We start from the raw sequence: 72089 nt of genomic DNA, 5'->3' as shown, positions 1-72089 counted from the left end.
GAGTCAGCACTTAACCAACTGAGCCACCCAGGTGCCCCCCTTTTTATTTTTTCTTTCTCTTTTCCTATGAAGCTAGAAGCAAACTCATCTGCCAAAAGTGAGAATGTGGAAGTGAGGGTGGGGTCAACAGAAGTCAGAAGCTAGTGGAGAAGATTTGAAATAGGCACCATGGGAAATAGAGGGAAGCTAAACAGGGGCACCAGAAGAAATGCTGGCAGCATTGATGACCAAGGGACATTAGGAAACATGAATTTTGGTGGCAACAGTCCATGAAGTTGTGTGTGTGTGTGTGTGTGTGTGTGTGTGTTTCTAACAGTTCACCAATTAATGTGCCATTATGAAGAAAGTACCTGACTGTATTGATCCAGGGTTGGAATTTTACCAGGTAGATGAGACAAAAAGACAATGGATTAAGGATTCTAGAGATATAGACAGCAGTGTAGTTAAAATAATGGACTATGGTATCCAGTCAGGATGGGGAAGAAGGTAAAGGGAAGTGTGGGCTGATACCAGGGAAACTAATAGAGCAGTGAAAAGATAGGATGTCCCTAAGCAAGTAAAAGTTGAGAAGAGCATTAGTAATTGGATGAAGAGTTAGAAGGGCAGTCAAGTTGTAATTAAAGGTGGAGTGTTTCAATGTGTTCTTTCAGAGGAGTCATTGCAAGTGATTCCAGTGCCCAGAATGCAGTCATAAATTGTGTATCTGAAATAAACTGGACAAAAAGGCCATTGGAATGAAGACATAGAGAAAATGATATAATTGTTGGGTTAAACATCAATATGAACAGCAAAGTCATGGTGGATGATGGAAGGAGCTGGATTAAGAAGGGAAAGTTGTAGTTAGGGCGCCTGGGTGGCTCAGTCGGTTGAGTGTCCGACTTCGGCTCAGGTCATGATCTCAGTTTGTGAGTTTGAGCCCCGCGTCGGGCTCTGTGCTGACAGCTCAGAGCCTGGAGCCTGCTTCGGATTCTGTGTCTCCCTCTCTCTCTGCCCCTAACCCACTCACATTCTGTCTCTGTCTCTCTCAAAAATAAATAGACATTAAAAAAAAAAAAAAGAAGAAGAAAAGAAGGGAAAGTAGTAAATCAGGTCGAAACACCTGACTGGCTGGTCATCTTAGGTTGGTAGAGGAAATAAAGAACTTCAAAGGACTGAGGGTTTTTATTTGAGAAAAAAAGATCCAAAAGGGGTACTGGGCAGGGAGGAGGGTGTTACCCAACCCTAAGGTGTGTAGTGTATGAGGGAATGAGAAATCTCAGTGTTATGAGCCACCTTGGAAACAGTATCTGTAACACACTTCTAGGTCTCTTGTGATCAGGAAGGAAAAAAAAAAAAGTTATATGAAGGGTTTGAGGATGCAGGGAGTAACTGAGGACTCAGGTGGCACACTGAAAAGTCCAGAAGGATGCTGCAGTGGAAAGCAGTAAGGCAAGGTGAGGCACAAAGCAGTCTGGGATGAAGATTCCAGAGACAGAGAAAAGGGTTTCAATTTAAGAGAATCTAGTGACAGCAGGGAGACGAGGCATGGCGTGTTTCTTTTTGCCCCAATTTTTCTGATAAAAAACTCCATGGGCGGGCAGACAATGGGCTAATCCCAAAGGCATTTACACAGATCATCTCCAGTAGAAGGGACAGAAAACAGAGAAATAAATCGGGTTCCTGGAAAAGGGGGGTGACAGGGAATCAAGGGTGGATTTTATGTGTTCACAGTTTTGCTTAGGAGGGGCCCTGCTTGTTATCTCTACACAGCTTTGTTAAGTCTTTCTGTGGCTCAAATAATAAACAGAATGACTCTCTTTGATTTATGTGTATTTTAAAAATCAGGCTTTCATACGTTAGATCTAAAATAGAAAACAAGAAATGTCCAGTTATTTGACCTTGTTATGCAAGCTTTGGTCTTCGGCAGCACACTCACTGTCGGGAACCTCTTACATGAACTCACCCATTCAAGTCACCCTGGCCTGGCCTGTTTCCAGAGCACATTATTAACTTTTGTGCCTCTGTTTCTTTGTTCCTTGTCTAGAATATTCCTTATCTTCTCTCTCTTTACCCAAGCCCTACCTTCCATCTGGGTCAGGCGTTAGCACCTACTCGTCCAAAAACGCTTTCCCGAGGACCAGCCCTTGGAGATTTTTCCAAACTCCGAAGATGTGATGATTTATACACTTGTGATTGATACAAACAGATGTAATGATCCACACAGATGTTCCTTTGTCTTGTTATTTTATCATCAGTAAGTGTGCACCGCCTCTCCAGACTGTAAGCGCCCCGAGGGCAAGGACCTTACTTAACCTGTGCTGATTTGCATCCTTGCTTCCCAGCAAGACGCTTTCCCACTACAGAGCTGCAATTAGATGACTGTGTTGCAAGACAACCTCTACTTGTGAATTTAGTCAGGAAAGCCTGAACTAAATAAAGGAGACCTCTCCGGGAGGAATTTCAGGTTTCATAACAAGCTGGTGAAACATTTATGAACAGAGTAGCTTTTCTACACCCCTTAAATTATACAAGTTAGGTATAGGACCAGCCCTGGCAGAAGAGGGGTTATTAAAAATATATATTTAAACATAAGAATAGTTATGGGATATTATTCTTTTTTAAAAAGTCTTGGGAACAGAACCCCTATTAAGAAAATAACCAGGTTAGTAGTGAAGGATTTGTTTGAGTGATGCTGTGTATGTTTATAAGACTAATGATGTCTGAAGAATTGATCCTAATAACGGAATAGAATTTGTTTTTATCCTGAGATGTCCTTTGAACAGCTGTCTCACATCAGAGTGCACATCTGTGCTTACAAAAGGGGAAAAAATCAAAGAGCAGACAAGTAAAGAGGCCACCAGTGTGGTCATGAGCACTTTCTGTTAGGCAGCTGCGGCTGGACCTCTCTCCCTGGAAGGTAAGGAGGGGGTTGCGCGGCTAGCTTGGGAGGTCACTGTATCAGCTCCCTATTCCTCTCCCGGGGCTCTCCTACCTGGTCTCTAGCTATTTCAGGAATGACAGGTGCACGAAAGAAGCAAACTCCCCAGAAGACAGAGGTCACGTGAGCTATGCAGATTTTTTTCCTCTACATCCTCTGTACCTTTCTTCAGGGCATAGTCTAATGCTCCCGATAAATGCTCCGCCCAGGCCTTACACCCAAGGTGACATGTAGGATCAAAAATAAATAAATATGTAAGAATCCAAGAAATTTAGCAGTGAATTAGCATCTAAAATTGGGAAATAGGTTGTTTCCTCTGGGGCCGTATCCTCTGAGTTTTTTGACACAAATTTCAGGCAATAAAAAAATAAATGGAAACGAATAGGGCTCAATTTATAAATTAGGTTAATTTAAGAACCAAAAGAAACAACAAATGCACAAAATTTGAAATGTAGAGCAAAAAAAAAAAAAAAAAATGCTCGGGGTTTCTATGAAGCCACAACTTTAATACTGCAACAATTCTGAAATGTTACTTGTTTTACTATTTGAAAGGCACAAAAAGAAAGGGGCTAGGAAGGAATGGAAAAATTTTGAAGATAATAATGCTATTCACACAACAGGGAATGCACTTAAACTCCTGCACTGTAACAAGATTGCTATGATCGAAGCAAATACACACACTTCCCCTAAGAACTTTGCTCTGAGGCTGTCTGTCTGAATGTACTACACAGTGTCTTCTCCTCTCTGGCTACAGTCACAGAATCAGATCAAGAATTATGAACATTTCTCAAAAGTTATTTTCCTTCCTCTTTCAAGAAAGCAGAAGCATCTTTACAAATCTTGCTCACATTTCAGTTCCGTAAATCTAAATTCAAGTTAAAATTGAAAAAATAAAAAGTTTTACTGACACCGGGGTATGCTTTTTTGTCCAAAGGCTGAATTTGATTTACTACGTCATGGAAGTGTCCAGATCTCTCTCACTTGAAGAAAGGCTGTAGCATCTACTGAAGTTCAATAAGATCATGTTGTCTTGTGAAAAACTGGTGGAGAAAATGTCAGGTCTGTAAAAGAAATTGTAAGTGAAAATCTTTGTGACTTTGGAATGAGAAAGTGCTTCTTAATCAAGGTCCAAAAAGGTCAGCAAGATGAAGACTAAACCAAAATTTGGGATTTCTGTTCATCAGTTACCATAGACTAATGGTTGAAAGGACCAGGAAAGTTGAAAGTTTTCAAAAACAAAACTTGACTAGGGATTAATATCTACATTCTAAAAGAAACTTCCATAAAAGACAAGAAAAAGACAGGAAACCTGACAGCAAAACAAAGGAGCAAAAGACAGGAAGAGGAATTCATGGATGGGAACATAAACAGCTAACAAGTATTTGTAAAGATGCTCTATCTGACTAATTACCAGAAAACAAATGCAAATTAAAGTACCACTTCACATTTGGCAGATTTATAAAAACTTAGAAGTTTTGAGTTAGCCAAAATGTGGAAAGAAAACTAGTACAGTCATTCTGAAGAACAATCTGGCAGTGCTTAGTGAAAATTGAGTGGTATAGCCAATGACCCAGCAATCCTTCTCCAGGCATATCCCTGGAGAACCTCTCACACAATTGCTTAAGGGGACATTTAGAAGAACATGTGACATTAGTGGTGGTGGCAGAGTTTGAATCAAATAAGATCACTAACAGACTAGATAGATAAAACATGGTGAATGCACACTGAAAAATGTTATGCCTTGCTTAGAAGCAATGAACTAGAAATGCAAATAGCAAACACGGATAGATCTTTGAAACATAGTGCTGAGAACAGAGAAACAATATAAGATCTTCGGTATCATGCTGCCTATGCTAGTTAAGAAATGCATAAATACATAGAATATAGTGTACAAAAGAGAAAAAGAAAAGTCTATGGGGATGAACAAGGGACTTTTGAAAATTCAGAACTTAAATATTGTAAGTTATAATTAGAGTTAGGTCCATGTTTAATCTTAAAACAACATAGTGATCATTATAGTGAATAACATTCCCTACTTTGTAGTTACGGGTGGAAAAGTAAACTATCAGTTCCCAGAGTGCATTCTATATCAAAGGAGGATCCACAGCTCTGTAGACCAGGATTCCTTGGGTCTCACCCTTCTCAGTTATGCTGCAAGAAAACACAGACCAGGGGTGATCTGAATCAGGGACAAAATGCTATGGGTTGGATGGAAGCTTTTACCCCAGTGTCCTCCCAAAATTTATCATCCCAAAATTTTTTGATAAAATTAGTAAAACTTACTAATACCCATCATAAATAAAATCTGTAATGTAAGAGTCATATCATGTTATAAAAAAATATCTCCGTAGTGGAAAAGCTTTTCACATCTGATAACTAATCATATAACAAAATTTATTAAAATGTATTAAACTTTTGTAAACATAAGCCAACATAGTCTATATTGTAAACAGACATGCCATGAAGTAGAAAGAGGTTCTGCCCTTGAGAATTTCAAAATGCAATAAGAAAAATTAAACACATAAAAGGATAAGAGAGAGATCACATATGAGAAAGCATTTAAATAAATACAATATAATCCTGTAGTGCATATTATGTTGACTACAATACAATGAAATTCCTTCTATAAATCAATCAGCTACATAGAAATAGAGCTGCTTTTATGATTCTGTCCCATACTTTATGTACTTTATGTATTCCAAAGAGATACTTGAGTTTAAGAAAGAAGTCTGAAGCAGCATTCAAGTTCATTCATACAAAGTGAGGTAAAAGTTGATATAAATTTGGAAAATAAGAGGTATAATAAAATTTAATAAGAAATTTCCCTTGAACATTAGTGCTTAAGGTAAATTAAATTAAAATTTTAATTATAAGAGGAAGAGAAAGTAGAAGGTGTCATTATAGATTCTGAAGAGGATTCAAGCTATTTTAAGGTTGATGCCATTGCTTCCTGATATTGTCTAATCTCACTACAAAAGATAAAACTTTCATTTTATTTAATGAAGATATTTCATTAGCTCTATTCTTGTACTTGCTTGACTTGACCGGGGGATCATATGGGATTCCCAGCTAGCAAAAAGAAGAGAGAATCAAAGTAAGAGAGATGAAGTTTTTCGATGGCAATAACTGAGAAAAATCCAAAGGAAAAAGAAATGAAGACACTGCAAGTGGTAGGAGGCAGAGGAGTTTTAGAGAGAAATTCTCTGAGTCAAAAGGTCCTGAGTCAAACCCTTGCTTGCTGGTGGGTAGAACTCGGGCAAGGTATTTACGGCCCCACCTCGTCCCTAGTCCTATAGTGGATATTTCTAGAAGATGAGACGGGGGTAAAGACTTTCTTTTTTACTTCATCCTTTTTTGTACCTCTGTACTGTTATTTTATATGTATGCAGTGTTACTTGATATTTATAGGTACGTATACTTCTATCAGATAAAATGAGCATGGGCCATTTTATGTCAAAAATAACTTACTTTAAGATACATTTATTTGCTTTAAAATCAAGAAGAAACAATAAAGAACACGCAAATTAGAATTAGAAAGTAATTAGAACTTAATTATGAAGTAGTTGATGAATATACAGAATTGACATGAAAGGACTTTCAGAAACTAGGTTGTAACTAGTGTGGTTTTTTTGTTTGTTTTTGTTTTGTTTTGTTTTTTGCTTTTTTGGTTGGTGTTGGTGGTGGTCACAGTTTTTGCATGAGGAAGGAAAACACGGTTAAACAGTTTGTGTACTGCACAAAAACTCTCAGCCAAGGCAACAGGGCAGCTGGATCCAGCCCAGATTCCCCTGGCCAATCTGAATATATCCCCTATCTTTAATGGAGTACATTTTCTAATTCATTCATAAGTAGCCCAGAGTGCCATTATGGTGCACTGATCCTGTTTCCCACTTAAGTTCCAGAAGAGGTTTTAAAAATCCTCTTTTTTTCCTAAAGAGCCAAGAACCACTTAGCCAGAAAAATACCCTCCCTTGCTAAAGAGCAGACGTTGAATCTGGTGATACGAACAAAGGGATAGTTTCTTCCATACTGTGGTTCGTGGGGGAAAAAATGACAAAAAATTGGCTGGGCTCGTGGATGCTTCAGTACATCACCGCTGTAACATCTCAGCCTCAGTTTCACTGTTGACCACAGGTTATCGAATTATACCTTAGATTCTTACTCTGTGGGCAGGGACAGCAACCACTTTCCCCTGTTGGAAGATGTGACTGTCAGTGAACTAATAATATTCCAAAACAAGATTCCCTGCCAATCCCAGTTGCCAGTACTGTTCTCAAAAGTAACTGATAACGCTAGAAAGTAACAACTAGTAAGTTGTCGCTAGTAAGTAACACTCTTTGACGGACGATACCATTTGTCAAAATGAATTTATAATTTTGTCCTCTCAGTGTTTTAAATATTTGTTGGACCTTGGTTCTAAGTATGAACTCTGAATCCTGCTTCCTCTTGATCAGAACAGTGACCCTGGGCTCAGTGGTAAATTTTGAATCCATCTAAAGTAAATGATAAAGTTCCATTCTTTCCATATTGGTGTATTACTGAGTATTTCTATATTATATTTACATATCTCCAATGTAGAGTATATGTAGAATATATTGTAGAGTATATATAATTATTTTAAACAGAATATTTAATCAATCCAGATAGGACAGTCTCTCATAGAGCATGAGTTAATATATTGGTATTTGCTTTCTTTTTCCTAAAGCTCCTGGTCATTAAGAACTAGGGGCATCTGGGTGGCTCCATTGGTTAAGCATCCAGTTTCAGCTCAGGTCATGATCTCGTGGGTCACAGGTTCAAGCCCCATGTCAGGCTCTCTGCTCTCAGCATGGAGCCTGCTTCAGATCCTCTATCCCCCTCTCTGTCTGCCCATTCCCCACTTGTGCATGCGCTCTCTCTCTCTCTCTCTCTCTCTCTCTCTCTCTCAAAAACAAACATTTAAAAAAACCCTTATTTTGCCCTGGGGCACCTGGGTGGCTCAATCGGTTGAGCATCAGACTTGATTTTGGTTCAGGTCACGATCCCAGGATTATGGGATCAAGCCCTGTGTCAGGCTCCGTGCTGAGCATAGAACCTGCTTGAGATTCTCTCTCCCTCTGTCCCTCTTCCCTGCTCACGTGTTCTCTCTTTCTGTCTCTAAAAAAAAATATTTTAAAAGAGAATTTATTTTGCCCTAACTAATTCTTCTTAGGTATAGTCACAGTATGAAATACTCTACAAATCAGTAAATAACAGTATATTGAGGGGTTTCTGGGTGGCTCAGTCAGTTAAGCGTCTGAGTTCGGCTCAGGTTCGGCTCAGGGCACGATCATATGGTTCATGGGTTCGAGGGCCGTGTCAGGCTTTGTGCTGACAGCTCAGAGCCTGGAGCCTGTTTCAGATTCTGTGTCTCCCTCTGTCTCTGCCCCTTGCCTGCTCACATTCTGTCTCTGTCTCAAAAATAAAAAAAACATTAAAAAAATAATAATAACAGTATAATGGTTAATAATGGTTAACGGCAATAGAGGCCTTGGACCCAGAGAAATCTATGTACATACTGCAGATGGAAACTTAACTGACTTAAATAAACAAGTTAATCAACTTTCATAAACCTCAATTTTCCTTTTTCTAAAATGGAACAGATATACTGTAAGGGCTGTCAGACAAAAGAGGCCTTTGCATAGTTGGTGGCTATTTTGCCACCAGAGGCAAAGACCTGCCCAGGGGCAAAGGTGATGACAAAGGGCAGTGGCAGAAGTAGGAGCAATGGTGGAACCAAAATTTGTTTTTAATCCTCAGTAACTTGGAGAATAGGTCATTCAGTAAATTGATGTTTAGCAAATTAGCTTTAGGCAAATTGGTCATTTGGCAAATTGGCTTTCAGCAAAAGAATTCTCAGTTCGTTGGCTTTCTGTGATTTATTTTATGTAAATTGTTTCTCTAAAGTAATGTTTGAAATTAGACATGTCTTCTCACAAAAGGAATAATCAATGGCCTCAAGAAGAATAAGATTTAATAAAAATAATACATGTCAATTGTGATAGCTCTCTGTCACAAAAGAAGCAAGAAGTGTTGTCTGTTTCTTTTGGATAGCAGCAACAAGTTTTAGGGGGAAATTTCTCTCCCTTGTGCCTGAGTGCTTGACCGGAATGGGAAAGTATCCCACCTGAAGATTTCTTTCCCCCCAGATTAACTTAAAAGGAGCATAAACTATGCCACATGGGAGAGCTGGGTCATAGCATGGTTACCCTCTGTATTTTGGCCACTTTCTTACTCAATACTGACATCTATCATCAAATGAGTCATTACTGATCTATAACAATTATTAAGAAGTCAAAATCTACTATTCCTTTCACTTCTCCCAATCTAAATAGCCAGTCTACTGTCCATTGTCATTCATGTACTGTGGTTCTATTATGTTGCCAAACTATTTGAGCAGTTAATTTCTGAGGTTGAAATGTTAAGGTAGGATTGAGGGGGAAATTAATATTCAGGTTAAGAAATATTCAGTGGGCATTCTAGTGAATTTTTGTTTTGCTTTCTGAAAAGACGCCCCATCTCATTCCCTGTGGACTTTTCTGAAAGATACATCTTAAAACCAAATTTTCTCTATTTTCTAAAAAAAGCACGTATTCGCAGTTGTCCTTTTGTAACTTTCATAAGGAAAACTGAAATATACATATACCACCACCATTAGAAGAGAAACTTGAGGTTCAGAAAGAAAATACTGATAAAAGCAGCATCAATTCACCTTTGCAGACAGAAGCAGACCCTACTCCATGTCTTTGGGGCTGGATTCCAAAAATGATTACTATAAGACGTGAGGCCGTGACAGAAGCAAAGCCACCAGTTCTGTCTTAGAATATGTGAATGGATGCTGAGGGAAATCAATTTTTTCTCCAACAGAGCTGGAAGAGACTATATAGAATGCAACCAATCAGAGAGACTAACAGAAATGAGAGACTAACAGCTATAAGGTTAGGCCAGATAGCATTGTATCTGATTCCAGTCCTTCTTGAATATTCTTTGAAAGAGCTAACTACCCCCAATATTTTTCACAGCTACATAAACCAATGAATTTCCTTTTTCTTAATCTGGCTAAATTAGATGTCTATAAATCGCAATCAAAAGAGACCTGATTAATACACGCATATTACCTGTATCTAAGGAATCAGAACTCATCTGTTCCCCTCCATCCCCCAAAACTGGTAGAAACCTGGTCACACCAAAAGCTCTATCTACCATGGGGCAGGGATTGGAGGAAGCACACTTACCAGAGAGTAAGACCTCAAAGAAGGAGAAAGTTGTTATGAAGTATCAACCACCATGATCTGGAAGGGACCAGAAATAAGTATGTTGCATAGCTGTATAAATATTTTTGTCAATATTTTTAGCTGATCAGCCTTTTGTGGAGGCCCCACCCAAATAAATAAAATGAAATGAAATGAAATTTAAATTAAATTAAATTAAGAAAGGATGTTTTCCCCTCATTAAGGCAAAATCTGTCCCTTCTTTGCCAGAGGATAGCAAGGAATTCAGGTACTTCACTGTGGGATAGAAAGAAAGGGCTTTCCCTCATGGGTTAAAAACACAAAGCAAGTGTCTTCTTCTGCATAAGTGCACATTTTGTGTCATTGCTAAGGGGAGGGATGATATATTGTTAAACCACAGGCTGTCCCTGTGGAGGCCTTGAGCCAAGGGCCTGCTTCTATGGGCATATGAGGTCTCTCCTGAGGTCTGTCAGCCAAGCACTCACAGAAGAGTGATTTCTTTAGATCAGAAATGTGAAAGAAAAAAAAAAAAGAGAGAGAGAGACAATTGTATTTCTGTCTCTCCATCTTCCTATTGACTTTGAGACTTCTAGATGTTTTTGAAGGTGTTTCCAAGGGGTAGTGGTCAGATATGACTTCTGTCATGTAAGAACAGGCCACTGGGACCCAGAAAAGTGCTATCATATTCTGGTAGTAAAATTCTAGCTGAAATTAAGTTCTGCCTAATAAGCCAAATAGTCCAGTTTATCTACTTTTCTAATTTATTTACATTTGGCTATTCTTTAATAAAGTCCTGTCTGAATCCCTTACATAAGCTACACTGAAGGTTATAAATGCAAAGACTACATAGTCATAGTTGGGTCAAAATGGAATAACCAGAAAAGCACTAAACCCTCTTCTCAGAATCAAATTAGGAGCAGGGTTAGAGTTACAAGTAGGGGAAAGTGTGTAAAAACCCCAGAAAGAGGACCGTAAAAATCCTGCCCCTTATTCTACATCTAACCCAGCTTTCTTATATCAACCTTGGAAAATCTTGATTTTATTTTACATAAAAGAAAAAAAAAACTATTAATTCTAGGGACACAATACCATGCAAGTTTGAAGTTACAGAAAGTTTCTTAAACAGAACCATCAGGGCACTATAATTCAATGTATTTGCAGTTTATTTGGACACATACAGTGACATAATTGAAGAAACAACTCCACTACTATTTGTTAGTCTGTAAAGAACTAAGGAAAATAATGGCTAAAATTTTGTTTAAAACAAGTTAATTATTTTAACTATTGTAAAATAACAAATAAAAAGCTTTTTAATGAGTTCATCATGTTTGGGGGTATGTTAAATGTTATTTTTCAATTATATGATTAGAATAAAAAGTCAAGTTTCAATGCAGTTATTCCATTATTATAAATGAGAGCTAAAGTTACCATTGGCTTTGGCCAAGTTCTCTTAAAAAAATAATCTTCTAATGCATTATAAATTACTATAAATTCCTCTATAATTAATACTTGAGGATGCAAAATTGTATGCATTCATTATTTTCAAGTAAATTAGGGCATATTATATATAAATTCCCTTTTCTGTTATTGTTTTTGAAAGGGAAGAAAAAACAGCTGAAGTCTTGCTACACTGGGTTTTTAACTCTACCTGCTATGCAAACATGCACAGATATTTTTTAAAAAATGAAATGAAAACAAAACAGGCATTTTCTGGTCTAATGAGCTATTTCCATCAAAATAAATTCCCCAAATGGAAGCATTACAGGGCTCATGCTAAGCATAACAATAATGCTTTATGTATTTTCGGAGGCTTTGCAATATCTCGGTAACATAGGAACTGTGAAAGCCAAGCATACAGCTGCAGCAAACGTTCTAACAACTGTATTCCTCACTTCTAATCAGAGCAGCACCCGGGAGCCCTCAAAACAAGCAACATGAATAAAGGCTGGAGGGGAAGGGGAAGTTCTCCAGCACTGGAGTCTCCTACTGCTTGAAATAACAGGCCCTTTCAGTGGGTCGGGTTCTATTATCTGTTATATAACGTCTCAAGTTTAGTTATTTCAGTGGGATAGGAAGATTTTCAGGTGGATTTTATTCAGGTTCCTCACAAAATATACTGCCCAAATTATGGAATACCATGATGAAGGCAATGAAGGATGGCATTGAATAAATAAAGTAGTATTCTTTGATTGACTGCCCAGCCCCACCAACCTCTCGGTGTTGTAAGGATCCCCTGAGATAGAATATATTCAAACACTTAGCAAACATTCTAGACGTGTGGTCAAAATCAGCGCTGGTTAGATGTCAGTTAGTGTGATTTGGGGGTGAGTGGTCACTGGAAAGTATACTCATGAGTCTCTGGGTGCTCATAACATCACTTCTTAATTTTGATGCTGATTACATGGACATGTTTAGTTTGTAAAAATTCAGTGAGAAATACACAGATATGTGCATGTTTTATGTATATTATTTTTCAATAAATTTTTTCTTCACAATATAGTTAATGGCAGGACTCAAATGGCTCCAGGGGGCTGGTCAAAGCATGTAAGTACAAGTGCAGGATGGGCTGGCTTCCTTTGAATGGATGAGGGAATGTCCCATAGGAAGGGACATATTGCCCAGTGCCATCATTGGTGGGGGCATGAGATTCACAGGCCCTGTGGTTCCAGACTCTTAGGAAAGGACAAACATTTAGCTTCTGCATGTAGAAAAATCACTATTTTAAAATGTAAGCAAACATTCAAATACGTAAAGCTCTGTGAGCTCTCAGGGGCAAGGAGATTAGCTGTTCTCGACCACAGTGAGAATCAGCCCCCGGCATGCAAGCCATCAGATGTGATGTGGCAAAAAGAGGGAGTTATAGGAAATACCCTTCACTGATAAGTTATACAATGAGTGAACTCCTGGAGAATACTTCCCAATATCTTCACCAATGGCTCTGGCAATATTATAACTGGAAAAACTTTCCACCTAGGCTTATGGGCTACTTCCGGACAAAAACACATGACAGATAACACTAGATGGCATCCCCTCCTACCCACCAAGTGGTATATTTTTAACTTGGTTTCCTTGTGAATCTTGTATCATTTGGGAATATCATGCAAAGGGATATTGTGCAAATGGATACTGTGGAATGTGACATCATTGCCTCAACCATCCCTTCATTCTTTTTTTAAAGTTTATTTATTTTAAGACAGAGAGTGAGTGGGGGAGGGGCAGAGAGAGAGAGAGAAAGAGAGAGAGAATCCTAAGCAGGCTCTGCACTGACAGTGCAGAGCCCTACATGGGACTGGATCCCATGAATTGTGAGATCATGACCTGAGCTGAAATCAAGAGTTGGACACTTAACTGATAGAGCCACCCAGGTACCCAGATAAGGATGTGGTTTAAAAACTGAAAGAAAGCAGGAAAGATGGAAGGAAGGAAGGATGGAAGGAAGGAAGGAAGGAAGGAAGGAAGGAAGGAAGGAAGGAATGAAGGAAGGAAGACTGAAAAAAGAAGAAAAAAAAGTTGAGTCTGACATGTTCAGGGCTTAGTAATGACAAAGGGGGTTAGTGGAATTCTAGGAGGACTCGGGAATATGTCTGAAGAAACTAGTAAAACAGATGTTTGCCACCCCTTGTGGAAATCAGAAAGAGGTATTTTTCTGTAGCTGTTGATGTCAGAGTCCCACCCTTTCCTGCCCTACCTCTCCTAGACCCTCTTGTGTGTGGTTCGAGATGAATGGAAATTTCTGCATTCAATGTCAATATTTGGTTAGATTAGTTTTTCATAAAACCATTGTGTACCAACCAGTAATTTCAGTGTTTTATTTAAGCTATAAGAGTTTGAACTTTCACAACCATTAAAGCAATCCTTTGAAGATAAGCCCAAATTGAAAAAAAAAAAAAAAAAAGGAAGGCATGCAGGCCAAATAAAATAAATCACAGTCATCATCTTTGAGAAGTTGCAAATATTCCAGACTCTCTTCTCCCATACTACATTTCCCCTTTCCCTTCCCTTAATAAGGTGGAAATGGCTGAAAGAGGACACTAGCCAGGTCATTCGAGTTACATTCATTCCCTACCTAAGACTAAAGTGACTTTTACTGTGTTTCACAAATATACACCTACTACTGAGTAAAAACATTCTGCATATTTATGACAATAGCAAATAGAAATATTTTATTTATGACATTTCTCCTACTGTCTTGCCTCTAGGAAAAAGTTTTTTTAATGAATTTATTTGAATTTGTCTATATTTTCAAACCACAACTAATGCATCATAAAGAGTTGAACATAGAGGATATAAGGCATATTGCTATAAATTTTTGATGTGTAGCCGAATTTTTTAAAGAGAGAGATCAAGAGTGGGGGAGAGGGGCAGAGGGAGAGAAGAGAGAGAGAAGGCTTTTTAAATTTTAGCCAAAGTGCACTTACAATATGGATGAATGAGAAGCATCCAACAGGCACAATGTTCCTGGTTCTGGAGGGTAGCTGATTTTGGTGATTCTGTTCAACAGCAGCTCTTTCCAGCTACAAATGGAAGATTTCCGGAGGGATGTGTGGTTGACAATTTCTCCTATTGTGTACAGTCATGAAAAGAAGGTTATGTCAGTCACTGGAGCCTGTGTGAATACCAAATGGACATTTGGCCATGAGAAAGCCAAAGTGGTTAAGTGTGTGAAGAAGTACCTACTATGGGATCTTGTTCAAAAAGAGCAGAAACAATTTTAAGTGCAAAAAAGCAAAAGACATTAGACAATGGTGAAACATGAGTGTGTAGGCTTTTGTAGTAAGATCAGTACATCCTAGTAATAACAGGAACAACAAGCAGACACTGAGTTACTGCTAAAGACAGTATGTAAACCTCTGAAACATGCAAAGCAACAGGGACTGAACTAGTCCCAGGAGAAGCAGCATCTGAGTTAGACTAAGCAACATAGACAGTATGGGGCACTTTAGAAGAAAATGCAAAAGCACGGGCAAAACGATGCTACAGTTTGACAGAGGCACACGTTGAGCAAAACCAGGAAAACATTGTAAGCACATCCTCATCAGTAAGAAGATACTGATAAAAAAATTTATTTTTACAGTTACTAGTCACCAGCCTCCTATTTCCAAAAGGATTTGGTGCCACTAAAATTCAGCACACCTATAAATTATACTGTGATCATTTGTAATTTGTTGTATATTTTAAATTGAGCTGAAAATCTGGTGAAAATACTCATACACATTGATATGGTTGTTGATAATTCATTTCTATTTAAGGACTCAGAAATTGTCAGAAGATGATACACCCATAGTGAACAGACTCATTGAGCATTACTTTGGCTGAGACAGAATAAATGAAGATAGTGTGGTCATATGCATTGGGTATAGACAATGGCATTAAAAGATCTGGCTAAAAATCTTGACTTGGTTAGTAACAAACTACTTCTGAGACTTTGTTTTTTAACCATCAAAGAAGATAAAGGAATCTTTACTTATCTCATGGTTGTGTTTCAGGATCAAATAAAATAATAGACATTAAAAACACAAAATGCTATATAAGGGGTATTATACCCATTAATGCAAATGTTACATATTTAGTGTCCATATTTATTGGATCCCCATCGTGACTCAATTACTTGCAGTGTAGATTACTGGGAACATATTGTTACCAGGCATTATTCTATGCTCCTTACATGTGCTAATCTATTTTTTTCATGACTATCTTCTGAGATAGATGCTATTACTATTTATCCTAATTGGAGGAAAATATAAGACAGAGAAAAGTAAGATAACCTGACCCAGCTCATAGTTAAGAGAATCGGAAAACAAAGTCAGTCTTCCCTACACTTATCTCAGTAAATCATTTGTATTCTGCTTATAATATTATAAATGTTCAATGAATACTTACACAATATTTTTTAAGAAACTTTTTTAACATGAGGTGTAATTGGCATACAATGTTATATTAGTCTCAGGTGTATAACATACTGATTTGACAATTCTATAAGTTACTCAGTGCTCACCACAATAAATGTAGTCATCACCCATCACCCCATATAAAATTATTAAGATAATATTGCCCATATTCCTTCTGCTGTACTTTTCATCTCAGTTATTTATCTATTTTATAACTGGGATCTTGTACCTCTTAATCCCCTTTATTTATTTTTCCCTTCCCCCAACCTCCCTCCCCTCTGGCAACCACCTGTTCTCTATATTCAAGAGTCTGTTTTCATTTGTTTGTTTTGTTTTTTAGATTCTACATGTAAGTGAAATCATACATGTTTCTCTTTTTCTGTTTGACTCATTTCACTTAGCATACTACACCCTGGGTCCATTAATATTGTCACAAATGGCAAAAACTCATTTTTTTATGCCTGAGTAACATTCTATTGCATGTACATACCACATCTTTGTTATCAATTTGTCTACCAATGGACATTTGCATCGGTTCCGTATCTTGGCTATTGTAAGTAATGCTGCAATAAACATAGAGGTGCATATATCTTTTTGAATTAGTGTATTTGTTTCGCTAGGTATTTACACTACCCAGTAGTGGAGTTACTGGATAAAATGGTATTTCTATTTTTAACTTTTTGAGGAACTGTTTTCCAGTGTGGCTGCACCAATTTACATTCCTACCAACAGTGCACAAGGGTTTCCTTATTTCCACATCTTTGCCAATACACTATTCCTTATCTTTTTGATACTAGCCATTCACACCTCTGGTGTGAGGTGATATTTGATTTTCATTTCCCTGAGATTTGGTGATGTCGAGTATCTTTTCATGTGTTTGTTGGCCATCTGTATGTCTTCTTTGGGAAAATGTCTATTTAGGTCCTCTACCTATTTTAAAAAATCAGAATTATTTTTGGTGTTGAGTTGTATTAAGTTCTTTATATAATTTGGATATTAACCTCTCATTGGATATATTGCAAATATCTTCTCCCATTCAGTATGTTGCCTTTTCATTTTGTTGATGGTTTCCTTTGTTGTCCAAAGCTTTTTATTTTGGTGTAGTCCCAAGAGTTTATTTTTGCTTTTGTTTTCCTTGCCTGAGGAGAAATATCCATAAATATGTTGCTAATGCTGATTTCTATAAGATTATTTCCTGTGTTTTCTTTTAGGAGTTTTATGGTTTCAGGTCTTACATTTAGGTCTTTAATTCATTTTGAGTTTGTTTTTATGTTTGGTATAAGAAAGTGGTCTGATTTCATTCCTTTGCATGTAGCTATCCAGTTTTCTCAATACCATTTGTTGGAGACTGTCTTTTCCCCATTGCATATTCTTGCCTCCTTTGTCATAGATTAACTTACTATAGAGATGTGATTTTCTATCCTGTTTCATTGATCTGTGTGTCTATTTCTGTGCCAGTACCATACTGTTTAATTATTATAGCCCTACAAGGATATATCTTGAAATTTGGGATTGTGATATCTTGACTTTTGTTCTTTCTCAAGACTGTTTTGACTGTTTTAGGTCTTTTGTGGTTCCATACAGATTTTAGGATTATTTGTTCTAGTTCTGTGAAAAATACTATTGGTATTTTGATGGGGATTGTATTGAATCCATAGATTGCTCTGGGTAGTATAGATATTTCAATGATATTAATTCTTCTAACCATGAACATGGTATATCTTTCCATTTCTTTCTGTTGTCTTCAGTTTTTTTCATCAGTGTCTTAGAGTTTTCCGACCTATAGTATAGATCTTTCACCCCCTTGATTAAATTTATTCCTAGCTATTTTATCTTTTGGGTGCAATTGTAAATGGGATTGTTATCTTAATTTCTCTTTCTGCTCCTTCCTTTTTGATGTGTAGAAATGCAACGGATTTCTATATACTGATTTTGTGTCCTGCAATTTTACTGAATCCATTTATCAGTTCTAATAGTTTTTTTGGTGGAGTGTTTAGCGTTTTCTATATATAGTATTATGTCACCTGCAAATAGTGACAGTTTTACTTCTCCCTACCAATTTGGATACTTTTATTTCTTTTTCTTTATGATTACTGTTACTAGCTAGGGATTCCAGTACTATGTTAAATACAATGGTGAAAATGGACATCCTTGTTTTGTTCCTGATTTTAAAGAAAAAGCTTTCCATTTTTCACCCTTTAGTATGATGTCAGCTATGGGTCTTTCATATATGACTTTTATTATGTTAAGGTATGTTTCCTCTAAACATATTTTTATCATGAACACATATTATTTTTTGTCAAATCCTTTTTCTGCATCTATTGAAATATTTGTATGTCTTTTTTCCTTCCTTGTTAATGTGATACTTCACATCAATTGATTTATGAAAATCGAGCTACCCTTGCATCCTTGGAATAAATCCCACTTAATTGTGATAAATAATCCTTTTAATGTATTGTTGAATTCAGTTTGCTAATATTTTGTTGAGGACTTTTACAAATCAAAAATATTTACCTCTAATTTCCTTCCCTTCCCTTCTTTCTTTCTTTCTTTCTTTCTTTCTTTCTTTCTTTCATTGTGTATTTGTGTCTTTGTCTGATTTTGGTACAACAAAAATGCTGGCCTTGTAGGATGAATTTGGAAGTTTTCCTACCTCTTCCATTTTTTGGAAAGTTTGAGAAGAATAGAGATGAACTCTTCTTTGGATGTTAGGTAGAATTCATCTGTGAAGTCATCTCATCTTGGACTTTTGTTTGTTGGGAGTCTTTTGATTCCTGATTTAATTTCATTATCAATCAGTCTGTTCAAAATTTCTACTTCTTCCTGATTCAGTTTTGGAAGATTCCATATTTCTATAGATTTATCTTTCTTCTGGGTTGTGCAATTTGTTAGCATATGATTTTTCATAATATTCTCATAATTATTTATCTTTCTGTGGTGTTGGTTGTTATTTCTCCTCCTTTATTTCTGATTTTATTTATTTGAGTCCCTTCTTCATGAGTCTAGCTAAAGATTTATCAATTTAATTTATCTTTTCAAAGACTAGTTCTGGTTTTATTGATCTTTTCTATTTTTTTTTTATAGTTTAAATTTCATTTATTTTTACTCTAATCTTTATTTTCTTCCTTGTATTTTTTGGGCTTTGTTTGTTTTTTTTTTTTCTTTTTCTGGGTCCTGTAGGTGTGAAGTGAGGTGTTTCTTTTTTTTTTCTTTTTCCTGTGCTTTGAGGCTTGTGTTGCTATAAACTTTCCCCTTACAACTGCTTTTACCATGCCCAAAGATTTTGATGATTGTGTTTTCATTTTAATTTATCTTCATCTATTTTTTTGTTTCCTTTTCTGAATTCTTTGTTAACCCATTTGTTATTTAGTAGCATGTTGTTTAGCCTCCATATGTTTGTGTTTTTCCAGTTTTTATTTATAATTGCTTTCAGTTTCATACTCTTGTGGTTGAGAAAGATGTTTGATATTTAAATCCTCTTAAATTTATTGAGACTTGTTTTGTGACCTAATTGGTGATCAATCCTGAAGAATTATTCTTCTATTTCTTTAAATAAGTTTTCTATCTCCTTCTTTCTCTCTCTCTCCTCCTTCTGGGATCTCTATAATATGAATGTTATTAAGTTTGATAATGTCACAGTGTTCCCTTTACCTATTCTAATTTTTTATTATTCTTTTTCCTTTTTGCTGTTCTTCTTGGTTGCTGACCATTACCCTGTTTTCCAGTTCAATGATCTTTTCTTCTGCATCCTCTAATCTGCCGTTGATTCCCTGTAGTTTATTTTTTTCCCTGTAGTTTATTTTTTATTTCAGTTATTGAATCATTTATCTCTGACTCATTCTTTTTTACATTTCTATCTCTTTGTAAAGTTCTCACTGAGTTTATTCACTCTTTTTCTCAAGTCCAGTGAGTACATTTATGACCATTACTCTGAATTTTTTATCAGGTATACTGCTTATCTCCATTATACGTAGTTCTTTTACTGTGATTTTTGTCTTGTTATTTCATTTGAGATATATTCCTCTGTCTCCTCATTTTGTCTAACTCTCATGTTTGTTTCTATACATTAGGTGGGCCAGTTACATCTTCTTGTCTTGAAAATAGTGGCCTTGTGTAGAAGAGGTCCCTTGGTGTCTATAGCACAATCCCCCTGGTCACCAGAATCAGGTGCTTCAGAAGTATCCCCTGTGTGGGCTGCATGTGACTTCCTGTTGCAACTGAACCATGATTGCCTTCAGCCCGGCTGGCTGCAAAAACCTGCTTTGCCTGCTGTGGGCATACTGGACAAGATTTTTTCCCCATGCGGTTGAGAGGCATGTTTGCAGCCCCTGCTGACTCACTGGTGGGTGGGGCTGGAAGTCAGTCTATCTGCAATTAGCCTCTCTCTCACAGCTGTAGATGTCCCAAAGGGCAAGGCTTGTTCCCTGCACAGCCAGCTAAGAGGCCCAACTGCAGGAACTGTGGGTGTACTGGTATATGAGGTTATCCTTCCTCTTCTTAGGCCAGAAGTCACTTTGGGGTGGTGCCAGTCCTGGCCTGGGTTGCCTGCTCAGCATAGCAGGGCAGGAACCTCTTTGAATGGACACCTGCCAAAGTGGGTGGGTTTGATCGAGTAGGTCTACAGGGGAACATGGGGGCCCCTCCCCTGAAAATCTTACAGGTTAGCTGTGTGGAGAGACGTGTAAACAAATAATTACAGCTCAGTGTGATTCCTACCGTAGCAGAAACAGGCCATGGGGACACTGAAGGGACAGCAGCAGCACATAGCAGCACAGCCCAATGGATGTAGTTAGCAAAGCCTTCACAGAGAATGCTATACCTGAGCTGGGCTCTAAAAGAGACAAAACTTGCCACATTGAGAGAGAGAGAAAGGTGTATCAGAAAGGGGGATTTGCATGAACAATAGCAAGAAATAAATGCAGGTTGTGTTTTAGGAAAATAGTAGATGGTAAGTGAAAGTTTTCCAGGGGTCTTCCTTTTCTGTATGTATCACAAGCTGATGGGATTTGGGAAAGTTTCACAGAGGTGAAGGGAAGCATGACATGTGGGCATTGACATTTGGGCCAATTCAATGCTTTTGTTGTTTCTACATCTGAATGTATAGTAGGAATTGATATATTATATGCTTGTGCTTATCCATCCCAAAGGTGTTGGTGGGATTCTTCTGATAAGGAAAAGCTACATGTAGAAAAGTGCTGATATATTTGGAGCCTGACAGATCTTATGACCTCTTTGTGCTTTAAGTCTCTATGACTGATGATTTGACCAATGGGAGTCTCTGGCAAAGGGTGGCAACCTTTCTGACATGACTAGCAAGTCCATCTGGTTGAAAATCAGATATTGCTTACTGCTAGGTTCCTATTGAAACTGAACACCTGACCCAAAGAGGTCTTGTAACCTTCTGTTCTGATATTACTGTTTTAGGGTAGGTCAGCTTAGCTTCAATGACTAACAAGATGGGAAAGATCCAACAGGACTTCCTCCTCAGACAGAAATGGTATAGCCAAGAACAGGACAATCTGGCCACAACATCTCAGTTTTATATGAAACAGTGGCAGCTCTCCCTGTGGGAGAAACTTCTTCTCTGTCACCTGAATCAAAGCTGTGGACTCAAAGGAGCTCTTGCTTGAAAGAAATCACCCTAGATATCTAGGCCTGGTTCACTGATAGTTCAGCTAAACTGCATCTTGATGTTGTTTATTTAGCTGCTGTGATTGTTCAACTCAGCAGCAGCTATGACAAGACCAAAATATATTTGGTAGTTCTGCTCAGTGGGTGCAACGCAAAGCTGTTCTCATTGCTGCTCCCCTTGATGAATCTTGTTATATTTTTACTAATGTTTAGGCTGTTGCCAGTTTTTGGTCTACCTCTTGGAAAACTATAGACTATCAGATTAAAGATACTTTTTTTGAAGTTGTAAACTGTGGAAACAGATTGTGGCTTTTGATCAAACTGTCTGGGTCACTTGTGTAGATGCCTTCAGTATCTACAGTTCTTTAATGAGACAGAATGGGATCGAGCTGCTGATAGAGACTAAACCGCCTAGATTGCCATGATTACAATGGATCCTTCATCTTAATGAAAATGGAAACATCCACAGTCATAGGTCAGTGCAAAATAAAAGACCATGTTTAGACACAGATGCTTCTACGGCATGCCAGACTGTGGCTTCTGCCAAATTTGACCTATTTGTCACACAGGGAGGAGACACATTACAAGGGGCATTGCTTCCTCTCACTCGTAGCAGATTAACTCTGTCATTGCTGACACTTTTTTAGGCATGAAGTTGTGCTAGTCAGGTCAGTTTATTCTGGCTCCACCATTGTGGACCTTAAAATGATCTATGTTGTATTTTGGCTTCTCAAAAAGTTTACATCCTTATGATGCTTTACTTTTTATTGAAAAAGCCACTCAACAGTGGGTTTATATTCCAGATATTCTGTAGACCTTCCAGGCATACACAGGATCTGATTTTATTGAACACTAGGAAGGCTCCCTTAAATGTCAAGTCAAAAATATTTCTGACTCTACCTCCCTTACCTCTTCCTAGTCCATAACGTTAGCAAGTCAGTTTGGTCACTGAAGTTGGTTGTCTCAGAAAGGGATGCTTTTTTCTGACCTGCTTCATGAGCAATGAATGGGTAAAAAAAGCTGGGGCATTATGTGGATCTATTTTGAAAATTTGACATTCTGCCCTGACTATTCTTGAATATGATACATCTTTCTTTCCCTTGACAGTAACCCCAGGTAAGCTGGTTGCTGTAACCTCTGGACACCAGCCTGGTTAAAAGGGGACTCAAATGTAATTGTGGTTCCAGCTCCCAGATTCTCTTACTAGATTATTGTGATCCTAGATTATAAGAATAATGAATACTCATTTAAGCATGCTGCTCACCAAGTCCCCAACAATGGCCCACATGGGCCAAAGTGGGTGGCATAATGTGTCTCTGTAAGTTTTATAAAATGCACTTGTCCCTCTTATATTTGATGTTTCCAGATGAAAGATTAGGATGTAAATAGCAGATGATTGGAAAGAATATGGCACTGTAGCTACAGGTGTGGGACAGACTGATTGCATTGCAGTGAAGGGGGAACAAAAACCCTGATATCTGGGTGAGGATAAGAAAATGGGAAATAAATGAGAACCTTAGCAGAGAGGCAGTGACATGAAGATCTATGGATTGTGAGCCCTCAGGAGGCTTCCTCATGAACAAAAACACCCTGGTACAGTTTCCCCAAACTGTTGCAAGTCTTATGTTTAATAGGACTGCTACTACCATTATTTGATCACCATTCCCCTCAGCTTTACAGGGGAAATGAGATAGAGATAGTGCCTCTCTCCAGATCAAAAGACAGGCATACTTATTATCCAGTAAAATAAAGATTAATATTTCCCTCCAGAGCCAAAACTGCCATGCCTACTGCCCATTATAAAATACTAATTAGCCTAAGCTCAGAGTTTTTCTCCTGTAATTCAACCCCTTTGCATGTGCAAGTATCACCCAGCCCTGTAAGTCACTATGTGGGAATTAGGGCTGTGGAAGTCAGTGCAGAAAATACTGATCTCTTAGGCACTGCTATTGCTATGAGTAATAAAGTCCTGTGTTGCTGACCTAAGAATCTCTTGTCTTCTGATAAAACTCACGAAACTATTGCAATAAACTTGCCTCCTTATGAATAGGGTAAAATCCCAGAATTTCAGGTGTCTTGCCAATACATAAATCTGGATGGTCGGAAGCATTACTGTTCAGGAACAAAGTAGCAAGGCATGAAGCTGGTAAAATAGATTTTATTTTACCAGGGATTATTCTGTAAGAGGGAGCCATGGATGAGTATTAATTAGTATAGTTGTAGTTAGGAGGAGAGATTGGGTAAAGGAAGATTTACTCAGAAACTGTGTTAGCAGGCATCTGACGTCCAGGTAAGAGATGACTATGATGTTTCCCAGGTTATTAGATATGGGAATGAAAAAGAGCATAATATTTCAAGAACCATTTTAGAAGTAGGCTCATGTAACCTGGATTATATCTGAATGTGAGGAACAAAGAAAGGAAGGATTCTAGTCTAACTGTGGAGTTTTAGTTATCTGTCTAGATGTACAGATAAGTTTGATTAACAATGCATGTCAATCAAAGAACAAAAATTAATCCTCTCACAAAAATGATTGATAACAAGAGTTACTCCACATAGTTTCCCTAAATTTCAAAGACATGAACCTTTTGGACCATTGATTTAACTGTATTAATGTCCCGCCCTGCACGGTTCCTTTAAGCAGTCACATACTTACCTGTTAATTACAGGCACTGCATAAAAGGAAAAGTCTGCTCTTGTTATATTCAGGGCAGTGGGAAAGCAATGGATTGGAGTCTGTCAGTCATTGGCTTAAATATAACATCCCTTATTAGTCCTAATTACTTTGCTTCTGAGTCCATTCCTTCTTTACAAAATAGGAATGTTTATTCCTAACTAACAAGATTGTTGGGTGAGTCACACAAAGCACACCTATAAAGTTCCCAGCACATGGAAGGACCTGGTCATGTTAATTAATCTTTGCTCACCTTCCTTCCTCACCAAGAGTACTACTGCCTCCTGAGATCTAAATTGCTCACCCAAGCTTTTCTCCCACAGCCTTCTCCCAGTCTTGATACTTTTCTTATTTCCCATTCAGACTTGACGGTCAGCTCTGTCTTCATGGCTCTGTATCCACCCCCTTTGAATGTCTACCTCATGCTGGGCTTCCTTGGGCTGCCCTGTGTAGTTGACTCTGGAGCTCCCGTCTCTCTTCACACTTTGGGTATTTGCTTCTGAGTCCAACTTCTCTCATTGGAAACCAAATATAATCCCCGAGAGAGGAAAATCAGTAACATTAAGACTGAGATCTTGAAATTTTCTTTTTTTAAAAAAAATTTTAATATTTATTTATTTTTTGAGAGAGTGTGAGAGGGGGAAGGGCAGAGAGACAGACACAGAATCCCAAGCAGGCTCCAGGGTCTGAGCTGTCAGCACAGAGCCCCACACAGGGCTTGAACTCGCGGACCATGAGATCATGACCTGAGCCGAAGTTGGACACTTAACCTACTGAGCCACCCAGGTGCCCCTGACAATTTTTTTCTTAGGACTTTTGTTTTCTATTTGATTGGGTAGCATTGTAATGGAAATGGTTTTCTAGCAAATCTTCCTGCAAAGAGAATGATGGCTACAAGAAATAACTAAATATTAAACCCCCATGCTGTTCCCATAAAGCCCACAGTTTAGATCTCAGGTAGGAAAGATCACAACCCCAAAGTATTATTCTGTGGGAACCAGGTCCCTAGTCACCATGGTTTAAAGAGATACAGTCTAGTGTTGTGATTAAAATCAGGCTTTGAGTTCATGGAAGACCAAGGTTCCATTACTAGCTCTGTTATTTACAAGCTCTGTAACCTTGGGCCAATTACTTAATCTCTTTAAGCCTCAATTTCCTAATTTATGAAGAAAAAAATGGTAAAAGTACCCATGACACGCATGGCTCATTCATTCAATTGAATAAACTATATAAAACATAATGGCTGACAGTCGTAAGTGCTCAATAATGTTTAGGTATTCTTATATCTTATGTATACGTGGAAAGCAAAGACTGGGTACAAATCCAGACATATGATTCAATTTTTATATTTAAAAATCCCATATAAAATGATCCTAACTAGGAAGTGATTTGTTTTTGTTATTTATTTATTTATTTATTTATTTATTTATTCATTTGGAGAAAGAGAGCACACATACAGGGGAGGGGTAGAGAGAAAGAGAGAGAGAATCCCAAGCTGGCCCCAAGCTGTCAGCATAGAGCCCAACATGGCTGACACGGGGCTCTATCTGATCCCACAGCTGCGAGATCATGACCTGAGGAGAAATCAAGAGTTGGACGCTTAACCGACTCAGCTACCCAGACACTCCAGGAAGTAATTTATTTGTTTGATGATGGTTGTTGTAAGCACAGTATGTCATAATAGATGTGAAAGCACAACATTAAAAATGCTATGCAAATATGACATTATTGTTATTAAACACAGAAGTAAACAAATACCAGATGTAGTTATTAATCTCAGACCAAAAAACTTTTATTATTCAAAGCAGTTTCAGAAAACATAGTTATATAAAAAGAAAAAAATTGCTACGCAAGTGAGAAATTATGTATCTTTAAAAGGTTCCATTCTAATAGCACTACTTAGATGACAAATCATAAGATTTCATAGCTATTACACTGATACAAACAGTCTCATTCACAATGTAATCTTTCAGGACATATGTTATTTACCAAATACTTAGAATTTAATCTCATCTGAGAGTATTAATTTTTAAAATGAATATTACAAGGACCCTAAACACTAATTATCAAGTAGATAGCAACAACCAAAGTACCTGTGATAAAAGTCACATAAACTTCTGCGGTACAGATTGGGTTAGTATTTTATATACTCTACAGGCAGTAAATGCTGTATTTCATCATGTAAATTCATTTCTAGCTACTCCTTATAAATCAGAGATCTGATACAATATATCATAACAGTCTGTCCTATAAATGCTTTTTGAGTCATGCTTTGTTGACCTTACCATCATATTTGTTTATCAAACACATTCACAAAACCTACACCGTAAAATAAATATTTATGAGGTCTTATTGCCACAATTTAAATGTGGTCAGCACTTTCTAAAAGTGTCAGGTATCCCCACATAATCTATGTCCATATAAAGTCATGTAGTCCGAGAATGAAACCATTCACAGCAAATGTAATCTTCCTCAGCCTTCTTAACACTTGATTTCTCCCCAACTGATTTGAAAAAATTCCAGTGTGGTGGTGACTGGACTGGAAAACATCAGTTTAATAATGTTTCTGTGTTGCAGGGACAAAAGAACTGTGGAAGGAGTGAGATGTAGAGCAACTCATGATTACTAGAGTGTCCTTTACAAGTGATACTCTTTAAATATTTGTTCACCATGTATTTAGAGGAGAGGTTGAGAATTTCATGAGGAAAGGAGGCAGAGACCATCACTCTGGGGAGTCTGAGACTCAGTGTCTCCTCTTAGTCCAGATGAGTCAGTTTAGTTCCTCGGGTCACGACACTTCATTCAGCAACCCAAAGCCCCAGGAGAACCCTACCTACTGCCTACAAGAATCCATCGTGTCTTATTCTACTCTCCAGTTCCTAGCAAATATTCTTCGCACCTAGTAGGACATTCTCCCTGGGAGTAAATATGGAAATACCAGTTAAACCATCTTGTTATGTTTGCAGAGATATTTGGGTGCCCTACTAACATGTAAATACTTAGAGATTAGTTCTCTAGCCAGTTTCCTAACCCAGCTCTCCTTCATTCTGCTCTAGGTACTAAAAATTCAAAGATGAAAACGTGATGTCTCCCATTCATTGAGATAATATGTTAGTGATTTCTTCATGGCAATTACATTATATGGAAATTTAGCAGAAATTTTGGTTTCTTAATTCAGTACTTTTTTTACTTCAGTAGTTTTTCTTTTATTCTTTTACTAAGTCTAGCATTTTTTCCTTTTTTTTTCAATTTTTTTTGGTTATGAGTTATTTCCTTCTAATCCTTACCAATATTTGAAAATTAACGTTATTTATGTAATCCACCAAATGGGTACATTTAGATTGTTCCAACGGTTCGCCTTAGCCTGAACCACTGTACAAAATGCTATAGGCTCAGTGATATCAGCAACAGAAATTTATTTCTCACAGATCTGGAGGCTAGAAGTCTGAAATCAGGGTGCCAGCATGGTTGGTTCTGGTAAGAGTCCTCTTCCTGGCTTGCAGTTGGCTAACTTCTTGCTGTGTCCTCAAATGGTAGAGACAGAAAGAACAAGCACATTCTCTGGTTTCTCTTTTTTTTCCATGTTTATTTATTAATTTGAGAGACAGTGTGCATGTATGGATGAGTGGGGAGCTGTAGGAAGGAAGAAAGAGAATCCCAAGCAGGCACCACACTGTGTGTCAGCATAGAGCCCAGTGTGGTGCTTGGTCTCAGGAACCACAAAATCATGACCTGAGCTCAAATCAAGAGTCAGATGCTTAACTGACTGAGTCACTCAGGAGCCCCTCTGGTGTGTCTTCTTATTAAGGGCACTGACTGCATAATGAAAGCCCCACCCTCATGACTTCATCCAAACCTAATCTCCTCCCAGGAGCTCCATCTCCAAATATTATCATGTTGGGGGTTGGGATATCAACACATGAATTTTAGGGGGATATAATTAAATCCATAGCATCCTGTTACTGAACATGGAGATTTAGCTGATTTTGAATGCTATAAATAACCCAGAGAAATAAATAGTGGAAAAGTAATTAGAAATTAAAACAGGAAAAAATTTTTCTGGAAAAATAAAAAGAATCATAAAGGGTTATAACTGCTCTCTATCAGGGCACCAAAATCACCAACCCCTGAATAACCAGATACTGTGAATATTCATTTTTTATAACAATAGTCTTTATATCAAATTTGAGAGCCAACCAAATTGCTTTTGATTCCATTTTTTTTTGAATACACTGCTTTTTACAAAATTGTTTTCAGTCAAATCGTGTGTGCAATTTTTTTCTTGTTGGTAATAGTGTAACCTATATAAACTGATGACAAGTGAAATGAGGATTGGAGATATATTTCCAGGAAATGGTGGCTTTGGTAGCCTAAACTATTTCTCTGGCTCAAATGATGTATATGAAGCATAGAATCCATTAAAATTTAAAAACGACTCCACTGGGCCCGGGCTATAATGTACGTACTAAACACTTGTTGATTTGTTGTGTAGCATAGACAAGACATGAGATTAGAAAGAAATGACACTGTTGCCAGCCATCGACAAAAGCTTTGCTACATCCTGCAAGAAACACTGGCACTCAAGTTAGCGAAGGACAGCATGCAACTTCCCTACCACACACAATCAACAGATTCAAGAAGTTCTAGGTGTTCTTATTGTGGTCAGACTTATCAATAGGAGGCTGACAATAATATTACTGCTATTTACATATTGGTACCACACTGGCATGGATTTGCATAATGTATTGAGGCTCTATGCTCTAGAGAGTTGCATTGTAACATATTGGTGCTTAATGAACTCTGAAAAAATTGATTTTCCACAGAGTAAATTAAGGAATGCATTATAGCTGTTAAAGCAATCTTATGGGAAATCCGAAGCTTCCACTGCAGCACCATGCTTAGTAAGTAATAAATTACATGTTATACTTATTTGCCTTAATTCATGCTAATTTTGTCCAATTAATGTATCACAGTAATTCAGAAGCCTGTCACAGGAGAGCTAATTATTTATTGGATTTTTGTGTTCAGCTCCCTAGGAGTCTACTAGCAAACAAACTTGCGACTGTCTTTCTCTTAGGTCCACAGTGGCATTCTTATGTCTTACTGTGGGAAAGTGAGGTTTGTGCTTCCATTTCAAGTTTCTGAAATGAATTGTGGAGCACCTGAGTCATATTCTTGTTTTTTGATCGGTGAAATAGTTTGACAGCCTGCTACTCAGTTACAACAAGACCCACTAGCTTCCTTATCGAAGCATCTCTGCTTATGAGTCTGTATATTTCAGAGCTATCATTAAGAAAAAAGACATTTTTAAAGTTGTGTCCACACGAAAAGATTTCTACTTATTGTATGTGTATCTATCTACACACCCAAAGTGTATTTTAAAAGTGATGTAATTATCTGGACAACTCACACTGGAAATTCCTACTTAATTGCCTCGATTCTCTTTATATTTTAGAGCATTCTGATGGGTTACCACACACTCTGCTATTTTTCACCTTACTCTGCACAATCTTGGTTCTAAACCTCAAAAAGCCACGTGCGCTGTTCTCGAAGTATTGTTTGAAACAGAAATAGTATCTAATGACAGTCAACATCAGCTTTGCAGGAATAAATTTTTATTTTACTGTGGTATACTCTTAATTCACAGCCCCAATGTGAATTATTTACGAGATTAAATTGTACAATTCATACCTATACACAATGCGGCAGTTGCTAAATAATTTGCACACCACGATGAGATGCGACATCAGAGTCAAAGAGGCTTCACCAGTTCCAGAGTGTTCACTCTCTTCTGGAATCCTGACAGAGCCCTGCATTTGCAGACAGTTATTTTCAGAGAGTAAGAAGCATTTGATCTCTTTTGCTCCCTCCTGTGAGTATCAGGAGAGCACTTGTCTGTTGATTACCATCTTCCAACTCTCTCCTTAAATACATAATACAGCATGATGTTTACCAGCGAGTTCTAGCACAGTGCTCCAACTTGAAGGCAGGTGAGATATACCACCCTTTATGTCACAGAAATTAAAAAAAAAAATTACCTTTATAGCCCTCTTTAATTTGATGGGAGAAAATGATGACATCTTTTTATTCAGCCAGTTTATACTAACCTGTTTGCCCTTGCCCAATTGTGTATCTGAAAATCAATAAACTTCTCTAAACCTCATACACTTTTACACCTTAGTATATGATTACTTTTGTCACCTACAGTATAATGTTATTTTCCCCTCCTGTCAGTTGTTTTTATTACCTATTCAAAACAGGAAATAAATTTCTGTCTCCTGGGTTTTTTTTTTGTTGTTGCTGTTGTTGTTTTGTTTTGTTTTGTTTTGCTGTCTTTTCCATATGGCATTAAGGTTTCAAACACCTTTTCTTTTTCTCTCTCTTTTTTTTGCTAACTATAATTTAGAAAATTAAACTTTGGGTCACCTCCTTGCTTCTTGGGAAAGTGAATTTGCAATTGGAGTTTTAGCCTTTGTTAACTCTGACCAGATTAATAGAACAGAGTAGAGTAGAATAGAATAAGAGTAGGATAGAGTAAAAATACCTGGTTTATTGCTGAATATATTTCTCCAAGGAAAATGTATATTGTGTATGTTGTGTTAGTTATATCATACGTATTCCTATTCCTTCTAAGGTCTAAACTCTCCCAACATACACCACCTCCCTGTTCAGTATTGAGGAATTGCACTGTTTTAAATGTCTTTTTTAAAAAATGTTTTAATGTTTTAATTATTTTTGAAAGAAAGAGCACCAGCAGGAGAGGGGCAGAGAGAGAGAGCGAGGGAGACAGAGGATCCAAAGTGGCCTCTGCACTGCCAGCAGCCAGCCTGATGCAGGGCTCGGACGCGTGAACAGTGATATCATGACCTGAGCCAAAGTTGGTCACTCAACTGAGGTCGGACTCTCAACCGACTGAACCACCCGGGCACTCCTAAATGTCTTTTTTTTTTTAATGAAAGGTTTAAACCTTTGCTGTCCTGACTCTGTCTTCGTATACGCTTGCTTTACATCAATTTTTGACAGGACTAGGATGCTAAAATCCCGAGTCCTGACTAAATGCTAAGAGAGATCATTAAAATTCAACCTCATAGGCTCTGCGTTTTAGATTAGTTACTTTCTGGGTTCCTAAAAATCTTAGGACATTAGTAAGCTAGGCTAAGCCACATCGTGGGTCTGTTTTTTGCTCACCCTTGAGGTAGCAAAGCATGGCACACAGGAGCTTCTCACTCCCTGTCTCTAGAACTCAGATAACAGCGTTTGTCCTGCACTCACAGGTTCCCTCTTTGCACAGTGTTTTGACTTGGCCCTACTAGACTGGGTTAGGAGACAAATCTGACATGGTTGACGTGGGAATGCAGTCTGTGGGCAGTGGGCTTAGCTGGAACCGCCCTCAGACTCTATTTGATCGTAGCATTTCCCTGACCTGATCTGCTTCACCTTCAAAACGTGGTTGGTCAGAGTAAATCATCACTAAGTCTTCAGGTGTGATGTTTGTTTTTCTCTGAGTTCAGTCTAAAAGCACCGGTGATGACACAGCTCAGGGGGCACAGCCAAACTCAGTTTGTCCCAGGGAGTCCGGCCCAAGCCCCAGAAATGACGACAAAAGTCCTGAAGGGCATTTCTCTCTCTCAACCTTCTTAAATATGGGGGGAAGTCCCATCAGTTTTATTTGACAAATTTAACTACGCTTTGTTCTTCCTTTGATCAAACGGCCCAAGGTCCTGAATTTATCATCTGTTCCATTTTTGGCAGCATTTGGGGGTTTTGGAGTTGAAAGACTTTTGTGCCCCCGAGTATAAGATTATAGTGACATACTCCCTTTGTCCACTTCCTCCTCCACCAGCAGGACTGACAGCTCTGTGCCTCTAGGAGTCTGGACAAGGTAGTCACATCCAAATTGAACATCCAGCTTCACCCTCGGAGTCTCAGACAGTGGCACTGGTGCTGAAAACCTTTCTCTCTCCCTCTCTCCCTCTCTCCCTCTCTCCACCTCTCTCCCTCTCTCTACCTCTCTCCCCCCCTCCCTCATTATCGTTCACGCACACTCCACAAAGGAAAACCAACTAGGAGCCACAGAGAAGTCAAAGTCATCTAACTTTATTTTTGAGTGAAAACCTGAGAACATTCTAGGGAAACTTTAATACATCTACTTTATGAAGGACCATTTGCTTGTTGTTCTTTCCTGTAAACCTGAGCTTTTCATACTATGATATGTTGTCAGTATTTTTCTCTCTCATTACATCTGCTGTGAAAACAGTAACATTTTAAGGATATTTAAATCATTTTCAGTCTCTCCCTATTACAGACAATGCTTTAATTACCATTCCTAAAAGGTAGTTGTAATGAGAATTGAAGACTCTTAGATGACTTGGTCCCACTTATATCAATGCAGTCTCTGAGTAGGCCTGCATCTGTAATATTTAAAAGTGTCCCCAGGTAATTCTAGTGGAGAATCTTAGGGTTAGGGTAGAGAATCTGTGAGTTAGGTAAAACAGAGGCAATGAAAGACTGCTGATTTTGACGTTAGGTTTAGATTCTTTAAATGGTCAGGGACATACAATACTTTCTTTTTTTAAGACGTTAATCTTTTTTACTTAGAAATAAAATTAAATCTCTTCTGTGTATGAGAATACTGACATTTCTCTCTTCATCATTCTTCTTATCAGCCATTTGAATATCAGATTCAGGATGAAGGAGATGCTTTTATATGTGCACCTCTTTGGTGTCTGCTTTCCCCTTTTCTAGAAGAATCTTAGAGGCATTCCTGGGGGGTTGGAATAAATGAGAAGGGTTATCTGTTGTTTTTCATACAGCCTTTTACTACTAAGAACTAAATGATTAATACAACCTATTTGCTAAGTATAAAATATAGATACCTTTAAGAGACAACTGGACAATTGGCAGTCAGAATGTTAATATTTGTCCATTCTCCTTCTAGGATGGGGTAGCAGGATCCTTTGATGGCTCCTCTTTATAGTATGCAAAAACAAAAACCTTAAAACAAGTGAAATTAAGAAATACTAGTTAGCTCAGCAATAATCTATTCATTTATGCTTTAATTAAAATATTATTGAAGAATATTGAGAATCACATATTCTTCAACTCTTAAATACAGAGAATAAACTGAGGGTTGATGGGGGGAGACAGGGGGAGGGGGGAAATGGGTGATGGGCATTGAGGAGGGCACTTGTTGGGATAAGCACTGGGTGTTGTATGTAAGGGATGAATCATGGGAATCTACTCCCGAAGCCAAGAACACACTGTATACATTGCATGTTAGTTAACTTGACAATAAATTATATTAAAAAAAAAAAGAATCACATAGTCTTCTATGTGCTGAAGCTACCATGGTAAATGAGTCAGCCAAGGCCCATGCTGTCATGGACCTCACAGTCTAGTGCAGGAAGTTGAATGAACAGAAGGGAGAGAAGGAGGCATGGAGAGAGGTAAGACATGTCAGCAGTGGTGGGTCCTATGCTAAAAATTAAAATAAAAAGATATTATAGAGACCCTAGATGGTTTTTTTTTTAATTTTTGAAATTATTTTTAGTGGTACTATAGTTAATACACAGTGCTATGTTAGTTTCATGTGTACAATATAGTGATTCGGCAGTTCCATACATCACTCAGTGCTCATCAAGACAAGTGCTTACCTAATCCCCTTCACCTGTTTCATCCATCCCTCCACCCACCTCCCCTCTGGTAACCATCTGTTTGTTCTCTATAGTTAAGAGTCTGTATTTTTGGTCTTCCTCTCTCTTTCCCCGCCCCCCCCCCCCTTTTTTCATTTGCTTTGTATCTTAAATTCCACATATGAGTGAAGTCATATGGTATTTGTCTTTCTCTGACTGACTCATTTCACGTAACATTATACTCTCTAGATCCATCCATGTCATTGCAAATGACAATATTTCATTCTTTTTATGGCTAAATAATATTCCATTGTGTATAACACATCTATATCCATTCATCTGTCAATGGACACTTGGGTTGCTTCAGCAGTTTGGTTATTATAAATAATGCTGCAATACACATAGGGGTACATGTATCCCTTCAAATTAGTGTTTTTATATTCTTTGGGTAGATACCTAGTAGTGTAACTTCTGGATCATAGGGTAGTTCTACTTTTAATTTTTTGAAGAACCTCTGCACTATCTTCCACAGTGGCTGCACCAGTTTGCATCCCCATCGATAGTGCACAAGGATTCCTTCTTGTCCACATCCGTGTTAACCTTGGTTGTTTTTTTGGTTTTGATTTTAGCCATTCTGACAGGTATGAGGTGATATCTCTTTGTGGTTTTGATTTGCATTTCCTTGATGAGCAATGTTGAGCATCTTTTCATTTTTTGTTAGCCTAGATGGCTTCTTTAGATTGTATAGTCAGGGGAAGTTCTTTGTAGAAGTCACATTTTAGGTAAGATTTGAATGGCAGTTATGAATGTCACTCATTCAAGGGATGACAAGGTACTAAGAACATTCTAGATAAAGGAAAAACCTAGAGCAAAATATTCTAAGATGAAAATAAGCAAAAAAAAAATTAAGGAAGAATAATCTATACAAAAGATCATAACTACTCTAATGTTTCACATAAATCAGTAGCTCACAGTTACTAACCAATCCTTCATGTCCTGTATAATCACCATGTTCCTTAAGAGCAAGTCACAAGTGACAGCTGATATTTACATCATTATTGGGGTCCATCCTTAACAACTCCATTGGTCCTAAACTGTTGGTGCTCAGTCTTCTCTCCCAGACCCAAACTCTGGGTTCCGTGCCCCAGTTTTGCACCTGCTCGTCTTTCACCTCTAGTCTTTCTGATCTCCTGATGGGCAGCTTGTGTCTTAATCTCCCTGCTTAGATTTTGGCTTTGCCAATTACCCAGGGCTGATTAGGCAAATCTTTTGCTCAGGTAAACTTTTTGCCTTCACCTCAGCCTTGAACATGATTCTCCCACTCCTTTTGCTGACATTTCAAAGCAGTCTACCTACTCTTCACCCTACCCCCACCCTCCTCCTGCAGCAAGATTCAAATAAATGTATATTAAAATTTAAGGAGATTGTAAAGTGTTATTTGGGCTGCCCCAAGTACAATTCGTCTTCGTGAGACATGTATAGAACCCAGAAAGATTTTATCTGTAACAATGTCTCCACTTAGTGAATAGCAGGAAAGAAAGGTAAGAATGCATAAATTGCATAATACTTCAGCCACTTGTTTTGTTTGCCTGAATGTTTAGTAGGCATAGTATGACAGTTACAACTGAAATTGAGAATGCTTTTCTTGTCTCTGCTCTTAGGAAGTTCGTATCTTACTGGATGTCAGGATGGTAGTAAAAAAAATTCCCACTTCTAGTTCTAGGAGAATATTAGGCTGTGCAGAACTAGAGTCTGCTTTCTGGAGTTCCAATGAACTGCTGAACCAGATGTCTCTGGGTTTTAGGCCTGGTTTGTCTACCATAGTTGAAGCCAAAGTGGCAGACTCACATCAGCTGCACTAATGACAAAGGATAAATGACATTTTCATGATGAGGAGAACCCACATCTGAGCTCGTGTATTTAGCATGTAAGGGTTAGGTCTCTATAAGCTTCCTTTATAGCTATATGACCATGTGTTTTCATTTAATGAAGTTCATTGAGTGTACCAACATCAGGAGTAACTATAAAATCCAGATCTTTCTTTTTTAAGTGCAATTGTCAACAGGGCACAAACTGGTACTTTTCACACAAATGTGCTGTGTATTTAAATTGCTTCCTCCTGGTGTGGAGAAACGAGTACCTTATTTGGAGTACTGGGTTTGACTATGACTTCAATTTTTTTTTCTCCTGCACTGATCTTGCTCCTGATCTAGAGCCTTACATGTTAATCTATTTAAATTTGATTATTCCTTTAGGTAACTTACACCTAGCTTGTCTAAAAGAGAAGCCAGTATCTCTCATTATTGTACACACATAAATATTCATACGGACATCAGCTATTAAGACTCTTTTCTTTACTGCAGTTACTGAATACATCTCAAGGTCTTTTCCCTTGCTGTTTTCATTTCCTGGAATGCTCTCCTCCCAGATATGTACCTGGCTCACTCTCTCATCCTTCCTGCTTTGATCTCTTCTAAGTGAGACCCTTCCTGGCTACCTATTTAAAAATGTAATCCACTAGCAGTATTCCTTATCCTCCTTCCCTCATTTATTTCTTTCAATATTCCTAACACTACCTGACATAATATACATTTTTTCTTAAGATTTATTTTTGTCAAATAACTACTCTTTAGGGAAGAAATATTTTTGTCTGCTTTATTTACTCTTACACTCCCAGGACTTAGGACAGTGGTGTCTGGAATACAGTACTCACTCATTGTTTGTTGAATGAATGGGTGAATCATTTTCTTCAACTTCCAAGCTAGAATCCTCAATTCAGTCCTGACTGTTCTCCTTCAAAATCCATATGGGACTGGTTATCAAATCCTAATTGAAAATAACTGAACGATTATTTTTAGATATCACCATTATTCTTTCTTCCTGTAATCACTACCTAATCACTATGTCTTCCCTTCAACTATTGGAATAATCTTCTGCTTTTCATGTTCCTCCAACTCCAGCCTATCTTATACACAGTTGCCAGACCTAACTTTCTAAAATTAAAGCTAATCTTGTAATTATCTTGTAATTACATAGGTTTGTAAAAATCTTGTAATTAAATAGGTTTGAGACATTGTTGGTTCACCATTACCTATGGGGTAAAGCCCACCACAGTGTCTGTCAAACTCCTATTCTTCCTCTAAGACCCAGTGTCTTCTCAGAAAAACTCCTAGCTTCTCCAGAGGGTGTTATATCATCTGGGCTCCTAATTCTTAACCATGTCTCTATTATGGCAAGTTAATTCTTCCCTCAAATGGGCTCTTATTATTTCATTATTTATCATTTTATTTTATTATTTTATTATTTATTTTATTACATGTCAGGTGTTTTAATCACTGCCAAAGAGGAAAAGGGTGAAAAAGAGAAACTTATGATTTAATGGAGTAGATAGACGACACCAAACCACCCAAATACCAGCATAATATTCAACTGAAAAGATAGCATGTCTTTCCCGAAACATATTCTGTGAGATGCTAATAGACATTTTGTGGAGATGACATTGTTGGTGTTGCTGATGTACCAGAATAAATAGCACTGCTGATGCACTAAATTTCAGGTGGTGCTAACGTACATGGGGAAGCAATACCTGCCTTCTCTTTAAACTCTGTTTAAATAGTGCCAGATGGATCATCCAGCTTTAGGTAATGGTATAGAAGTTTAGTGAGACTAATCCTTCCACAGATAACAACTTAATACTTAGACAAAACATTAGAAAGAAAGTTCCATCCCTCTCTCTTTTTTTTTTCTTCTCATATGTTCATCTGTTTTGTTTCTTAAATTCCACATATGAATGAAATCATATGATATTTGTCTTTCTCTGACTGACTTATTTCATTTAGCATAATATACTCTAGTCCATCCACGTCATTGCAAATGGAAGGAAAGGAACCATAAGAGATTCTTAACAATAGAGAACAAACTGAGGGTTGTTGGAGGGAGGTGGGTGGGGAGTGGACTAAATGGATGATGGATATTAAGGGAGACACTTGTTATGAGCACTGGATGTTATATGTTAAGTGATGAATCACTAAATTCTATTCTTAAAACCAATATTACACTATATGTTAACTAACTAGAATTTAAATTAAAATTTGAAGAAGAAAAAAAATCCAGTTGAAGACATTGGAAATGGCCAAAATGAGGTAAAAGATAGAGAGTAGTCAATCCTTGAAAGACCAAGTAAGATTTAACTTAACTGCCCCGGATAAGATTTACACGTCCGTGGCTTTTTGCCTAAAGGCATTCACCAGTACACAGTACTGATGGCAGCAAAAAATTTCAGTAAGCCTCAGTCTTACCTGTTTGAGGTTGTAGAATACAGAATTTGGGATGGATAGAGCATCTGGAAAGTTGAAAAGGGAAATACTGAAAAAGATGGAACCCCAGAGAGAGTAATCCACAAAATTGTGCTATATGCCTGACCTCTGAACTATACATCTGTAAAGAGACTCCAAAAGGCATGATAGAAAGCAACAACCAGAGCTGAAAGAACGAAGCAATATTTTAGCTATTACTTAGTGAAGCACAGATAGAACCCAAAGGACTCCCGCCAAGTTAACTGTTGGCTAGAACAAAGTAAACACACTTCAGAAAATATAGGCAGATCAAGTTTTTTTTTTTTAACTTACATTTATTTATTTATTTTTGAGAGACAGAGAGAGACAGAGCACAAGTGGGGGATGGGCACAGAGAGAAGGAGACACAGAATCCGAATCAGGCTCCAGGCTCTGAGCTGTCAGCACAGAGACTGACACGGGGCTCCAACTCACAAACCGTGAGATCGTGACCTGAGCCGAAGTCAGAGGCTCAACTGACTGAGCCACCCAGGCGCCCCACAGATCAAGTATTTTTATAACATATTATATAAATGTCCAGCACACAATCAAAAACTGGTAGACATATAAGAAATAGAAAGAAGTGATTTATATTCAGGAAAAAGAGTTGTGAGTAGAAACTGAACCAAAGATGACCCATATTTGGAATTAACAGGCAAGCAATTAGTATAAATATGTCCAGTACTTAACTAACATTATAGCCAAAATAAATGAACTGGTGGGAAATCTCAGCAGAAAAAAAAGGGAAATATAAAGAAAACCCCAAGTTGGAACAGAGAAAGTATCATAACTAAAATAAAAATATATACTGATTTGATTCAACAGCAGCTTGATAATGGCAGATGAGTCAGTAAACTTAAAGAGATCAACAGAAATTATTTATTCTGAAGAACATAGAGAAAAAAATTGAAGAGAAATTAATAGAATATTAATGAATTGAAGATAAAATCAAGCAGTGAGTTTAAAATCAAGACTCCATGGTATTGGAGTCCCAGAAAGAGAGGAGAGATAGAATGGAGTAGAAAAAAAGCTGTTTGAAGAAATAATGACCAAAAATGTCCTGAGTTTGATGAAAAACATCAATTTATAGATTCAAGAATCTCAGCAGATTCATGAAGGGTAAACACCAAGAAAATCACACTGAGTATACATATAGTCAAACTGCTGAAATCTAAAGATAAACAGAAATTTTTGAAAGCATCCAAAGAAATACATTACACACATGAAGCCAATGTTACAGATAGTATCTGTCTTCTATCCAGAAAACAAACAATAAGAACAACAAAACAGAGCCCAGAAGATAATTGAATGTCATCTTTAATATAATGAAAATAAAGTAAAAATTTATGAACCTAGAATTTTCTTTCCAGTGAAAATATCTCTCAAAAATTAAAGGTAAATGAAGAAATTTTGAGAAACTTTCAGATCATATTTAAGATAATGGAGAGAATCTGAAATGAGCAGATCTGCACTATGAAAAATGTTAAAGTTCTTCAGACAGAAGGGCGAGGACACCAGATGGAAGTTCTAGTCCTCAGGAAGTAATCAAGAACTCCAGAAATGGTATATATGTAGGAAATTATAAAAGATTATATTTATTTTTATTCTCTCAGTTTAAACATCATATGACTATTTAAAGGAAGCATAACTTATGTTATAAGGTTTATATGTATGTAGATATATAGGACACTAGCACGAAGGGCAGAAGGTAAGTGAAACTAAGCTTTCCAAGTTTCCTATAATTTATGAGAAGTAGTAGAATATTAATTCTAAATAGACTGTGATAAGTTAATGATGCATAATGTAATCCCTAGAGCAACCATTTAAAAATGCATAGAGATATAGCTAAAAGACAGAAGAGGAATTAAAATTGAATATGAAAAAAAAAGATTCTATCGACTCAAAAGAAGGTAGGAAAGAAGGAACAGAGGAACAAATATGAGATGAGACAAAGTAAAGGTTGCCAAATGGCAGTGGTTGTTGGTGCTTGACAGATTTTGCAGAATTTCTACTTAAATGATATTTTTTTCCTGGAACTTATAGAACGGTCCAAAGGAAAAGGGGCCAAAGACAAATCTGAGAGATAGAAAATAAGCTGCATTCCTTCTGCTAACAAATAAGTCTTTGTTAGGGAATCAAGTCTGGGAGTCTGACTGCTATATACTTCCTTTATGACTCTCTTACTTTCAAGAGGTGCCTGTGTCTCTCCCACAAATAGACTTTTGGTGAATTACTTGTCTATAAGACAATCACGGGCTTGTCTTAAAATCAAATATGGGTACAGTTTAGGCTCAAATGAAACCACTGGCTTTACTAACAAACTAGAAGTCATTCTTGACTAATTTCTTACTGCATACATTTAATAAACAGTAAATCACCAGGTCTTATACATATTTTCCTCCAAGGAAGATATTTCTTTAAGTATATACGTTTTGGGGGCACCTGGGTGGCTTAGTCAGTTAAGCATCCGACTCTTGATCTCAGCATCATCATGATCTCACAGTTCATGAGTTTGAGCCCTGCGTCAGGCTCCACGCTGACAGCACAGAGCCTTCTTGGAATTCTCTCTCCCTCTCTCTGCCTGTACTCCGCTTGTTTGCTCTGTCTCCCTCTCTCTCTCTCTGTCAAAATAAATAAATAAACTTAAAAAAATTTAAATATATACATATATATTTTTTATTTTAGAGAGAGAGAGAACACGAGTAGGGGAGATGGGCAGAGCGAGAGAGAGAAAGACAGAGAGAATCTTAAGCAGGCTCCACTCTCACTGTGGAGTTCTTTGTGGGGCTCAATCCCACGACCTTGGGATCATGACCTGAGCCAGAATCAAGAGTTGCATGTTCAACTGACTAAACCACCCAGGCGTCCTTCCAAGAAATAAAGTTCTTAAAGAGAAGTCCTTCATCCTTAAAACTACCCCATTAGTCTTTACAATCCTCTACCTTTACTACTTCAATATCTTCTCATCCATTGTTTTTCTCCAAAAGTTTACCAAATGAGGTCAGAATGTATGTTGGTGGGATTTATGTGAAAAATTGTTTGGCAGTTACTTAAATAGTTAAACCTATATCTATCATAAGACCCAAACATTTCACTCCTAAGTATTTACCCTAGAGAAATGAAAACATGTTTTCACAAACTCTTGTGAACAAATATTTATAGCTAACTGCTTTATTTACAATAGCCAACAACTGGAAATACCCAAAAAGTCCTTCACCACATGAATAGACAAACAAAATGTGTTATAGTCACACAATGGACTGCTACCTGGTAATTAAAAAGGGCATGACACTGATGCAGGGACAACGTGGATGAGTTTTGATAACATTATGCTGAGTGAACGAAGCCAGACATATTGTATGATTGAATTTTTATAAAATGCCAAAGCGGAACAGTGATTACCTGGAACCAGGGTTGGAGGAAGGCATAGACTTCAAGGGGACAAGAGCCATCTTTTTGGAGTGAAGGAAATCTTTCTTGTTTTGATTGCAGTAGTGGTTTTACAGGTACATACAACTTTCAAAATACATTGATTTGAACAATGTGTTCAATTAAGGGGGTGCAGTCTTTTGTACTTGAATTACTCCTCAGTAACACTGATGACAAAAATCTGGCACCCATGTGGGTGTGAAGAGCATCTTGTGAAAGAGGTAAACTATCAGAAGTAACATTTCTGTTTTATGCATAAGGAAACTAATTTCAGAAGGTTGTGGTACTTGCAAATAAGTAGCAGAGTGAAAATTTTAAGTCTAATGCTTTATCTCAACATCCTGTGAGGTTCCTATCACCTTTGATCCTCCCATTGTAGATGTTGGAAGTTGGAGGAATAGGGTGGCTAAGTGTTTCAGTGTGTAGGCTCTGGAATCACGTAGTCCTGCGTTAGAATCCTGGCTTCACCATTTATGAGCACTATAATGTCAAGCAAATTTTCAGACAGCCCACTTTCTTATCTGCAAAATGCCAATAATAATAATTGTACCTACCTCATGGGATGTTTATGAACATTAAATAGATAATACAGTGGAGGAGTCTGGGTGGCTAGGTCAGTTAAGCATCAATTCTTTTTTTTTTTAATTCTTTTTTAAATGTTTTATTTATTTTTGAGAGAGACAGAGTACTAGCGGGGAAGAGGCAGAGAGGGAGGGAGACCCAGAATCCAAAGCAGGCTCCAGGCTCTGAGCCGTCAGCACAGAGCCTGACACTGGGCTCAAACTTGTGAACTGTGAGATCATGACCTGAGCCGAAGTCGGACGCTCAACAGACTGAGCCATCCAGGTGCCCCGAGCATCCAATTCATCTCAGCTCAGGTCTTGATCTCCGGGTCATGAGTTCAAGCTCTGCTTTGGGCTCCTGGGCATGAAACATACTTAAAATTAAAAAAAGAAAAAAGAAAGTACAGTGTATTCAAAAGACTGAGTCTGATGCCTGACACATAGTCCAACAAACTTTAGCTAGTATGTTTCATTTTCTTCATTTGTAACTTGGATATAATAATACTGTCTGCCTAGTGTATTCAATGGTGGCTTGGAAGATATGCCCACATCTTAATTCCTGGAACCTGTGAATGTTACTTTAATTTGGGAAAGGGTCTTTGCAAATGTAATTAAGCTAAAGATCTTGATGTGAGGGGATTGTCTGGAATATACAGGTGAACCCTAAATCAGTGACAAATATCCATATAAGAGACACACAGAGAGAACACAGGCAGGAGAGGAGGCAATATAATCATGCGGACAGAGACTGGAGTAGTACAGCCATAAGTCAGGGAATGCCAACAGCCACCACAAGCTGGAAGAGCCAATGAATGGATTCTTCACAAGAGGCTCCAGATGTAGTGCATCTTTGCTGAATTTTGGGCTTCTAGCTTCCAGATTTGTGAGAGAATAAATTTCTGTTGTTTTAAATCTACAATTTTGTTGCAATTTGTTACAGCAGTGTAAGGAAACTAATACACTACCTCAAAGGAACAAGGTGAGGATACAACTTAATGTATCTAAGCACTTAGTGCCTATACATAATGTATTATATGAAGACCAGTTATGTTGTGGTTGCTATTCTAACTCAGTTATAAATCTTTAGTCACTGGCCTCTGACTTGGAAGACATTGTGAAATGAAATAAAGAAAGCCCCCATGGTTAATTTCTTCAATCTAAACTTTAAACTGATTTGTTTTGTTTCCATTTGTCTACAATAATTCCTTTAGGAAATCTGCTTTGATGCTAATTTTAACTGTATTCATTGTTAAGTGCTCTCGGATTGCAGAACAAAGGGCACAGTAGCTATGTGAGAATGCATTGTTCTCTCTTTTATTCCAAAGGGATGTGTTAATGACAGAGTTTTAAGCTAAACTCATAATTTCTAGCATTTTGTTGTTTTAAATTTTTAATCGCTCTGCTCTTAAAAGAACCAATTTTATTCCAAACTTAAATATGGTTCCACAGTGTAATACTTTAGAAGTATTCCATTTAAACCTTTGCTCACATAGTACATCTGAGTGATAAATTAAAAGCAGAAATGTCCAAATAGCATCCTATCTGTGCAACAGCGGAGCCAGACGACATTAGATTTGTATTTTCCAGGATGTATACAGACCATGACACTGCTCTACATTTTTCTGTAAATAAGTTATACAAATCCTATTGTATCCTGTTAGTTCAGGGCTTTGGCTTGCCATTTTAGCTGACAATCCAATTAATTCATTAAAAAGAACAAATCGTTTCTCTGACTAATCTGACAGGTCAGCCATAATGGTTGGACTGCAGGTATGGACACACCTAGAGAAAAGCATGGGATGAACATCTGTTTCCATTCCCCAGTCACGAGGCACCAATATCCTGTTTCCACCCAATAGGCCCAGATCTGGAGAAGAAATACAGAAAGGGAGAGACAGAGCAAATAACTGGCTCTCCAATTTCCCAAGAGTCTAGGATTACAATAAGAGAGAAAATCAATCAGGGTGTTTCTTTATTTCCTTATTTGAAAGGGACCACACAGAGTGAGCATCAGTAACAAAATACAACTGTGAAAACAAGATTTTGGCAGGCAAGAGAGGTGTGAGGAGGAAGGTGAGAAGGGCATATTTGGAAGTATTCCACCTCATTTTTCCTGGAAATAGCGGGTGAGCCAATAACATAAATCAAGAAAATGCCTAAAAACCTCCACTATCTTTGAAGATCATTTGTTACGCATATACAAGGTCTGCCTGGTACTCTGTGAAAGAGCCAGTGTGTGTATAACAATTGCTTGAATGGTCAAGAAATGAAATAACATGTTTCTTTTTTTTTCCCAAAAAAGGAAAAAAAAAAGAGCTACTGTTGAGTAATATATCTCAAAACTCATTTGAGTAAAGAAAATTCCAGAAGGTGTTTGTTCTTCCTTGAATGCTTTAAAACCAAGAATGGGAAAATATCATTTCTGAATATATTACTAAACTGTCTTTAGAAAACAAAACTTATTTTCTTTAAAAAAAAAATAACATTCTTCTAACAGTATAGAATTTTCCACGTATCTATAATAATGCATGGTACTTTAAACACATGCTACAATGGTTTGAAAATAATTTATTTCTTATTAATATATCCCAGTGATTTGTTCCATAATCACATTTCATACAGAAACCAGTGAAAATAATGATGGTGAATATCTATGTAACATGGGCAAGATGTTGCTTCTAAGGTATGTAGGGAAGGACAGTTTTTTACTCTACCCTTCTAGGTTCTTTTGGTTAATCTGTTAGTTAAGCTGACATAGGGACAGATTAACAGGAGAAAAACAAATTTTGCATGTATAGGAGCCCTGCAAAGACTTGAGAAACTCATAGTCAGGCAATTGAAGTTTATGTGCCATCCTGAGCTAATGAGAAGTAGGTAGGGTCTGAGGTTTCAAAGGGAAGGAAGATAATTCACAGGAAGGTGGGAAGAGCAAATGTTTGGTAAACAAACATCTGTCATGCCATGCAGACACACTGCTTTACAGAGAGAATTTTGAGCAAACAGGCCAGCCTCCCCCAGCTTATCACACCTAACCCATACTCTTTGTAGTTGTCTTTGGTGATAGCTCTCTTCCTGGACCAGACCCTTTATCTAAATTCTTTTAGGCAGTTGAGGAGGTGATGAAAACCTCTTTCTGAGTCTTTTGGGCCTTGATTGTCTTCAGCCCAAAATAATTTGCATGCTTAAGTGGCACATTCCCTGGTGTCATATTTTGCTCCCCTTCAAGTGGTAAATGAAAAATTCTAAAATATCAGCCTTCAGATGAAAATCATGTCTATTAGGAAAGGTAAACATTAGCTTTGGAAGAACAAATGGAATATTTCTTAACAGGTTTGGCAAGATGCATGGAAAATATTTCTCATACACATTTTTTTTTTCCTGAGCAAGGGAAAATTTGTGAAGGGATAACTTAGTGTAGGAGAACAAATTGGGATAGATTGTAAGCAACAGTTTAATGAGTAAACCATCTACCGATTCCCAGAAACTATTAGGCACTGAGAGGGCTTGTCACTAAATATATGGTAGTGATTACCTTGAAAACCTCGTTCAACTCAGAAACATACAGTTCATTATCCCTAATATGATTTTTCTGAGTATTTTTGCATGTGTACAAAATTCACCCAAAGCCTGGAGACTGTAATTTTCCTTCCTTAAATACACAGATTATCAGTGTATTTGGTTTTGACAAACATTGGTAGGCAGACATAATTCAGAAAGATACATTTTTATGGTAGAAATATTTAATTATGGGGCAGAATGAATGATAATAAGAACTTAAACATTTATTATATGCCTGACATTAGGCCAGAGAGAAATATTGAGAAATATGACTATGGCTGCTGTTTTCAAGAAGCCCATTTTGTTGAAGAATTAAAAATAACACACAAGAAATAAGTAATAAATAAATTTGTGTCACTTATAAGTGCCATAGGAGTTCAAAGAAGGAAAACAGTGAAAGATGACATTAAGAGAAGGTTAGGATCATGGCGGCATGAGAGGAGCATGGGACTTAACTGTATTTGTGATTTCCAAAACGAAGGAGAATATAACTCCTTTGAAGTGGAGAGGAAGGGTGTTATTTGAGAAATACATATTCAATATGACAAGAATTTCACATTTTTAAAGAGATCAGTGAGATTTGGCTTCATAATATAAATCCAGGGAGGTACAACTTTATAGACCCCTAGCTGGTAAGATAAACAAAAACCATAATTTTAATGGGGTGAAGGAATGAGGGACATATCACAATCTCTGGGAGCAACAAATTTTGGTTGACCACAGCTGAGAAATAGGGGGGAAGGGCGCAAGGTGGATGAGGATGCCCTCTGGGTGGCGATGAAGTAGGATGGGGAAGAAGTGGAGAAATGCCTTGAAATGTGTGGAATAATATGAAGATATGGATATGAAGAAGGGTACAGGTGGATAGGGAAACCATTGGAAGATAAAGTACCAAGCTAAGTGACTGGACTCGATTTGATGGGCAACAAAGAGCCATCTTGGCTTCTCAAGCATGAGAGTGTTAAGATAAGTGGAATTTAGGAAAGCTAATCTATTTGATATTAACACATAGGATGCAAAAAGAAGATTAAGAGAGAAGAAAATGGGAGACGATAGGTGAGTTAGAAATATATTGGAAAATTTGGCCATGATGAGCCAGGTTTGGGGATAAAGTGAGGTTAGTAGACTTTCTTCTGTCCCAAAGGAACAGGAAAATATATGACCTCAAGTCTGGAAAACTAGAAAGATTTATCGTAACCATTCACGTAGGTATGCTCTTCTCATGCAACTAGAAGGACAGTTAGTTGGCAAACATGCTTACTAGTTTACGGTAGGACCTAATTTCAAGGGCTCAGTATATTTCATACCATGGTGTAATTACTTCCTCTGGGTTGGCTTCCTCCTTGTTTTATATTAATAAAAATAGTGCTCAGTTATAGAAACAAAATTCAATATCTCCTTCCAGTTATATGCGTGATGGTCAGGTAAGCTCAAAAATTGTGAAATAAAGTGTTTTTGCCTACAGGTATATGGAATACAAATAAGTAAGTGTCTTTTCACTTTTCATTTGTGTGCTTCTTCCAGCATATGGCCTTCCTTGGCTGTAGTTAAGTGAGAGTTATACTTCACAATTTCAAGTCAAATGGTATTGAATCGCCCCTTCCCACTTGTACATTCCCACTTTAGCTCTTAAAGTTGTCCAAAAATCTGTGTTGCTTGGCATGTGGAGAAGTTACCAATTGTGGATCCCAAACTGTCTACTTGAAGGGGGCATAAAGTGAAGCAAGAATATTTTATACCTGCCCAGCCCATAGACTGAGTGGCTGTACCCTATGGAGTTAGCATGAGAGAACTAGATAGAAGTACTTAAAAATGTATGGTTTTGATCTTATCTGTTTCTCACAGTATTCTTAATCAAAGTCAGATCTGTTGTCCCAAGTTATTTTTACCATGGCATGGTGAGGTATGATTTTAAGTGCCAGTAATATGATTGTTTCCACAGTACCATGACATTTATTTTCTTTAAAAAATTTAAAAACACATGTGGGCCACCCCAAGGACTCTGTACTGTCACTGTCACTTTTAGTGGTGTCAGTAAAACCACTGCCAGTTTTGACAAGACAAGTCTACAAATATAATCACCACTGCTGCGCAGGTCACCAGAGAATATGGCGTTTGGAAGAGCTAGAAGTAAATTATTTAGTACTTGGTGTGCCTTTGTGTTCCACGTGCCACCACCCAGATAAAATGGTTTCACTCTATAGAAAGAAGCAGTTAATGAGAAAACACACATATGCACACCTAGACACACATAAACGAATAGTACCAGCCGCCACTGATTTCATTGGATTTGCATAGTTTCAGCTGGACTATAGTATTTTAAAGAAAGCAGTGACGAACAGGAGAAAACTAGAGATGAAGAAAAGAGAGGAGAAGCAAAGAATAGGATGCGGGGTAGGGTGACAATATTTGCTGATGTCTTTGACAACTTAGTTTCCACACCCCTCAAAATAAGACCAGAAAAAGGAAAAGTCAACCCCTCTGGTACAGTACTCTATATATACTAACCCTTACCATAAATTGCTAAGGTTAACAACCTGTAACAACTAACAGTTCATATGTAACTCGTAGGACTTCGAGAAGAACAGAGCTTGCTAACATTAAACATTTTCCCCAAAGACTTGAATAAAATAACATAAAAAACAATGGTCAAGTCTCATCAACAGCAGGAGAAGGAAACTGTGATCCTTTGGGCAGAGCCAGTACCAGGATTTAGAAGCATAGCAGAGAGAGGGTAAATTAAATCCAGTTCATGGGGGCAGGAAATGATATAACCTTTCCGCAGGTCAAGTCCTGACCAGATTGCTAAGGGCAAGTTTACAAGGTAATCTGTGCACCTACGGTCAAAGGAGAGGAGGCAGAGGAAATGTCTGAGAACGAAGCGACAGGACCATCTTGCACAGCTCCAGCCAGTTCTGGGGAAAGAGAGGATAATGGCGTGGCAATGAATGTGAGATTTAAGTTTGAGACTTAAAGGGCCAATTCTTGAACAGCAAAATTGGACTATACTAAGGGCCAAAAATTATAGAAAAGTTATGGAATCTGGCTAAGATGCTGTTAAGAACAGAGAAGAGAGAGGAAACTCAATATAGAATAGCTGATGTTTATTTTAAAAGATCATTTTTTTTTCATGTTTATTGAGACTTCTCACTAAAGTAGTGCTATGGACTGAATACATTCTCCTAAAAGTCATCTGTGGAAATCCTATCCCCTCAAAGGGGTGGGATTAGGAGATGAGACCTTTGAGAGATGAATAGGTCATGAGGAGACAGCCCTCATGATGAAATTAGTACATAAATAAAAGACATTCAAGACAGTTCCCTACCCCCTTCAGTCATGTGAGGACACAGCAAGAATCTATGAACCAGAAAGCAGGCTTCACCCGACATTGAATCTGTCCACACCTAGACCTTAGACTTCTCGGCCTCTAGAACGGTGCACAATAAATGTGTGTTGTTTATCAGCCATCCAGTCTACAGTGTTTTTCTTTTGTTTTTTCTTTGTTTTAGATTTTTTTAATGTTTATTTTTGAGAGAGAGATAGAATGTGAGCAGGGGAAGGATAGAGAGAGAGGGAGACACAATCCGAAGCAGGCTCCAGGCGCTGAGTACAGTGTTTTTCTTATAGCAACCTAAATAGACTAAGAAAAGCAGTGTATCTTTGCTAGTGAAGAGGTATCTTCTTACATCTCCTTGTCAGTTACTAATAGGATACTCTGCCTTCGGTGTCTATTTGATCCTGATGTCTCACACAGATGTCAGTGGACCCCATTCCTGAAACCTGCTCTCCATGTCTACATCCACTACAACTCCATCCTTAACTAGAATTTTTTGGCAGCTTTATTGGGATACAATTCACATACCGTACAATTCACCAAAAACATATTATTCAGTGGTTCTTAGCATAACAGAGCTGTGCAACCATCTGCTCTATCAAGTTTATAACATTTTTATCACCCGGAAGAGAAATGCCACACTCTTTATTCATAATTGCCCATCCACTTCACCGCCCTCAGTCCTAAGCAACCACTAGTCTACTTTCTGTCTCCGTAGATTTACCTGTTATGAACATTTTATATAAATGAAATCATGCAGTATGTGATCCTTCCTGACTTTTTCATTTAGTGTCATGTTTAACGGTTCATCCCTGTTGTAGCAAGAATCAGTACTTCATTCCGTTTTATTGCCAAATGATATTGTGCTATAAGGATATACCACATTTTATTTATCTATTTATCAAAGCATTGACATTTGGGTTGTTTCCACTTTGGGCTTTTATGAATAGTGCTGCTATGAACATTGATGTGCAAGTTATTGTATAGGCATAGTTTTCATTTCTCTCAGGTGTATACCTAGGAGCAGAATTGTTGGGTCATGTGGTAACTTGATCTTTAACCTTTTGAGGAACTGGAAACGATTTTCCAATGTGATTGCGCCATTTAACTTCCTTCACTTAATGTGTAAGAGTTCCAGTTTCTCCATATCCTTATCAACACTCATTACTTCTCTCTTTTTTTCTTTATCATAGTCATTCTAGTTCATGTGAGTGGCATCTGATAATATTGATTTCCATTTCCTTGATGGCTAATTCCGTGAGTATTTTTTTCAAGTGACTATTGGACACTTGTATCTTCTCATTGTAGAAATGTCTATTCAGAGCCTTTGTCCATATCTTAATTGAGGTATTTTTCTTTTTATTATTGAATTGTAATAATTTTCTATATATTCTAGATACCAGTTCCTTATCAGATATATGATTTGAGAAGGTTTTTTCAAATCAAATTCTATGTGTTATCTTTTCACTTTCTGATGGCATCCTTTAAACCATTAAACATTTTTAATTTTGATCCACAAAGATTTTAATTTTGATCCATTTATCTTTTTTGTTGTCATTGTTGCTTGTGCTTTCTATCATAGTTAAGAGAAAATTGCTTAATCCAGGGTCCTAAAGATTTGTGCCTATGATTTTCTTCTAAGAATTTAAAGTCTCAGCCCTTATATTGAAGTCTTTGATCCATTTGAGTTAATGCTTATACATTGTGTGGTGTACAGGTTCATCTTTACTCTTTTGGATGTATATATTCAGTTATCCCAGAACCATTTGTTGAAAAGACTACTCTTTCCCTCAGTAAATTGTCTTGGTACCAGCTAATTTATTTTAATGGAAGTATAGTTGACATATATTGTTAGTTTCAGGTGTACAACATAGTGATTTGACAATTATATATATTATAAAATGCTCACCATGATAAGTATAGTTACCATCTGTCACCAAATGAAGTTATTACAATATTATTGACTATATTCCCTATGCATATTTTTCATTGTTGTGACTTATTTATTTTACAACTCAAAGTTTGTGTCTCACAATCCACTTCACCTATTTATCCCATCCCCCTACCCTTCTCCTTTCTTGGCAACCACTAGTTTGTTCTCTATATTTATGAGTTTGTTTTTCTCCTTATTGTTATTATTTTTTGTTTGTTTTGTTTCTCAGATTCCGCATGTAAGTGAAATCATATAGTATTTGTCTTTCTCTGAGGGACTTATTTCACTTACCATAATACCCTCTAGGTCCATCCATGTTGTCGTGAATGGCAACATTTCATTCTTTTTGATGGCTGAGTAGTACTCCATTGTGTATATAAACCTCACCTTCTTTTTTTTAATTTTTTTTATATTTATTTATTTTTGAGAGAGTGAGACAAAGTGTGACTGGGGGAGGGGCAGAGAGAGAGGGAGACACAGGATTGGAAACAGGCTCCAGGCTCTGAGCTGTCAGCACAGAGCCCGACGCGGGGCTCAAGCCCACAGACTGTGAGATCATGACCTGAGCTGAAGTCGGACGCTCAACCGACTGAGCCACCCAGGCGCCCCAAACCTCACCTTCTTTATGCATTCATCTGTCAATGGACATTTAGGTTTCTTTTATCTCTTGACTATTGTAAATAATGCTGCAGTAAAATGGGGTGCTTATATCTTTTTGAATTATTGCTTTCATTTTTGGGTGGTAAATACCGAGAAGTGGAATTACCAGGTTATGTGGTAATTCTAGTTTCAGTTTTTGGAGGAAATTCCATACAGAGTGGCTGCACCAATTTACATTCCTACCAACAGCGCATAAAGTTTCCTTTTTCTCCACATCTTCACCAACATTTGTTATTTCTTGTCTTTTTTTATACTAACCATCTGACTGGTGTGAGGTGATATCTCCCTGTGGATTTGATTCGCATTTCCCTCATGATGAGTGCTGTTGAACATCTTTTCACATGTCTGTTGGCTATCTAGATATCTTTTTTAGAAAACTGTCTATTCAGATCCTCTGCCCATTTTTCCAATCTGAATATTTATTTTTTAGGAATTTGAGTTGTATGAGCTCTTTGTATATTTTGGATAGTAACCCTTACCAGATACATCATTTGCAAATATTTTCTCCCATTTAGTAGGTTGCTTTTTGTTTTGTTAATCATTTCCTTTACTGTGAAAAAGCATTTTACTTTGATAGAGTCCCAATTGCTTATTTTTGCTTTTGTTTCCCTTGCCTGAGGAGACAGATCCGAAACAATATTGCTAAAGTAGAAATTCATGAGATTACTGTCTATATTTTCTTTAAGGAGTTTATGGTTTTAGGTCTTACATTTAGGTATTTAATCCATTTTAAGTTTATTTCTTGTGTATAGTGTAAGATAGTGATCCAGTTTCCTTCTTTTGCATGTAGCTATACAGTTTTCCCAACACCATTTCCCCCATTGTATATTCTTGTCTACATTGTTGTAGATTACTAATTGACCATATAAGTGTAGGTTTATTTCTGGGCTCTCAATTCTGGTTATTGATCTATGTGTCTATTTTTGTGGGGCACCACACTGTTTTGTTTACTGTAGTTTTGTAGTATAGTTTGAAATTTGGGATTGTGACACTCCAGTTTTGGTCTTCTTTCTCAAGATTGTTTTGGTTACACAGGCTCTCCTGTGGTTCTATACAGATTTTAGGATATTTTGTTCTAGTTCTTTGAAAAATACTATTGGTATTCTGATAAGGATTGCATTGCATCTGTAGATTGCTCTGGTTAGTATGGACATTTTTTTTTTTCATTTATTTATTTTTGAGAGACAGAGAGAGCACAAGTGGGGAGGGTCAGAGACAGAAGGAGACAGAATCCAAAACAGGCTCCTGGCTCTGAGCTATCAGCACAGAGCCTGACGTGGGGCTCGAACTCACACACTGTGAGATCATGAACTGAGCTGAAGTCAGACGTTTAACCGACTGACCCACCCAGGCGCCCCCTGGACATTTTAACAATATTAAATCTTCCAATTCATAAGCATGGAATATTGGCACCAACTGATTTTAATCTGACTTTTCTACTGATTTTTTTTTCTTCATGTTATGCTTTTGGCTTTGGCTCCAAATTCTTGTAGCCTACATTATTTCTTGCTATGAAATTTAGCCCTTGAAGTTTTCTGGGTAAATTGTTCTCTTCCTTGACTGGCCTGTAAACTTTAGCTACTGGACGGCAGTGGCTGCTTCCTCCTTAGTCCTCAAACATGGCTTACAGAAGCCATCATAGTTCTGCTATGGTGAAACCTCTAAGCTATAGATGAACTCAGTTCTGGCCCAGGCCACAGTTAAAGATTAATAATCCAGCTTCTTTGTAAGTTACCCATATAAAAATTATTCTCATATGTACGCCTCTAACTTTAGACCCTCTCTTAAGCTGTCAACCTAAATTTCTAACTCCCTGCTGGGCATCTTTACATGGATATTTCATCTCTACTGCAAACTCAAATATATAAAACATTGTGTTGCCTATAAAACTTGTTTTGACTCTAGTGTTATATTTTCTAGTAAAGAGAATCATCATCCTCCCAATTTAGAGGCCTGAAACCTCAAAGTCATTTCTGACATTCTTCGCTACTTTGTCTTCTGGCCTAGCTAGTTTTTTGTTTGTTTGTTTGTTTGTTTGTTTATGTGATCAGTGGACAATTCAGAAGTACCTTCCTGGGAATTTGAATCTTAAGCAAAGACTGTATTAGCTTGGTAGGGCTGCTCTAACAAAGTACAACGTACTGGGAGGTTGAACAGCAGACATTTATTGTCTCAGAGTTATGAAAGCTAAAAGTCTAAGATCAAGATGACAGCAGAGTTAGCTCCTTCTGGGACTATGGGGGGAAAAATCTGTTCCATGGCTCACTCGTAGCTTTTGGTAGTTTACTGTCAATCTTTGGTATTCCTTGGCTTCTGCTGTATCATCCTGATCTCTACACTCATCTTCAAATGACATTCTGTATGTATATGAATCAAAGAGAGAGAGACAGACAGAAAGAGAGAGAAAGTTTCCAAATTTCCTATTTATATAGGAAAACCAGTCATACCAGATTAGGGGTCCACCCTACTGCAGTATGACCTCGTCTTAACTAATTACACTTGCAATGACTCTATTTCCAATATGGTCCCATTCTGAGGTCCAGGGGTTGGGAGATCAACATACATATTCTAAGGAATCACAATTCAACCTATAAAAAAGACATTGAAGACCAAAGGAGGTTAAAGAGCCCTAAATACACAATCCCTGATTTCCTACTGTTGAAAACTTCAGAGCCCATATGATTACTATACTTTCCAAACTTTGTTATTTTCATAAGTCAGGGTTTCTCAGGAAACAGACTCTGAGACTAAGATATGCATCTGGGAAGGTCAAGGAATTGCAAAGATTTCCCATGTATAGATAGTTAAGAGACTCACAGATTCCACAGAATATACTCAAGCCTTTTATTTAAACACAAAGATACAGTGTCATAAGAGAGAGGCAAGCATTGGGGCAAAAAAGACATCCAGTTGCCAGCTCCCAAGTGCTCTTATATATACAAGGACTGTGCTTTGTATCTGGATTGAACCAAAATTTGTGTGAGAAATCTTGTCTTTGGGAGAGCTGGGAGCAGAAGTTCCCGGTAAGATTTTTATGTACCTCTGGTAATGCAGTGAAACCAGGCTGTTCAACCAGTTAAGCCATTTGGAAACTATCAGCAAAAACCTGACATTGAGTATTGTCAGAGAAGTCTCAAACTTTTAACAGTAAATCCCACTGTCCTTATTTTGGCCAAGAGTTGAAGTCAGACATTCAAGTGTCACTCAAGGTAAAAATACAGGTTTTTCAAAAAAGCTGTAAATCAAGTATATCCTCCACAAGATTGTCCTTGGGATCCATGCCTACCTGTAAGGGAGTAAAATGAAGCTGATGATGAAGAAACAGGGACTGGGCTGCAATGCAACAGTCTTCAGCCAAGTAGACAGAGAATCCTAGAATTACAATAGCACTAGAGCTAAGGGTGTCCCAAACTGAGGCACAGAGGCAAAGATATATTCCCCCATCACGCTGTCATGGGATGAGAACTGAAGCTGTCCAAAGATAGTAGCCTTTGTTCCTGGGAAGGTGACTATTTTCTGCCAAGTTCAGTTCCCAGAGAGGAAGTCAGTTGAGAGCTGTCAGCTTCCAACACTTAGCAGCCAAGGATTGAGGGCCAGATCCCCAAAAGGCCAGAGGCTGGGAGATTACAGGTATATATAGCTCTTCCTTCGGTTCTACAAGCTACTCCAATATCCTTCCAACAAGTTAGTTTTTCACTTAAAGTGTCAAAGTTAATTCATGTTTCATACCATCGGTGAAATTTAACTGATACAAGGCCTCTATAAAATCAGTTCCCAACTTTTTTCACTATCTTCATTTTGGTTCTCTTGACTGGAGTGACATGATTGTCATGAGTCCTGATTCCAGTCTAATTCATCCTACCACAAACAAATCCAAATATCTCTTTATTCTAAATGATGTCTACCATACTCTTGTAATCAGAGACTGTCCTCAGTAAAATTTGTCACTCTGGTGAACAGAATGATGATCCTCTCAAGGCTACCTAAGTCATATATGGAGATGAGAGAGAGTATAATATTTAATATAAACTTGCTCATAAAAAATGGGTAAGAATCAAGGAAATAACTATCTAAAGAGTGTCTTATTCCACAAATATAGTTATAAAAGTTTCAAAGATCCAGAAGCATGGAAGCATGTGCCAACTTTAAAAAAATAGTCAACATAAGGGTGTGTGAGTGTCTTAGTTCGTTGAGGGTCATGATCCCGGGGTCAGGGGATCCAGCCTGGTGTCAGGCTCTGTGCTGAGTGTGGAGCCTGCTTAAGATTCTCTCTCTGTGTCAGGATGCCTGAGTGGCTCAGTTGGTAGGCATCTGACTCTTGATCTCAGCTCAGATCATGATCTCACAGTTTGTGAGTTTGAGTCCCACAGTGGGCTCTGTGCTGAACATGTGGAGGTTGCTTGGAATTCTCTCTCCCTTTCTCTCTGCCCTTCCTCCACTCTCTCTCTCTCTCAAAAAAAAAATTCTCTCTCCATCTGCCCCTCTCCCCCACTCACTCTACCTAAGATAAATAAAATGAAGGAAAAAAAAAAAAAGAAAAAAGAAAAAGGAAGTAGTCAGCATAATGGATCCTATATGTGACAGCAGAGTTCCAGCAGGTTTATAGAGTACCATAACAACAGAAATTGGGATGTGCAGTGCTCCTCAGGCATGTAACTGGTCAGAGGGCACAGGCCTCAGCCTCTTGGTTGTCATTTAAATACAAAATTCTAGGGGCGCCTGGTGGCTCAATTGGTTAAGTGTTGGACTCTTGATTTCAGCTCAATTCATGATCTCTTGGTAGGTGAGATTGAGCCCCACATCTGGCTCTGTGCTGATAGCAGGTTCTCTCTCCTTCTCTCTCTGCCCCTCCCCTATGTGTGTGTGCACTCTCTCTTTCTCTCTCAAAATAAACAAACTATAAATAAATACATAAATAAACAAACAAACAAATAAAAAAATACAGAGTCCTAGTGCAAGAGCCAGAGACTATTGAGTTTAAGGAAAAATGCCAAGCTCGTAGGCTGAATTCCTGGCACGTTTCTGGCAAGAACATAAAGGCTAATGGCCAATTTAAAGAGTAAAGGTCAAAGCAAACACTCAGTGCTAATGGATTAAGCCAACATTGTAGAGTTGGATAAAAATCAAGACTTGGAAGCAATCTAAGTGTCTAGTTATTGAGCTTGAAGAAACCAGATCTTGGAGAGAACAGTGAGAGACTTTTAACAGCACATGGTAAATCCAGTACAATGTAAAACCATAGCTAAAACTATAGGATTTGCCCAGAATACTCCTGGTTTTGCCTATTATCCAAGTCTCATTTCATTTATCATTTATCCCAGATACAATATCCAAATTGGATGATACATTATATGATCACCCTACTAGTCACATGGTTTGGAGAGTAGGAAGGCCAATTACCAATGAGTTTATTTTTACCTGACTCTGCCAGGTTTAGCTTGGAAACTATGGTTGAAAGCAGAGGGAAGCAAAAACCAGCAGAGGTGCATAGATTAGGGCTGAATGAGGCAAAAAGGAAAATATGATCAAAGACCACCTACACAGACAGAGCTACAGATGCTCTCTGATATCCAAATACAGCTTTCTTTTTAAAAAAACAACACTAACACTGATGCTTTTGTTAACTATATAATGCTTCCCCCCTCCCACTTTTTTGTTTTCTCATTGGAAACAACTCTTGTATCCCAAATGAATCAGTGATTGGGTTGGATTAATTTAATGGAAACGACTGCTCTCATGATTCAAAAATGTTGCCTATCAAGTTAATGTAATGACAATGATTGTGTGGCTGTGGTGTAAAGAAAGCATGCAATTACATATAAGTAAATTTCTACTGAAACAAAATGATATAAATCCAGTAAAATCATACATTTTACTAATTTGCTTTAATTCAAATGAATTCTATAGCTTAAATTTGACGTTCCCACTCCTGGGAGGCCAAATTCTTTAGAGATTGAACATCTTAAATCCTTAGGCCAAGATAGAGCCTTTAATTGAAAAATAATTTTATTCTTTCTTTCTTGTTTTAAAGGGTAAAAAAATTAAAATCACTGTATTTTTTTTCTTTTCTAGTCCTAAGAGAGGTTTCCCCATTCATGACATAATTGAAAGTTTTCAAACCTAAAACAGTTTTAAAACAGGAACAAATCAAGACTAAATAGGATCCCTCTCTATGCTTTTTGGAGAACAGGTTCCAGGAAGCTCTCAGAGGGCTCAAAGTAGGACAGTGTAGCAAGAAATGAGGCTAGAAATAAGGGCAAGGGACCAATGGGGAAAAAAGCCTTAGCAAATAATTGCCTAAGAAAACATTTACCAAATTTAAAAACCTTAGAACCAGAGTGGCCACCCAATAATGTTAGAATTTATCTCAGTTGATATATGAATAAGTGACTAAAGAGAAATATTTTTTAATATAAAAATTTCTATATTTAATGAGTTTCAAGGCAGTACTGTGCAGAAGTTAAAAGTGTAAGCTTGAAAATCAGACTCCCCTGGACCCAGCTCTTAGCTCTACCTCCTACAAGGTGCGTGACCCCAGATACGTCACCTAACCTCTAATTCTCAGTTTCAGCGTCAGTACAATGGGACTGGCTCTCACAGTATGTTGTACAGTTATGAGAATGTGTCCAATTAATGTAGGCTCTAAAAATACTTAAAATTATTTTCTCTGATGCTATTTTTCATTCTGTCAGCCAAAGTCAGAAAGAATTTTAATAATTCCTCATCTGGGAACTGGATATTTAAGGTTTCCCACTGACTGAGATGGTTTTATTCATTCATGCTTCTCTATACAATTGCCTCTGGAACTCCTTTTCAACTCTCCCTGGTCCAAATACTTGTTGACTTCTGCACATGTGGAGCTATTTATCCAGATAGTCTGGACAACAGATTTACTTTAGAAGACCGGTGCTTCTGTTCTGTTTCTAATGTGGTTTTAGAATCCAAAGCATATTCTTCATCTCAAGGCAGAGTCACACACTGCACAGCTTGTAACAAATAATGTGATCGAAGCCACCTGTGACGTATACTGAAGCTAAAGTGATAGAAGAAGGAGTGTAGTCAGCACTTTAATGGCTAAGTCTTAGAATCAATTTTAGCCTTTTTGTACTTATGCCAAGGATAAAAACAGGGAAGACTCCATTAGTATTATTTGGAATATTGAAATCCATTGAATTGCAGGGCCACCTTGGGAGTGAGTTGGAGGTCTTATTGTAAGTAACTTTCCCCTTCACCTCTTTATGTGCAGGTGCTCCTAAAGATATCAATTCTAATATTTGTCCATGAGGACACGATTACTATACCAAAAGAAAGAAGTTTTAATAGCTTCCTTAACTGGTCTACACTTGCATCCTCATGGGAATAAAATGGGTGTAATTTGGCCTACCTTCTGTAGTAGTAACAAGGATTAAATAAAATAATGCACATGAAGTATATATAGCATGGTGCCGGACACATTGCAAATGCTCGATAAATCACGTAGATCAACTCAGAAATCATTTTCCCTGTTAGTATTTTAGAGTGTATTTGACATTATGTACAAATTCTTAAATTTATAATCCTAGAAGTCAGAGTGTTAGAAAAATAACTAGTATAGATTAGCTACTGATTAAAAACCATTGTATTTTGTTCTGGGAATTTGAAATATTCCTTATTCCTTTCCAATTTTTTTTCTCTTTAATCACTTTTCAAGTTTCTATTCAAGTTCAGCAAAATTCAAAGCTGAAAAATAAAAACACTCCTTAATGAGGCTACGATGTTATCTCAGAAAATGTGTGCTTTAATTTCTGTGAAATTTAGTAAGATTTTCCATTTGCTTCTTTTGACTTGAATAACAGTTTTTGAAATAATTTAAAACACATAGTTACAAATATTATATATGTTCAAAAAGAAAATGTCAATAAGAAAAAAAAAAAAAAAGAAAAGAAAAATTATTTGTGATAACTATCAGCTCCAGCTAGAAGAGAGGAATTGAATTGGTACTAAACTTGTTCTGCCACCAGGAAAAAACAAAAAACAAGATAAAAAAAAAAAGCGAGAGAAATAAACTGGTCAAAATACGTGAAGCAACTCTTTTAAGCATTGGATAGTAGACGACACAAGAGTACAATCTCTGAAAGAAGAGAAATTCACAAGGTGAAACACATGTTTGTTACCGTTCTCTGCCTAGGGGTAATTTCTGAATTTCCCAGCATAGGGAGCTGGAGTCCAAGCAGAGCAGAGTGGTCCTCCTGAGTGAGATGAGGAGTCTGAAGTCTGAGTTTCAGGCAGCTAAAGTGACCAGAATAAATATGATATATAACACATTATATTATGTTAATATTATTATAATATTTGTATTATATAAATGAATACATGATACATACCTTTTAATGAATATATATTAATACATATTTATTGATTTTCTTTGACATGCAATGGTTCATGATAGTCATATCTTTATTCTGAATTCTACTCTTTAAAGTTTATTTATTTTTGAGAGAGGAGAGGCAGAGAGAGACACACATGAAGTGACAGAGAGAGAGAGAGAGAGAGAGAGAGAGAGAGGGAGTCTCAAGCAGGCTCCACACTGTCAGCATAGAGCATGACTCAGGGACTCAAACTCATGAACCATGAGATCATGACCTGAGCCAAAATCAAGAGTCGGAAGCTCAACTTACTGAGCCACTCAGGTGCCCCTTAAATTTTACTCTTTAGAAGTTAAAGTGAATCTTTGTTCCATTTAACATATACTTTCAGGGGCAGAGTCGGTTGAGTGTCTGGCACTCCTGATTTCAGCTCAGGTCATGATCCCAGAATAGTGGGATTGAGCCTGTGTCAAGCTCTGCACTGAGCGTGAGCCTGCTTGAGATTCTCTCTCCCTCTGTCCCTCTCCCATCTCTCTCTCTAAAATAAACAAAAATTTATAAATAAATAAACAAAAAAACAAACATAAACTTTCGAAGTACAGTAAAACTTTGGATTGTGAGTACCTTGTTCCGCGAGTGTTCCCTCAGACGAACAAACGTTTTTTTATTTTTTTATTTAAAAAATTTTATTTAATGTTTATTTATTTTTGATAGAGCATGAGCAGGGGAGGGGCAGAGAGAGAGGGAGACTCAGAATCCAAAGCCGGCTCCAGGGTCTGAGCTGTCAGCACAGATCCTGACGCGGGGCTCAACCCGTGATCATGACCTGAGCCAAAGTTGGATGCTCAACCGACTGAGCCACCCAGGTGCCCCACGAGCAAACATTTCTAATAAATTTTAACTTGATAAACGAATGATGTCTTGCAATATGAGTAGTATTGGCATGAGTAGTATGACATGACACCAAATGTCACATGATCACAACTGAGCCAATTGTTCTTGAAATTCGCTTTGATAATACAAGTGCTTTGGATTACAAGCACGTGTCCAAACGAATTATGCTCTCAAACCAAGGTTTTACTATAGTATCAATATATGTTCTGTTTTTAATTACATTTGCTTGACATAATTTGACTAATACGCTATTTTGGATTTTTGTGTCTGTTTTTTTAGAATGTCTTAAAGACAACATGTAGTTGAATTTAATTTTTAAAATTATATCTTGAAAATCAATTTGATAACTCCAGTCCAATTTTATTTGTAATTTAGAGTGATATACGTTGACTTAGGTTAATCTTTTATATTTTTAATTTGTAAATCTATTTCTTATTATTTCTCTCATTTTATATGAGGGTTCTTTTTCTTTTTTTTTCTTTTAATATTCTCCAATGCTCTAGAAAATGTATCCTATTTTAATCCTTCTAGAAAGATGTCAAAGTTCTCAAAAACATTTTTTTTTAATTTTTTTCAACGTTTATTTATTTTTGGGACAGAGAGAGACAGAGCATGAACGGGGGAGGGGTAGAGAGAGAGGGAGACACAGAATCAGAAACAGGCTCCAGGCTCTGAGCCATCAGCCCAGAGCCCGACGCGGGGCTCGAACCCACGGACCGCAGATCGTGACCTGGCTGAAGTCGGACGCTTAACCGACTGCGCCACCCAGGTGCCCCTCAAAAACATTTTAAAACTTATTTATTTAATTGACATCATCAAAAATATGCTTGGGGTGCCTGCGTGGCACAGTTGGTTAAGAGTCACACTTTCGCTCAGGTCATGATCTCACAGTTCATCACTTCAAGCCTCACATCAGTCTCTGTGCTGATAGCTCAGAGCCTGGAGCCTGTTTTGGATTCTGTGTCTCCTTCTTTCTCTGCCCCTCCCCTATTTATGCTCTCTCTCTCTCTCTCTCTCTCAAAAATAAATAAACATTAAAAAAATGTTTTAAGTATGCTTAAGTCTTCTTTAATTAGGAAAATTTTACTCCCTTCCTCATATCTCCCTACACATATATAATACTCCGAGATTTGATGATATTACTGGAATTTCTGATCATTATAAGTATTACATATTTTCAAATAATATAGATTTTCATTTAAGAGTAATTACTATATTACATTTATTTTTAAACCCAGAATTATACAATCTAATCATTTTAACACTTAATTGCTATTAATGCTCATTACTATTGCCCACCTCTAGTCAATAGCATTGCTGTGCACCTTGGTGAAAAACATTTCTTCATTTGAAGCTAAGATCTCTAATCAGCAGAAATCAAAATTGGAAAAAAGGAAGGAAAAATTCGATGAGCGTGTTATTAGATGTAATAATGAAAGGATTCATGAGGTGCCTGAGTGGCTCAGTCATTTGAGTGTCCGGCTCTTGATTTCTGCTCAAGTCATGATTTCACAGTTCATGGGATCAAGCCCCATGTCGGGCTCTGCACTGACAGTGTAGAGCCTGCTTGGGATTCTCTCCCTCCATCTTTCTCTGCCCTGTACAATGTGCATGCTCTCTCTCTCTCTCTCAAAATAATAAATAAACATTAAAGATATCATTATTAAAAAAAATAAGGAAAGGCTTTATTTACACTGACATCCCTGGATTCCTAGATTCACATACTGTGACTTTGAGACAAACAATGATATTGGTCTTTGTTTCTAAGAGACAAACAATGATATTGGTCTTTGTTTCTAAGTATATATGGATACTATAAGACTGATCTCCCAATTAACCCTTATTGGGAGCGTTATGATCACCTCACTAGTGCCATAACTCGATTTTTGGGAACTATTCCATTATACTAGCCAGGTACTTTTGGATTATGGGCTCATGGTAATGCTAGTGAATTCCATTTATGTGAGTCATTGCCACATTTATTTTTCTATGAAATGAGTTCATTGGCCAGAAGTAATGTTGCTTGTGCCATGGTAATGAATAAGGGATTCATAAATCCATGTATAATGTTGCTTATAGAAGCTTTGTGGGCAAGGAAAAAAGTCCATTTTCAAAACAAGTATGTATTCTAATGATGACAGATCTCCTCCCCATCTAAGATGGCAGGAGCACAATGTAATCAACCTGCAATAAGATGTCTGACTCATCTCTGTTGTAAGAATCAATATTAGTCTCTGAGAAGCTCTGCTCCAGGCCTAAATCTTATGTGTGATCTTTTAGGCCCAACCATAGACAAGTGCAAAGGCTCTGTCTGTCTGCCAGATAGAGGAGGGGGAGCATCCTGGCTAAGGCACTTTTCTTCACTCTGACTCAATATTTTCCTATTATTAGCTTTTCGCTTCTCCTTACTATCGTCCCCTTTCCCAGCTCCCCAGGTATATAAGATAGCAGGAACTTTTCTTCAAAGTTCCTTGGCAGTGTGACAACTCCCCCTGCCTGTGCTGCATGTCGTTTGACCCTCTCCTGGGACAAACTTAAAGGAAGATTTGTGACATATGCTTATGGCATTGTTTCTGGAGACCCTGTCCACTCTTTGGTCTTGCGATTCTGGTGCTGTAAACACAATTGGCTCTGGAACCCAGATGAAAGGCTATGACTTCTCCTGTGGTGAGTTAAATCAGATTTTTAACTACCTGGTCTGGATTTTGTTCTTCTACAGATTTAGATCAAATGATATTTTAGTAAAGTGACTATCTATTTCATTCTTAGGGATACTGTAATCAATTAGCTGCTACCAAATATCCTTGCAGGCTAAAATATTCTCATTACTACTTCATGACTGCTCCCCCTTCTTTCTAGTAGTTAAGTGCTGCCACATGACCTCTACTATGAGAGCCTATCATCCCCTTTGAAATCACAGAGACTTTCAAGGATACTAAGTCCCATCTCCCCCCCATACCAATATCTTCCTCAATTCCTTAGTGAAGGGAGTATGCTCAGTGCCCTCTCAGGGGATGTGGTAGAGATGGGTAGTCAAGTCATACATGATAAGTTTACTCCAACATTCCTATATCCCTAAGTATTTAGATTCCTCCATTTACATTATGCCAAGGAAGTTCATCTCAGTCTCATTAAATGTAGGCCAGTACTGAATCCAAGGTTTGGTCATCTAAACAAGTGCATTATTAAAGCTATTTTCAGCTGCATAAGCTAACCCATTAAATTCAGAATTGCCAGTAAATGCACCCATATCAATAAATTCAGTCCAATCCAGCATTATATTACTTCTTCCATTTCATCCAAGATCCTTAAAATCCATTCCCATATATATTCCCAAGGTTTCCACTGATGATATATATATGTGTGTGTGTGTATATATATATATGCAAAATCTTATAATCCTTTTGAAGTATAAGCTATTTACTCCCAGGTTAGGCTTTGCATTTATCCCCCTGGAGTATACCAAGATCTGATTCTAGTTATATATCTAGAAACAACAAAGAGGGATGGAATGGATCTTGAGAAAATTAGGATTTCTCTTGCAAAGCAGCTGCCCCACAGGAACTTATTACTAGGTCTTCACGTAACGAAAGGCTAGTATCTTTAGGTACAGGAAGACAGATAGCTTCTACTGATAAGGGAAACCCAGAGAGCCCTGGGGAGTTCAAGATTCTCAGCTTCCTCTGAGACCATCAGATATCCACATTCCAAATATCAGGGTTTTATTCATTACGAATCATTGCCCAAACTTTTGCATAAAAAGCTTAACAAGTCTGAATTCATCTTATATTGTCATTATGCAGCATGTCCAATTAGATCTTGAGTCTGATTTTCAATAAGGTTGATCCTGTAACTATAAGAAATAAAGCTTCTCTTAGGGTCATCACAGAAGTTTTCTGGTTGTCTGACCTTGGCTAGAACTGAAAATTGAAAGCTCTGGGATTGTCATTTCCTTCTGCAAAATCTCCAATATGGAAAAAGGAGCTCTCAAACTCCGTCCTACAGCCGTCATTATTTCCATAGCACTCAAGTTCAGAAGCAGTTTGTTTCCCCCCACCAAATACTTTCTCAGCAAGCATTCTGTTACCATCAGTAATAAGTGATAATGTGATTAATTGCAATACACTGTAAATACATATCAATGCAAACTGGCAAGGAGCTCAGCACTGAATTCAAGATCAAGGCCAATTGATTCATAACAAGCCAATCCCATTTGAATGTTATACCAACTACCATATATGTCTGAGTTCAGGCAGGAACCTAGAAATTACACTGGTTATTTTAACTGAGAGAATGGACACAGGAAAAGTACTTTAACAGGCACTGGAGGACTTAAAAAAAACGAATACTGAGACAAGTTGAGTTAGTGACAGCATGAAACAACCAACCCTAAGTTGGGGCAAAAGAAAAATGTTGGAAATATCTAAACCTGTAGAGCGAACACCCTCCTGGCTGCCGCTAATGCTCCATTTGCTCAGAGGAAGGATCCCACCAAAGATGGGTTCAGAACTCTGAGGAAAGTCTGTGGCACACTGTGGCTGGTGTGGGGTGAAAAGAAGTTGGCCACTGGAGCCAACCACCCTTTCTGAGGTGAAGAGATGTTTCTCAGAGGTGTTGACTGGTGGGAACAATAAATAAGCAGGAAGAAGCAAGTCCCTTCTCTCCACTCCCACCTCCCAATCTCCCTCTAGCGCCCCTATTGGTCTTATCAATTGGGAAAACACCTGGCAAAGGAGAATTGAAGTTTGCAGAATCCCAGCGCAGGACCACAAAGCCGATTATAGAAAGCTGGGTTTGGATCTAAGAGACAAGCTTAATAATTGGCACACAGTGTCCTCACAGTTCTTAAGCTCTTAATTTTGATTCATCTCTTGATCAATTGGAATGAATCTTTATGTAATTTCCATATTATACTATTCGTGCATTTGAGATTCAAGAATATTATTGTCTTGCCTTTGCTAATAAATTACAACTTTATTGTTTACAAGAATCTTGGGTTATGATTGTCTTTCTACTAAAGTTTCTACTAAAAATCCAGGAACTTAGTGTTGTAGAGAACAGGTTGAATGCTAAATTGTTTTCTTTGTAGGTAATCTAGTTTCCTCTTGAATTGTGATTGTTTTATTCTTATTGATGAAAACATTTACTGGAACATGTATAGGTATCTCTGAATTCACTTGGTGTGGAATGCAGAAACCCTCTTTTGATCTGTGTCACAGTTTCTCTTTGACTTGGAGGGTTGTTCTCTAACTTTATCATCAATTGTTCTAGTTTCATCATTTTCATTTGTTCTAGTTTTTCTTCAGACAGAGAAATTATCTATACGTTGGCTTTCCAGGGTTTCTTTTTTTTTTTAATTTTTTTTTTAACGTTTATTTATTTTTGAGACACAGAGAGACAGAGAGACAGAGCATGAACGGGGGAGGGTCAGAGAGAGAGGGAGACACAGAATCCAAAACAGGCTCCAGGCTCTGAACAGTCAGCACAGAGCCCGACGCGGGGCTCGAACTCACGGACCGCGAAATCATGACCTGAGCCGAAGTCGGACACCTAACAGACTAAGCCACTCAGGCGCCCCCCAGGGTTTATTTTAGATACCTGTCATTTTATTTCTTATTATTTTGTGCAGTTTTCCTTTCTCTTTGATGACCAGAAGACCTGTTAATATATATTCTGTATCACAGATTGTAGTATCACTTCTGCCCAGGACTGCAATTGTATTTTAATTTCCTGGCAATCCTTTCTTGCTAAATCTTGTTGTCTTTCCCTCTTATCCTGTTGCCTTTTAATATTACTCAGTTTTCTCTTTATGAATTTCAACTCCTGTTTCAATAAATGCCATGCTTCCTTGCAATGTGTTGCACATGCCAAGCCTTTTACTGAAAGTTTCATCTGGACCCCTTACTAGATAATCTTCAGAGATATCTTTTGCTGCCAAGTCTTATACATACCATTCTCATTACCTTGTTCCTCAGTTCAATCCCCAGATAGTGGTATTTTTTTTTTCTTTTAAGGTATCTCCCCAAATAGTGTGTTATATTCAAATTCCAAATCTCTTAGCAGACATAATATATGAATCGTTCCGTGCCTTTTTTTCTTCCTCTGTGACAAATATACTTCTCTAAGCTTACGTCTCAAAGACAAAGTTATTCGCTCAGCTTCCAGTCTATTTCTCAGCTTCCAAAAAAGATTTCTACTAGTTGTCTTTTAAGAGGAAATGCTTTAGTATGCCTACTTCCTAATATCTGTCATCCGGACAATAAAGTGTATGTGAAAACTTAGAGTTTCCAGCCTGCATGTTCTTCTATCAGAATTACTCATGTTTCCCCTTCCAACTTGATAGTTTCACTTGTGGTGATTATTCCACTTTTAATCCAGGTGCTATTGGCAATACCTCTCACCCTCCTACCTCCTTCCACATTAGCTCAGGTGTTTTCAGGGATTTGTGTTCTCTCTCTCGTTCTCTTCCTCAGTAAGATGTACAGTCGGAGGAGATAGATACCAATTCTAGTTGACTCACATGTAAGCAGGACACTTGCCCCCCTATCCTGTTAATGTAGTTCCTGAATATTTGAATCTGAATATAGACATTCATTTTATTCAATTGAGAAAAAAATGCTTCACAATATGAAGCCCAAAGTATCCCATTAGGAGTGTCTGAATGTGTTTTTCTTAATCTAGCTTCATGTGTATTTCATCCCAGATTTCCCTGAATTCAGAGCCCAAGACAAGGGTTATTTGAGTTGCAGGAACCCAGGACAGCAAGAGGGAATTATAAGGAAAAGGGGTGATTAAAGATTCAAAGCAGTGCAAAATCAGGGATCACTTCCCTGACCACTACTTCACAGCAATGCCTCTGCTGGGCATGTCGAATGTCTCAGGAGAGCTATATGGAAACACATTCTCAGAGCAGTCCATGTGAAGCAGGGAGAAGGTGGGACTTTATTTGCATGCTCTTTCTAGTCTCTCGCTTCCCAATGGGCAAAGTTTGATCTCCAGGGAGGTAACTCCCACACTTCCAGGTTGAATCATGTGGATCCTTTAGCAGCTGTTCCAGGTGCCAGATATGATGGCAGGAATGGCAGGGTTAACCAAAAAGTCTGGGCACGTAAGACTGGTCAACCTGGTTGCACTGAACTGGCCAAGAGGGAGGGTCTGACACCCCCAAAGCTTGTTGGCTGCCCCAGATGGAGTCAACCTGTTACAGGAAGGAGGGCTAAGGCAATCTGGGGTGACAAATACGATTTATGTGATATGATGTGCCTTATAGTTAATCTCACACTTTTGTAGACTTTGGCAGTAGGGCACCCATCAGATCTTACTTTCATTATTTTTTATTGCTTTTTCAACTGGGCTCAGGTTTTTTTGGTGAATATTTTTAGTGAAAGTGGAATAGGAAGTCGTCAATAGCTGATGTCCAGATGTGAGAATAAATTTGAGATGTGCCTGAATGCTTCAAACAAAACTTAAGTTTTACCTTAACACATACCTGATAGTTATTAGTATGTCAATTTATAAAATGATTCAAGCTGATTTATTTCTAATGAAAGGCGAACTCCAATCTATTAGTTGGCATTGTTTAATTCCTTGTTCCAAGTTAAAAAGGATTAATTCTCTGCCTGAATGTTTAGTATTTGACATGTCACATTTTCTGCTTATATTTTCTTTTGAAGGAGTTGGCCGATTTTGATAAAATACAGAAAACTAATAAGAGGTATCGTTATAAACTCTAAAATTACTTTGTGGTTCTGGCTGTATTTTTGAAAAAAAAAGAATGAGAAATTTTTATGTCAACATGTAAAATTGTACAAATCATGATTTAGAATTTAAAGAACTAGAAAACCAAACTAAAATATGTCCTCTATTAAAAATATTTTAATATATAATGGTAATAAGTTTTTTACCATTTGGAAGAATATTGGAAAAGAAAAGTAAGTATATAATTTTCTCTCTTTAAGGATTGTATGTCATCTTGCAAGAAAAGGTAGTGATAGTGATCCACCAAAACAGGAAAATGGTTCTGAGAGATCTTTCTAGCACTGATAGAAAGTGAATTTTGCAAATTAAGTTGGACACTATGATTACAGCTGCAATCATTTGAAACATGTATTTATAATTTAAAAAAAAAATTCAGGATTCTTTGTTCAGTATTCCAGTGGAGCGATATAAACCTAGATACATGCATCCTGCTCCAAATATATACTTTGACCAGTTCACTTCTGTATTCAAGACAGTGGAGGTACTTGAGCTGCTTAGAAAAGTTGTGTCGTGTAGAAAAATATGAAATAAACTTTTCCCTAACTGGTTTTCACCTTGCTTTTGTTTATGTAGTTGGTAGGGGGGAAAGGGAAGGAAAAGAGTATAAATGATGGAAAAAAGAGTAGAGAGAACTCATGGCCAAGGGTAATTGAGAAAGGTACACTAAATTTGTCTGTCAGGGGTTGGAAATCAGTATTAAAAATGTAAAGCACCAGAACGAGAGCGTCGTCACCTGCCCCAAACATAGAGAAGCATTTCATTTCATTTTTGTTCATTTAACTATTCAAAATATTCAGGGTGCCTGGGTGGCTCTGTTGATGAGAGTCCAACTCTTGATTTCAGCTCAGGTCATGCTCTCACAATTCATGAGATGGGGCCTCGTGTTGGACTCTGCACTGACAGCACAGAGAGAGCGGATTCTCTCCCTCTCTCTTTGTCCCCGCCCCCCGTTTGCACATGCATGCACATTCTCTCTCTCAAAATAAACATTAAAAATAAGTAAACCTACAAAAAATTCAAAATATTCAAAAGGCATTTTCCCCCCAAAGAGCCAGTACTTCATATTTTAATACTCATCAAATTAAGTAATGCATATATCCTATGTTCCTGGACTACTGTATTTTTCATTATAAGGAAAGGCAATTTTTACCAAAGATGTTTTTTTTTTTTTTTTTTTTTACCTAAGTGATAGAATATCATGTTCTACTTTGTGAAAACTGAGAATATGTGGAGAAGTTATTCTGTACATTTCCTCTCAGGATCTGACTGTAAAATGTGACCTTTACTGAAAGCTGGCATTATGTACAGATATTTTGATATCTCAATTGCATGAAAACATACCTTAACAAATTGAAAGCAGTGACCTGTCTCTACTCTCAAATATATAAAGAGAGAGTAGAATCTTTCAAGCTAAGGGGAAAAGGTGGGGAAAGGGTCATCAAATACTGGTAGAGTAGCTCTACTGAAAAGCAGTGCAGGAGTGAAGCAATAAACCATTCTCATTCTGTAATGAAGGCTTTTAATAGATAAGAAAAAAATAATAAATAAATTTGTTTCTTAAATTTGGGTTTTTGCTTTACAAATGTGCTTTAAAAAATAAAAATATGCTTTAGCTGCACTTCGTTTCGCACCCCTGAGTCCTCATAAATTTCCTCATGTAGCAATATTTGCCTTCTAGCATCAGCTTTTAGGAAATCTACCAGGACAGCTCACGTGAAAAATGTATCTTCCTACAAAAAAACTTAAAAAACAAACAAACAAACAAACAAAACAAATGATTTGTTTCATTTGTTAAAAAAAAAAAACAACTAACATAGGTTTCTCCAATTTTTAATATTTCTGGTAGTAGAAAGAGGTTTCCAGTTGCGACAGAGACACCTTAACTCACACTGCAATTCTCTCAGGCAATGCGTGCGCCTTGTGTGTCCTTTCACAGTGCAGTTCACTTGGAGACAAAAGCAAGAAGAATTTGTTTCACTTGAGCTACTCCCTTTTAACATATGCTTTCCAGCTGACTAAAGTTATCTTTCAAATTGCAGCAGTCAAAAGGGCATCAGCCATAACCATCAAAACTGTTATGGATTTTTTTAGCACTATCATGCTCAATAAACGGATGAGAAACTTGTTCTAATTTGTTCGTTAATGTTCTGGTTTTCGTAATTTACCATGTACATATGCAGTCCTACAATTACTACAAATTAACTATATTAAAAGATACCTGATTCTAAAATATCATGTTCAAAAACTACCTCCTGTAAAATATGACCACTGGAGAAAAAAGAATTCTTATGTTGCCATTCTAAATAAGAATATCTCATTGGCCTTGCTGTTAAAAGAACAATAGAAGACTAATTAGCTCAACTATGTATTAGTCCCAGTGAGGGAACCCCAAAGCCCACAGTAATTTTGACACAGATGTATGCCACATGATACCTTTATTATATGCTAATGATATTTGACCAGGAAACATAATCAAAACTTTTTTAAAAAATCAATTAGAACTATTTCATTATAATAAAAAGAAAAGATCTACATTCACTGTAAGTTCTTTCAACAATTTTTGCTAATTTAATTATTTTCTGTGCATCTTTAATAGATCAACTTAGTGTATTTTCCATCTGAAATAATCATTTTAACATCTCTAAATGACCATGTATAATATTTTGGAGGCTATAGAACCATATACAGTCAGCTAACAAAAGATTCAGGTTTGCATCAGTCATTTTCCCATGATTGTTGCTGCATCAAGTAAAGGTACATCCATGCCTTCCCTTCCCCAGATTTTCACCAGGAGGTACAAATTTATTTAATGTATTAGCCGTTAGAGTTTTGTAGGTGGTTGTGCTGATTGGTTTCAGTCACCATCAGGAATATGCCTAGGAAATTTTTAAATATGTATCTCGGTTCACAGGTCTTGAAAATTAGCTAGCAAAATCCTATAGCCCTCTCTATGTGTTTTTCCATTCTTCTAGACTTAAAGTTGCATGTGGTCAGAAGCTATTTCTACTGTGTTTATTACTGTATGTTCATCAGCTAGCACCACATCTAGATTTTAGTCAATATTTATTGAATGTTTATTCTTGCATACAGGAAGAAATGAATGCTAAAATTCTAGATTACAAGGAGCTACAAAGCAGGCATCCATTTTAAGTTTTCCTTGGGTGGCATCTACCTTTATGCCTTGCCCAATCAAACATCAAATAAAACTTATGTGCTAATGGTGATGGAAAATGAGGAGAATGATTATTATAAAGCATTGTTCTTCACCTTGGCTTTACATCAGACTCAT

Source organism: Leopardus geoffroyi, chromosome A2 (genome assembly GCF_018350155.1).
Source record: "Leopardus geoffroyi isolate Oge1 chromosome A2, O.geoffroyi_Oge1_pat1.0, whole genome shotgun sequence".
Classification (NCBI taxonomy): Eukaryota; Metazoa; Chordata; class Mammalia; order Carnivora; family Felidae; genus Leopardus; species Leopardus geoffroyi.
Note: the sequence above shows the minus strand (reverse complement) of the source record.